This window comes from Chaetodon trifascialis, chromosome 16 (assembly GCF_039877785.1).
Source record: "Chaetodon trifascialis isolate fChaTrf1 chromosome 16, fChaTrf1.hap1, whole genome shotgun sequence".
In the NCBI taxonomy this organism is placed as follows: Eukaryota; Metazoa; Chordata; class Actinopteri; order Chaetodontiformes; family Chaetodontidae; genus Chaetodon; species Chaetodon trifascialis.
Window position 1 is genome coordinate 3,560,320 of NC_092071.1, and position 72,089 is coordinate 3,632,408.

Below are 72,089 nucleotides of genomic sequence, written 5' to 3' on the forward strand. Positions count from 1 at the left end.
TTCTCTGTGTGATTCACTGATGCCAAAACTTGAAGTTAAAATTTGAGGTTTTAGATCTCTGAATAGTTATTTTATTTGTTCTTTATTCCAAACATTTGGTCCGTCGCACATGAGATTAGACGACACGTAGCATCAAAAATTCAACGAGACAGTTTTACGTCATCATTAGCATATTTTGTCATAAATGATCAAGTGTCTGATATTAATGTGGGCGATGGAGGTCGTACAGTTTTTACTGTTTTTTTAACATGTTTTTTAAATTTTAACAAACAGCAGCAGAATCTTGATCTACTCTCTGTGTTGGGATCAGGTGCAGATGCTCACCTGCCTCTTTAAAGCTTGTGTTTTTACATGAATGATAAAATGTTTCATCCCTCTGTGGAGCTCGGCTGGGCTTTATTTTGCCCCTTCCCCACACAGAAGATAATTTGATAAGCATTTGCCTGATTTGACATCTCACCTGACGTCACTACCTCTTGCGTTACTCCCAGCAGGCTGAAACAAACACCGAGTCCTTTTCTTAGAGCGTGTTTGACCCGGGTCTGATGTCAGCACTGTCGCAGGGTCTGTCAGGGGAACCGGGGGGTCCACTGGCACCAGCACGGCTTAGCCCAGATTGACCCCGAGCCTCTCATCTCCCTTTTCCCACAGGAGGACTGACCTGGGCAGCCACAAAGCACTCACGGTCAGATTTATGTCCCGGCCTCAGAATTAGACCCTCCAGTCATCTCTGTTTTAGGTAATTTAAAGTATTAATCATTATCTTCAGAGTATATTAACGTAAAAATCAATGACGGTTTATATGGGACATTAGCAGACTAAAAGCTCTTTGTACGGGTGATTCGTTTATGAAGAGCGAGGTCTGCAGAGTCTGTTTTAGCTGAATTTTAAAGCTTGTGCCTGAAGCTGCAGCTCTTCCAAGGATGTGTAACAGCATCAACAGCACATCAGCGCATTTTTCTTTTCAAGCTGACGTCTTTCAAGCTGCGTCACAGGTTTTGCAAATTAAACTGAACACAGATTGCAGTTGCAGTTGTCCAGTATTGCACATTTCCTGCAGCTACACACACATTGTATGCACACACTTACTGTATGTAGTACTGACAGAAATGACTCCTGTCATGTTGGCATCGTGAGCTGCAGATTTGTTGAAACTTTACGTTTGAATTTCCAGTTTTATGTTGTGAAGACGCAGTAGTTATCATCTAGTTAGCTTTGGGCACAAAAAACACTTTGTTAGAGTTTGGAAAAGATAAAGTTTTGGCTTAAAATGCAATGTTCTGCTGCTGCAGTCGTCTCGCTAGCACCATCACCTCCTCCTCCTGATGAGGAACTACTCTGGACTACGTCACTTTATCCTGTTGTAGAAACGTTCACATTATGCATACAAAGCACAACAGATACGCAAAGTGCTAACATTTTATTCTGATGACTGAGCTGATTTCAGGCCCCGAACATCAGCGATTTTAATTTAGCTTCATTTTTACAAACTTCTCCTGCTGACGTCCATGAGGTGGTGCAGCTGCAGAGCCTTGTAACGCTCTAACAACGCTGTTTCTGACTCACAGGTCTGAAGGAGCCTGAAGGTGTGAAAAAGTATCAGGGAAAGTCCAGTCGCCGCCGCCTCGCCCTGCGATGGCATCCCATGCTGATAGTGTAAAGGTCATCCCATCAGCCAACAACAGGATATGGTTATGATAAGCATCCAATCAGAGCTCACGTTGCTGTGATAAGCATCCAATCTGAGTCTGAGAGCTTGTCGCTGCATTCCGCAGGCTGATCTGACACTATCATGAGGCCTGATGCTGGCTGGGACACAGAGCTGCGAGGCTATTTTAGGCTCTTTACAGATAGGAGGGAGTTTCAACACAGCGGAGACAAGCTGCTGCTGCTGCACTCGGAGCAGGGATCCGTTACTTCGACTCTCTTTGATTTTCTGGTTTAAAACCAGATTGTGGGACAGAAGAGGAGACACAAAATGCCTTTTCATTGCATGTTAAACCTTTAGTTCACATAAATTAGCAGATAAAATGAAGGTTGAAGTTCGTCAGTGGCAACATTCTTGAAAATCTGTTGACGCAACCTCCACTCCTCGTTACACTCCACTGCGTGATGTCACTTTTTCTACATGTTTCCTCTTTGCTGTAAGACAACAAGTCTAAGCATGAAATACTATACAAAAAACACAATTCTTATGTGCATTAGACGATAATGAGTCATCTCATATTTTCCTCACAGCTCATTTTCACTTGATTTTCCACCAGATTCAGACTCACGTGCATGAAAAGGACTTTGCCTTTTCTCAGTCGTGTGCACTCAAATTTGGAGCTCGTGGACACAACCAGGGTCGTTTTTCAGGTGAAATCAAATGCATGCGTGCAATTGTGTTAGACTTTCTAAAGCTGCGTTAACTACTGTACCAAAGCTAACTGAAACATCACGTCACATCACGTTATTATTCATTTGCAGTCATGCTTGTTTCCACCTGATGAGTGTAATATTCTCTTTGCTTTTAGATCTCGTTTGGCTTCCACCGACGTCTGATCTGTCTGTTTAGCTGCTGAATGCTCTGCTGTCTTCGCAGCTCGTAACCACCTCTGTCTCTCTGCTGTTTGGTGCTGACCAGGCAGCACACAGTGGATTCATCAGAGCTTTCTTTGGCTGTAAACAGCTGCCTGCTGCTGAACCACCGTTTGTCACCATGAGCGAGCCCTTTGTCTTCAGACAGACTGATTGAGTGCGAGTTTGAAGAACGTGCTGGGACTTCAAAATCTTAAAGATAGTACTTTGTGTGTGTTCTGACTGTGTGTCCACCAGTGCTTCAACATGCGAAATAGCCAATAGTATGTGGACACCTTAACACTGCAGCCAAATAGAATTGTTGCATGTCTCATTCCAAAATCATCAGCATCAATCTGCTCTCATAACATCTTCTCTCTTCTGGTTTCAGGCTGTCCACCTGAGCCATGCTACAGGGATTTCCTTCCATCCAGCCACGAGTGTATTAGTGAGGTCCAGCGCTGATGCAGGGTGAGGAGGTCCAACGTCAGTTCATCCCAGAGGCGCCGGGTGGAGCTGAGCTAAGATTTCTTCCACACCAAACTGTTTTTTGTGGACCTCTTTGTGCATCACGTAGAAACAGGACAGGGCAACAAAGTGAAGAGCACACATTGTCTAAGCTGTCATTGTGAAGCATGAAGATTTCTTTTAATTGTACTTTCGCCCAATCAGAAAAAACAGACCCAGACGAAGAAAAGCTTGTGGACGGTTAGGCCACCAACCTCTACTCATATGGTACTTTGTGGATAAATTTACTTTACCAACATCCAATCATGACCATCTTTGAGGATTTGTGGCTCTTCTTCTAAAAAGCCTTTCAAACAACGACTAACCTCTGCTGGAGATTAAGACTCGAGACGATGATATTGATCCTGTAAGCGCAACCATGCGTGAAGGATCTGTTTGATTGATGCAGGACTTTGGAAACAGAACGAGCAGATCCTCCAGATTTGTGTGATTATCTCGCCGTGTCGTAAAATACCCTTTAGCCCGTCTTTGAGGAGCTCACGGTCTCGCTGCCTGCAGCAGGTAACATCCGAACACGTCTCCTCACAGCACGGTGGGTGAAAGCATTTTTTAGCCTGGGTGGCCCCAGCAGGGAAACGAAGCCCTCGCCCCGGTGTTTAACTTCGCTTCCTATAACTTCACCTCTCCCAAAGCTCCTTCCAGGTAAAACTAATGGGCAACTGCACATCTGTGGCCCATTCACTGTTTTAATGAGCAGTGGAGAGAGAGCAGAGTATGAATGGACAAGCAGGGGCTTTAACTAGCTGCCTCTGCCATTAAGAGCCTGTGGGGCAATTATGTTACCAAGCACAATGACCTCAACACCACGACAGGGTGTTTCTACACACAACAACCTTCATATGGTGGAAGCATGAATAAGTTGTCCAACATTTAGGATGCCTGCTTTATGAAATTAACATATGCAAGGATGCTAACCTGTTGATATTCCTCCTTTTATCTGGAAGCCGTATGAGAGAAAAGTAAAAAAGATTAAGAGAAAAGTTCATCATCCTACACTGAATCTGCTTGTTCCAACACTTTATTTAAACTTCATCACGTTTACACTGCAAATATTTCAACTCAAGACGCCATGCTTTTATGTCTGCACCAATCTTACATCAAATACTCCAAATTTCCCTCAAAGTCAGTCCAGCATCATGTGTTTAAGCTTTGAGATCTCACCGGGATTTAAAATAAGTTTTTCTGCAACAGCGTTTGGTTGCACAGCAGGAGTTTGCGCAGGTGGATCCACCTTTTGACTGCATGATAACAGCTCTATAGTCTGAATTCTCTGTGCGTTAAACAATACTTTCCCTGTGGCTGTGTAGCTCTTTCTTTTGTGATAAGAACATACACACTGGACAAAACGGAGGGAAACAACATGTGCAATGCAAACGAACCAAAGAAGCGGCTCATAACATTCATTTGATACCATAATTAGGGAACACCAATCAGCATTTTTCAGCACAGCCAAACAACAACAACAAGCACTGCCATCAGAAAAACAATCAAAGTGAACATACAAGGAGTTTGACTTTGTGACTTCAAGAAAAAAAGACAAAGAGCTCAACAAGGACAAAATCGAAAGATGGAACAATAAGTTAAATAGAGCATGAAAATATCTGTAACTTAAAGGCAGCAATGCAACTTTCACCTTCACCAATAACAAACAGTCATCTGATGGAGAGTTTAAACTGGCTTTGACCTGCAACTAAGTTAAGTTGCTCTTGGGAAATTCAGGGTTCACTCAATATAGAAAATGAGAAAATTCACCAAAACAAATCCATCACTAAGATTAGAGATGATAAAAACTGCTCGTTTCCATCAGCATGGTCCACAAACGTCCTCGAGCTTATGTTTAGACGCTCAGACGTCGTTCCCTTTCAGGTCGTAGCACTTATTACGCACCATGTAAGATATTCAGCCCAGTGTTGCAGCCTCTTATGTGAAAATGCTTTTAGAGGACTCGGTCCCTGAACCGCCTCCACCTCTCGATTTCTCAGGGTCAAACCTTTATGTCGATGTTTTGACTGTCAGCCTCTCTAAACCCTCTGGGCTCCTCTGACACAGAGCAGCCACCCTCTGTTAAATCTGCTGCTGTGAAATCATTAGAGCCCGACCTGCCGGTGGTCCACCAGTCCAGAGCACAGGACCTGAGTGTGTGTGTGTGTGCGTGTGTGTGTGCATGCGTGTGTGTGTGGAGGGCAGGCTCGGTTTGATGCCTCTGACCAATGTAAGTATAAGGAGAGGATCAAAGTGGATAAGTGGAGCTTGTAATTGATACATGTGATGCTGAATCACATGTTGTTCTGGTGTAACTCCTACTTCACAATTGCAACAAAAAGCTACTTTCATCGCTGACAAATCTGTTACTTACTCTTTGAACTATGTGATTATAAAGTTGGAAAATAATAGCACATGCTCCCCATGTTCCTCTACAAAAAAACTTTTTTGGAATAATGCTTAAAAATAACCAAAAGAATTTAAAATTATGAAACAGAAAAAAAGAAATCATCACTTCTGAGAGGATAACTGAAAAAAATGTTTTGTATTTTAATGATAATAGCCCACTGATTGATGCGTTGTGTGTGTTTACTCTGTTAATGCTTCCCTAAAATGATCATGTTGACATAATGATCCTCTTTGTATTAATAAAACCGATCAGTAGACAGTGAGAAAAATGAGCTCTGGTAATAAATTCATCATTTTAAGTCATTTGCATTTTGATAATTGACCAATAATTTTAGATAATTTGTCAGGTGAAAACTTCAAACATGTTGTGGTTCCCATTTTCTCAAATGTGAGCGTGACTTCCATCCTTTTCTCTGTTTTATGGAAAAAAACTGAAAACACCAACCAAAAATCAGCCGTCAGTCAAGCTGTGTAACGTCTTTATCTTTGATTTCTGCTGATTCATCTATTTGTATTATTACTGCTGCTGTAAACAAAACTCTGTCTGTACAGTAAAGAATATTTTCTTTCTAAGAGCAGCCAAACCACCAGCAGGAGGAAAAACTGTCACAAGCTGCTTATCGGTTGAATTAGTACTGTTTTATAACAGTAGGAGCAGTACAACGGCGTCCATATGACATGTCAGACAAATAAATACAGTCGTTCTGTACAGAAAGTGTTGCAGCTGATGTGAGTTTACGTCCCGTCACTGTCACCTCTCTGCTCCACATTCCAGCCGTCCTGCTCTTATCTTTATTGGCTGAGGACGGGCAGAATTACAGAAGTTTGAGGACACTTTGTGGAGCTTTGACCAGAGATACCAGAGAGCAGACGTACGTGGAGACGACAAGCACTTATCAATGGACGCACGACAGGAGAGAATTAATATGTATGGACAGAATAAAGCAGCTTCTGACGTGGTGGAGGAGTCCAGATGATGAGACGGACTAGAAAGTGAGAGATAACGGGGAAAACAGTGCGGTGAAGTGGCTGTAGTAAAAGTAAATGGTCTGGTAAAGCTCCCAAATGACAAACGGTTAACTGTCTCGTCTTTAGTCTCCACTGGAGCTGCAGCTTGAGAGAAGTCGGTTCATTAAACTGATCAATCTGTTAAAACATTGAACATAAATCACTTAAATCAATCCCAACCAAAGAGATTTTTTCCAAAAACTGACAAAAAAATCTTATTTTTTAACAGTTTTGTTGTTGTTTTGACAAACAGGCAGATTCATAATACTGTTGACAAACCACAGACATGACTGCTAACTCACAGCCACATCACAGTGTGTGTGTGTGTGTGTGTGTGTGTGTGTGTGTGTGTGTGTGTGTGTGTGTGTGTGTGTGTGTGTGTGTGTGTGTGTGTGTGTGTGTGTGTGTGTGCTGGACACAGCACAGTCATTAAGATGATAATTAAAATGAGACGTCTGAATGATGAATCACCAGCGGTGAGATCATATTTCACCAAAACTGTGCAAAAACAGACGCAGGTCAGCTTTTTAGAAGCTGCAGTGACATGAAAAAGCACAACACTGCAGCATAGGTTACAAAATAAGAAAAATAAATGGTTAAAGATGACAAAGACCTGAATTAAAACCATCACATTCAGCTGATAAATGGTGAGGAAAGAGTTTTCTGAGGGTTATTTTATTTGTGACTTTCAAAGTGAGAAAAATCTGATTTCCACAGGATATTCTTAAAGGCTCTGTTCACCCAAAGTACACATAAAACACACTTATTTCACATGGTGTCTTTGTCCAGGTATTGAAATATTAGTAAGTGCTCACAGCATTGAAAATGTACATTTAGAAACATCTCTTTCCAGAAACAATGTGCTGTAAATCTCAGGTAAATTCAAGTGAGAATTTAGTTAAATTCTTTAAATGTCATTTTTTAATGTGAACTCCTCAAATTAAATCCTATTCGCCTCAGCTGTGTCGGAGAGGAGGCAAACATCTGCCAAAGTTATCTCAAAGCTGGGAACATAAAAGAAATACTGCATGCAGGACACTAGTGGAGGTAGATGGGTGTTTTTTAATCGGCACAAACCGAGCCTTTAATCTTCTGAATGTCTGGAAGAAGACTGCTCTGACCACACAGCATCTGACAACCAGCAAAACCGAAGCTGCTGGTCTGACGTTTGAAACATGTTGAAATGAGCATTGCATGAGAAAGAGCAGTATTTGCTTTTCCAAAGATTGATCTTATTACCCCAATTTTTGATTAGATTTTCTCTGAAACCATGTCCTGTTAGCTCCCAGAGATGAGCTCTGGCCTCAGTGTGCGCTGAATAGAAACAGAATGGAGCAGAATGTGTATAAATCAGATGGCAGAGGTCACTTTTGCATCTCGTGTACCCTCTTAGTCCACTTTAGCCAGACCCACAGAGGACACTGGGCCTGTGGGGGAGTCCTGGACCGCCACTGGCATGACCCAGTTTGCCCACACTTCCCAGAATGAGGAGGAGCCGCCATGTCTAACTGTACTCAGTGGGTTTAATTAGCTTTGCGTGTCGGCGTCCATGCACGCCAGAGGTGGATATATATACTGTAGGAGCCTCTGTATGATAAACACTCGGGCCTGAGCGTGCTGCGCAGCCTTTTCCGTGCTGAGCGTGCTCGGCTTTGAATCAGGGGGAATATTTGTTTGGAAATGTAGAGTTGAGGGTAAGCACTCTGAAGAGGAGGGAAGCAGTGTCTATTGAAAAATCTACATGATGACACAAACAATTATGAGGAGAATTCATAACACGGCCAAGATGGCTCCCTATGACCTATTTTGGATGTTTCCCCTGGCAAAGCAGCATGAGGGGAGAGAGAGAGAGAGAGATGACTCCAGTCTATTGGGGTTGAAAGCAAAATATGAAGAGACTATTACTGCTGCCCGGGTCTTTCAGCACCTCCGGCGATAGCAAGTACAGAGAAAAGGAAGATCAAAAAGAGGAAAGGTTCTGGTTAAAGGTTTGGTGCAAAGTGATGCATTGAGAGAAAGAATGGAGAGAGAAGTGGAGGAGAAAGTGACACAGGGAGAGGAGAGGGGGATGTGACCAGTATTGTATTTCATCTCTGCGTAGTGGACGTCTTAATCAACAGTGTCAGGTTTTCTTTCTGGAGGCTGCATGGTGTTTTTCAGGCTGACAGCGGAGCTAACATGTGAGTGGCAAACAGGACAGAGGGGAGGATGTGCCTTCAGAGGCGGCACCAGCCTGCACACAAATATGAAAATAATATTGCTAATATTATTGCTTTATGCAGCCACTTATGTGATGAATTCAACATGCGCACCGGTGCTGATTATATTACTGTGTGTGTGTGTCTCATTATTAACCTGGTGCTCACTTCGAATTGCAACAGCCTGTGCAAAACATGCAAATGACGTTCGCTCAGGTTTGTGCAACATTTTCTGATATTTAAGCAGCTATTGAACAACCTCCCTCACAAAACAAAACAGCTGCAATCAAAAAGCTTTTGTATTGGAATTTTGCACATTTGAGATCTGCATATTAAAAATGCCAAAATGCATTGAAATTCAGCTGTGCAGAGGTTTTAGGTACCAGGTCTAAAAAAATCACATCATTAAGTAGCATCACAGGAATATTACATATTATATTGGATACAAACACATGAAGTCTGATACGTTCAGCAAATCCAAAGGTATTAAAGCACCTCAGGGACATCGAGTCCTTTTATAGATATTATTGAAATATGGTGGTTTTCAGATCTTCTGTTCTTCTTAATGCAGATTTTAATTGTTAAGAATTTAAGGATCATTTTTTTGTAATCATCTCTGGTAGGTGTTGCCATGTGTTTTCCTGTGAAGCACTTAATTTCAAAAAGCTAAAGGCTATAACTAAAGGATACTACAATATCAATGCAAAGTACTGCAGTCCTGCTTTGTTACTGAAGTAAACGTCATGCAGTGTACTTCAAAAGTAAAAGTGCTGAGTTTTGCGCATGGCTCCCTTCAGAGTGTGAAATTAATGAAGCATTAAAGTGAAAGCAGCGTTGCGGTGTTGTTGCCGCTCCAGCTGGTGGAACCTCTTTGGCTAATTTATGAGTTTTGACTGATAAATCTGAACCCGCAAAGGAAATTCATAACTCCTAGAAAATAAGTTGAACAAAACGTAAATTCTCATGTTCTATTGTCTCAGAACTACACGCGCAATTTACAAGTGTGTATTTTGCATTTTTAAGAGAATGAAAAATCTAATTAAAAAGTGCTGCAACAGATTTTATCGGTTGAAATTTATGAGAATATTGAAAAAATATTAATAATAATAACAGATTAAGACTATCTGCAACAATACGGATATAATGTTGAGCCTATGTGAAAAATAATTGAATAACCAAAAACTCAAAGCTCTATAATTTACCTCCAAAGCACAATGTGCGTCTTTGGGAATATTATGGGAATATTTCCGTGCAGAGCTCTGCCCGTCCGTGTAAAATAAGGGACATAAAGTTGTGACTGATGATTATTTATTGTAACACGGGTGGACGGTGAAATATGCTGCAAAGTGCCGTGCTGTAAACAGAGAGCAGGCCAGGAGAGCTTTTATGGAATACATGTAGCCGTGCTGCAGGGTGACACCTCCTGATTTATGGCTGTATTTAGATAAGACGCGGCCGTAAATGGTTTCTAAATAGCGTCAAGGTCATGTAATGTAATGGGATAATGTTTTTAGGCGATGGAGATAAGATGATGTGTTTAGTGCGTGAGGAGCTGTGGGGGAATGAATGCGGAGATAAAGGCGCTACGGGCCTTTTCCTTATACCGCTGAGGTATGATGACAACAGGCCGCGGACCGTGTCTGTCCCAAAAGTACCAAATAATTCATCAAACTGTTCATTTACACTTGCCAGAGCGCTCTGACATATACCTCATGTTATTGCTGGAAACGGAGAGACTCTGATAATATGCGCGCAAAATGTCCATTACGCGTTTAAGAAAATATGAACAAATCCTAGAAAATCTTTAAACAAGCATTAGGCTGAAAGAGCTGGAAAGAAAAGCAGACAAATAATTTCATATTTCCAGAGTATTTTTATGGCATGAAGCAACACATTTAAGTCGGATGGAGATTTAATTAGATGAACTGACATATTTTAATATACATTTTGCCTTCTAGTGGTTGTTAATTCTCCGAAAATCAATTCGTGTTAAAACAAATATAACAATTAATCTATGGGGAAGTTACAGTTCTAAAGGCAGAGGTCCTAAAACTCACTATGTGAGCCTTTATACCATGTCTGTGGATTCAAATATCTTTGAGTTGTCAGATAAAGCAGAGGATAGTTTAATCTGATTTTATTTCTCTTATAATTCAAATGTGCGCAACTTCAAAATCAAACAAAGTGCCTCATTTTAATGCCTGAAGCTTTCTTATACTTCAGTTTTCCTGCATGATAGGGGACGAATTAACAAATAAAATAGCATCAGTAATTATTTTCACCAATGAATTACAAAAATCACACCTAATAAACAGTCTGAGCAAAGCAGAGGGCGCGTAAATTCTGTGCGTAAAACCTCTCCACAACAGAAAGAGGACAGTCGGACTTGCCAAAAAAACAAAAGAAGAAAGGAAAAAAGGAAAAACTTTACAAAACTTGGAAACTTGGGACAGGTCAACCACTTTTCCCTTCATATGTGTGCACGCCTGTGTTGCCACTAACTCCAGCAAGCAGATATTTGCTCCATGTGTAGTGCCGTGAGATTATGGCACTATGGCGCATGTTATTGCAAACCTCTCCAGACACTCCTCCCATCCTGGGCGCTTTCCTCTATTGGCTGCCTCCTTTCCACGCTGACATCCAAATCATATAAACCTGGGGGCCTCACACCTTCATCGGGGTCAAATTTCTTGGTCAAATCAGAGCAGCCTCCTCGGGAAACGATCGCAAGAAAGAGACACGAGTGGAGTCCAGCGCATCGCCGAGATTTGCTCTGTGGAATTATAAACCTTTTACGGCCTGTTTCACCTCGGCTGAAGTCGCTTTCAGAATGACGACCATGTAAAAGTTGGTGGCTACGTTTGGCTTGACTCGTTAATGCGTTCAGGGGAATACATATTTAAGCCTTGAATGAGTTCGGCTGGCTGTGGATCCCCGAGCAGACATCGTTTTGGGGCAGCAGCAGCAGAGAGAGACCGAGGGCCAGGGAAAACACGGCAACGACCACATTTGTTATCCCGTTCAACATGAACCTCATCGGGGGCTACCAGCATCACCACCACCACCTGATGCACGAACCCTTCCCGTTCGTCCAGCGGTGTCACCAGGACGCGCCGTACTTTCAGAGCTGGGTGGTGAATCACGGCGAGGTGCCCCCGGACTTCCAGATCCAGGCGCCCTACCCGGCCGTGGAGCTCGGGGCGCCCGGAGCTACGCACGACGCCCGGTTGGAGGGGCTCCAAGCGGGGATGGGGAAGAGGAGGACGTCGGGGCCGAAGAAGGAGCGCCGGCGGACGGAGAGCATCAACACAGCTTTTGCCGAGCTGAGGGAGTGTATCCCCAACGTCCCGGCGGACACAAAACTATCTAAAATTAAAACTTTACGCCTGGCGACCAGTTACATCGCCTACCTGATGGACGTCTTGGCCAAAGACACTGGGGAGACGGAGGGCTTTAAGGCCGAAATTAAGAAATTTGAAAACCGGGATCTGAAAAGGAAACGGGAGCAGGTAAGTAGAAGCCTCCCAAACTTCGATGTTGCTCAAAACAATCCCAACAGAAGACAGTTCAGTAGCTCAGCAGCTCAAACTTCTGAGTGTGAAAATTAGCTGGAGGCCTGAGGAACGCGTTAAAATGGAGAGAGCAGTTTCAGGTGGGATTTAATGATGTGCACTGATTCATCAGACTGAAGCCCGGAAGTTTAAAAACAAAGCCTAAATGTAAAACCTGTCTTTGCCATCTGAATTATGATTACAGTTCCCAAAGAAAAACACGAGCAAATTATATTTTTATCCATTAGATCCAAAATAGGACAGTGCAGCCAATTATAATCATACTCTTGTTTTTGTGGGATATGATCCACTATAAAGGCTGCAGTATTCATTGTGAAAGTCACAGCTTTAGTATCCTGTAATAATAATAATAATACTAATAATAATAATAATAATAATAATAATAATAATAATAATAATAATAACAACAGCATTCCACCTTATAGAAAAAAGACAGTGTTAAACGGTCATGTTCTGACCCTGATGATACATTTAGAAGTTTTTATCTTCATACACACTGAAATGACTGTAAGTAAAATCCAGCTGTTTATAATGACATCCAGCTTACATCAGTCATAAATTCATAAATGCACAATTATAATATTTCCTCACATAGTAGCTGTAGCCTATAGCTCGTAATATTTGCCTTTAATGTTATATCTAAAATAGCAAATAGTATCGTATTTACTTGAGCACTTAAAATTCATTTTTAGTCAAGAAACATCATTATTTAATTTCACATATCAAACAGGCTAATGTGTGATATATATTTTCAGTTTTTTTCGTTGACTTTAATCAAAGTTTGATGAGGGTTTCACTGACTTTCACTTAATGAAAGCCTGTGATGTCATGGCCCTGATTGCGACACCGAGGCCCCCCCAAAAATGCACGAACCTCATTTTCCAGCGTAGTGAGACCCTCAGAGGAGCTAAAGTTCTGATGTTTACATGTCGTGGAGACATACTGCAGGACATGTTGTCATGTCCACAGACAGTCCACTGAGCTGAGGTTGAGCTTGCTGTGTTTTAGCCTACCCTGCTGATGATATTTTGGTGTTTTTGGTGTCACAGACTGACGGCCTGCAGGAGTCTTTAGGAGCCGAGAAGAAGGTGAAGGGCCGGACCGGGTGGCCGCAGCAGGTCTGGGCTCTGGAGCTCAACCAGTGAGCCTCCCACCCCCCTCCTCCTCCCCCACTAAGAAAGAAAAAAAGAAAAAAAAAAAAAAACCTCCTCGGAGACTCTGGATGCAAATCAGATAAAAAACCACTGACTGGCTGAACCTAAACACACCGCTGTGCACGTGCAATGATGCGCAAAAAAGGAGCGCATTAAAGGACAACATGCGGAGATAAAGAGCGCGCGCGACGGCCCGGACTGCTCCTCTTTTCTCTGCTGTGGTTTCTGACTCTGCACACTAATCTGACTGTAGGTGTTTGATATTTGTGGTATTTCTGCTTTCTGATGTTTCCGCCCCTCCAGTACTGTAGACCAGATGTGGCCGCGGTGTCCAAAAACATCTGTCTCCCCCTCAAATGTGTTTTATCCGGCGTGGAGTTGGTGTTTTCCACATCTGACTGCGCTGGAGCAGAAAATAAATAAATTAAGACAAATGATAGGTGGAGTATGTTGTTGAAAAGGTGAAAAAATATTTCGATTTTTTTTTTTTTTTTTTTTTTTAGCTCAGATAACTGGGATTATTTTGGGGATTTATGCAAATCACAGTCACACGAGCTGCACAGAATATGAAGTGATGGATTTCAGGTGGAATTATGGAAGGTGTTGATTGGTAGATTTTTGCCCAATCAGAGGGCAGATCAATTATCTTAACTTTAAATCTAATTTGGAGAAACAGTTCTGTACTGTTCGCGTGTGTTGGCAGCGCGCTGAGTTTACTTCAAAGCCGCTGGGAAATTCAAAAATCACCAAGGCACAAATTGTGACATATTCCGGCCTGAAGGTTTTTATATAGCAAATTTACAAGACATCACACCCACGTGCTATTTCAATTTAAAACATTATGAATCAACCAACGAAGCAGCTAAAAAATAAAAATATAAAAACAGGCAAATTAATGTATTTCCTGATTGCTGGATTTGGATTTGACAGGCTTCTTTTGTGATGTCATGTAAATAACCGTAATAAACTCAAATGAAATTAAAAATACTTTTTGAGGAAACACATTTCTGAAGGCGGACTTTGATCTGTCCCTCTTTCATCCCGATGAATTCGGCGCATTAACGCATTTTTATCCCAGTGTTACTGTACTGTAAACTTAGTCCGGCTGTTGTTGACGTTTCTTGTCGAAAATGATTGAATTTACTGAATCTACCTCAAAATTAATGTCACTGTCCGCTCGGAGAAGACACGAGAACACGAGACTGAATGTTGAGAGGACGCACAGCTTTCACTCCGACATGTAAAACACTAAAACTAAAAGGGATAAAAGTTTATTACTGTGCGAAATGTGGATGGAAATGTACATTGGATGTGAAGTTATATATAGTTCCGTAAATAAATGAATTATTTTATGACACTCCAGCTGCCGTGAAGGTGTATTTTTTTTTTCCTTTTTCTTATTCAACGGTTATTTTCTCCAGCAGGGAATGTCTGCATTTTTATTTTCTCTTTTACCTGTTTTTCTTTCTTTTTGGGTGGCCAAATTATACTCAAAGGAGACGGATCAGTCTCCCGACAAAAAGAAAAAAAAAATCTATCTAATAAATCTAATAAATATCACCAAATTTTGTAATAATTTAGAGTTAATTCTAAATTCATTGTTTCTTGTTTTGGAAATTTTTATTTCACCTCGTTTTATATTTCTAGAATTCGGAGTTTACACGTTTGGATTTCTGACTTTATTCACAAACTTACTAATAACAAATGTAATTATTGAATTTTAATTTCAGGTCGGTGTCGGGGCTGTTATCTTCAGAGAATCCAAACCTGGTTCAGAGGTCAGAAATCATGTAACTGCACACAGTTTCTATCATTCATATAAACCTTCTGTTTATAATCCTGTGCCAATTAGTCATACATGGAACATTTTTATAGGAACTGTTGACTCTAATTATAAAACTCCAGTTTATTTATTGGGGGAAAAGAGAAGAAGTTTGGCTTTTAAATAAAATTTTCCTCCGCGTATAAAAGTAACATCAACTCAACAAGTTTCACTGCTGCTATTTTCATTTAATTCTGTCCTCGTTTTAAAACTAAAAGGAGGGTCTGCAGTGACACCTAGTGGCCAATGGCGGTTAGTGAAACAACAACATGAAGAAACAAAAACATCCATAAGAAACAATTCATTTTTATTTTCACGTGTTCATACATATGGTGTATTAACGTGTTGTGAATGAATAGAGACGAGAGTGTTGCTTCTGCCTGTACAATACATTTATTATTATTATCATCACTAGGAGCAATAAGCAGCCATATTTAAATATCTTTTTTTTTTTTTCTAATACAACAATTAGGTTACTGTGGCCTGGCCTATGTGTTAATAAAGGTGGGTGTTATCTACATGACACTAACAAACCTACAAGCAAAACAGAAAATAGAACAGACACTTAAAATAATAACAATAATAATAATAATAACCCTGTCAAAAGTAGATGAACTCAGTGTGGCGGACAAACATAAATACAATGTGTGACGGAGGATTTTTGGAAGAATCCCGACAGAAACTCCAAACTGTGTGAAACCTACGTAAAAAAACCAACAGAGAGTTTTGAGAAGATGAAAGAGTGAAAGTTGTCCAGAACCTGGAGGTTTGAGCAGCGCGTGAATTTAAAATCAGCCTGTAGGTTTTCAGCAGTGATGGATTCTTCACACTAAATGTTTCTTATGAACTGGGGTCACTGGTGGCTACTGGTGACGTCCCATCAGGGCTTCTTATTATTGAAACACAGACCCAATCCAACAAATAAGGCTCTTTCTACACAATTCATCAATTACTTGAACATCTGTCAGATTAAATATTAAGAAAATTGGCAAGTTTTTCTTCAATGTTTGCGTTGTCAACTCAATGTTCACACTGTGAGTCAACAGGAATATTTCAATTAGGACTAAAAATGTAAAAAACCTTTTAAGACCTCATCAACCAGCGTCCGCTAAACCTGCTTTGTGCCGGCCGACGTGGAGGGAGGGCGTGCTTTAGTTTGATTTACTGTTCAAAAGGAGAGAAAAGACCTTTTTCTGCTTTAGTCGTCTTCTTGAAATCCGTTCAGAATCAGATCAAGAGTTGAGATGTTGTCCACTCTAAACACTGCTCTTAAATATTAAAATGATGCTAGTAATTACTCTTACACCCCTATCACACACACACACACACACACACACACACACACACACACACACACACACACAAGATGGCGAAAACAAAATCACACACGCAGACAGACTGAAGGCTGAACTAAAGAGAGAAAACTGGGTTACTAAGAAAAAAAATGAATAAACGTGAGTCCACACGCATATCAGACAGCTAGCATGACGGAGAGGAACGGGCCACGGCCAAATGCTACATCATTCACCACCACCTGTCCGTAAACGCATCACCTCCAGCTGGAAAAGGGCGACTAAGAGATGAAGGATCTGGACTGAGATCAGCTTGTTTTAATTTGTTTCAGACATTATCGAGAAGGATGGTTTGGACACGAATTCTCTGCCGACGTTTGGCGTGACTGCAGCGTAAAGGCGGCGCCCTTTTCTGATGGTTCATTCATTCTCAATTTAAAAAAAAACATCACTCAGTTCCAGCGCGCTTTCCTGTTTGGCACAAGCACTCCTCACAGTCAACATGTTAACAGTCAAATCGGCAAAGAAAAGACACCCCAAATTACCGAAACGTGTTTCCTTTTTTACTCTTAAGGCAGCGATTTTGTACATTGCATTCGAGCAGGTGACTGAGGATCGGACGCTCTTCTTTTGTATATACTGATAAGTTACGTTACAGCATGACGACGTAAAACCCTGCGGAGCGGGTCCTGGTCCTCCACAGTCTTTAGGGACCCGGCTTTTGCGGAGGAGAGGAGGAGCGAATGCGCTGGAGGAGGACCGGCCGCCGCGTGACGGCGTGCGCGGAGGCTGTTTTTGTGTGAGGAGGACAAAACGAGCAAAGGCGAACTCATCCCACCCTGAGTTCTCCTCCGTTTCGGTGAAATGTCCTCGAGGGACAGCAGGAGTTTGTGTTCTGGTCTCACGGAGGACTGGGACGGTGACAGGGTTGCAGGAGGAGCTGGTTTTGGCTGTTGTTGCGGTGAGTGGCGTCCAGGTTTGGAGAATAGCCGCCGTTTGCTGTTTGTCACTGCGGGCGTCGAGTACTGACGGAGCTGCTGCTGCTGCTCTGCTCGCTGTCGGGAAGTTTAGTCCAGCGGTTTGCCGCCGTCGCCTTTCTGGTCCAGGCGGCTCTTGCTGCTCTTCACCATGTAAATAAAGTAGGTCAGCGTCTCCTTCTCGTTCACGGGAATATTCCTGAAGTGACGACTCACCGTCTGCAGCGGAGGAGGAAGAGAGGAGGTTAAAGTTCAAACATCCACAATCTCATATCATTTTATCATTCATACGACCAAAGGAAGATATCATGTGATACGCCGGCTTAATGGGCCTGATCCAGATGTTTTATGGCTTTAACTCCAACAGCAACAGCTGAATATTGTCCAATCAAGACTGAACTGAAGCCCACCTAACGGCTGTTTGGGTTTATAAGGCCAAAGAGGAGAAAACACACATCCTGCGAGCAGCGCCTCGCCACTTGGCTCTGCGGCCACTGGTCCTCCTGAACGCGGGGGCCAGCTGTAACTGGTTGTGGGCTGTTGACTGGTGCTTTATTAATGATGTGGGAGGCTCATTAATAGGAGGGCCTGAACCTGACTGGCAGCCTGGGGAAACATTCAACTTGCAGCCCGGTTTCATTCACATCCGACGCCGCCGCCACCCCCCCCAGCCCGCCACAGAGGAGGTATTTGTCAGGATGAGGGCTGAGCCAGCTGCATGAAGTCCACCTGTCGATTTGGCAAATTAGCCTAACAATCTCTCCATGACCAATTACTGTGGAATAGGACCTGCGACACTACGTATATCACGGCAAATGAGCAATATGGAGCCGAGGGTTGAGAAGAAAGACGCCGGGAACACCTAATGAGGGCGGCCCAGCGGCCTTCAGCGTCACACAATGTGAACTACCACAGAAATCTTTCAAGAGAGGAATCAAAGAAAAGGAAGTTTCTGTGAGCCTAAAGGTGAGAAAACATGTGCAGCAACACCTTTCAACGCCGTTTTGGACGTTTTGCCTGATAAATGACAAAGAAACATTTTGTTTCAACACCAAATACAAATAAAGTTTTGTCTCTGTCTTCGTCTGCTTTGCTTGGCTCTCTGTCGCCGTCTCATTCTCTTGGCTGCTCACATCTTTAACATCAGTAAATATGGCCGAATGCAGCTGTACACGAGTTACAGGACCTGAAGTTTGCATGTGACGTTCAGCAAACTCAGCCCTGATTGTTCCCGGGCCTTTACAGAGCACTACCCTCAGAGCAGGGACTGTCCCAGGACCAGAAACTGTGCCGGAGAGACCAAAACAGACACGAGGTAAAGTTCCTGAGTGGCTGAAATGGGCTAACATCCTGCATATTCACCTGGCTTCATGGTCAATGTTTGTCATTCACAGTGCAGACATTCAGCTTTACCTCTGCCAGCTGGGCCTTGTTGAGTCCGGGTCTGGTCTGCAGCTTGTAGTGTCGCTTGTAGCGCCTCAACGTGTTCACCTGCAGCTGGAAAAGGTCGACCTGAAAGCACGACAGAGACAGGGATGCGGCCGGTCAGTGAAGTGTGAGAGCCCTCGTCCATCTTGGACGCATTTCGATGAGACTCTCAGAGGACTCTGCCTCGTTCTCTGCGTTCAGAGACAAACTTTAATGGTCTCACAGAGAAACTGGGTCACTGCAGCAATGAACACTAAAAAGCTCACAAGGTCAAATCTAAACCTCCAAAAGGAGCAACAATAATGATTAGAAACTTTATTTACGCAGCAGCGTTCTGGTGGTTATGGAGGCATGTTTTTACAACAATTCCACCACAAGTTTTTAGGGCTTCCTGCGTCAACGCATTTACTTTTGTTCCTCTGCGTGACTGGAAGCTCCTCTTGCTCTGTGGTGCTTCAACTCTGATGTCGGCTGAACGCTGTAACTAACATTTTGGCTCAGGTTACCTCAGGCACCTCCACGTCATGATCCGGGGACTCTCCTCCATCGTCACTGGTCTTCCTCTTCCTCTTGTTGCGGACACTCTGGATGAAGTTCTTGTGGAAGTCGCAGATGTAGAGGTGTCGCACCTACAAAGACATCGATGAGTGTTAAAGGAGTCGTCTACCGTGTACGAAACCTTCGCCTCAGATCAAACACAAACAGCAAGAAATAAAACAAGAAGCATTGAGTCAATTTGTGGAATATTCAAGGTGGAAACATTTGATGGGAATTAACAGGAATTTAAGTGAATAACAGGAAATAACAGGAGGAAAATGGGATGTTTGATCAGGCTGTTTTTATCGTGTCACACGCAGACAGAGAAGCTGTCTGACATGTCATAAGGAGACATGTCTACAGACTGTCTGTAACGTCAATCATTTACATTAATTGTGTCCCGTGAACTCGTGCATTCACTCGCTCAGGACATGTGACTTGTCACATGAGTCCCAGCATGCCTTGAGAAACACACAACGCTTTCGAGGAGCAGATAAACCTGGACAGCGACACGTTCAGAGACAATGCCGTGTGCTTGGGGCCAGGGTTGGGCTGAAAGCCCCGGCGGACCCCCCGGTTCCTCCGGCTCTTTGTGCATTGTGCATGCATCCTGTTGCCTTTAGCGCTCAGCAGGTAGAGGGCACGCAGCATATTACACATGGCAGGAAAATGACCCTCCCCCGGGTTTGCTTTGTCTGTGTGGTGAGTTCATTAAAGACATTTACTAAAGAGGATGAAACGTGAGCACAGACAGCAAAGCTAGACTTTGTCACAGAGCCTCAAACTCAGTCATTTTTATTGCATTTGCTTGAGTTTTGCACGGTTTTCAATGTGTGTCCCATCGACGACAGGCACTGCAGACAAGCTTGAGCTAGATCAAATAAACATGAGATCCACCGAAAAATTTTAACGCAGTTGACAGACAGAAGATCAATCAACAGCCCTGATAATCGATAAATCCTTTGTTCTGGATCCGGCTTCTTCGGTGTGATGATTTGCTGTGTTTCGCTGAGTTATCCGACTGGAAATCGATCTGTGTGGGTTTTGGACCGTTGGGGAAATAAGACAGTTGGAGGTGACACTGGAAATCTTTCTGACGTCTAACAGACAAAATGCTTAATGATGACAATAATCTGCAGATTAATCATTGGCAGCAGCAACAATATATTGTACTTCTACTACTAGACTTGGTTTTATATGTCTGTGCCAATTGTCTCGCTCAACCAGTTTCCCTCAACATGATCTGACAAACAGCATATTTGTCACCGCTGGCACTGAACGCAGGCCTGTCCAACCTAAACACGCTTACAGCTGCAACGATTAATCAATCAGATGTCGACTATTAAATGAATCGCCAACTATTCTGATAATCGATTAATCAGTTTGGATAATTAAAAAAGCCCAAACTCTGATTCCAGCCTCTTAAATGTGAATATTTACTTTTTTTTTTTTTACTCCTCTGTGACAAAAAATGAACATATGTGGGTTGTGGACAAAACTAGACATTTGAGGACGTTTGGGAAACACTAATGGACATTTTCCACCATTTTCTGACATTTTTATACACCAAAAAAACAAATCGACGATGAAAATAATCCATTTCATCGTCGATTTGCGCGTCTGACGTTTAAAAACACTGCATGTAAAGGACAAAATGACGCTAAACCGCCAGGACTGATGCACTTCCAGTGTAATCTAGAGCTGACGTGTGTGCATTTCATGGTACGACTCTGCGGGTTGTTTAAGCCACTTCGAAGTGAAGCAGTTTGCCGATCTGGGGTGAAGCAGCCCGGCTAGCTTCCCTGGCAACAGCCATTTTCTGAAGAGCTGCGGAGGCGTGTTGCAGGAAACTGTTGCAACGACGGAAAGCTTGAAGTTGATGTGGGCAGGACTGTTGTCCAGGTAGCTAGCACGGCTAACGTTAGCTTGATATTTAGCCCAGCTGAGAGCAGATTTAGCTGCAAACAGCGACGACAACCGCAGCTACGGTGACACTAACAGAAGGGGAACGTTTGAATATGGCCTTTTGTTTATTCACGTGAACTGACGCAGAGCGGCTAACTTGCATTAGCTACCAGCTGAAGTTTCCCCGAGAGCTCACTTTCAGATATCACCTCACACTTACAGTGATTCGGGAGTCAAAACAGAATCACGTTGTGTTTCAAGTTCACTTACACTCTTGTCGATGTCCAGTTTGAGTTTCTTCTGCGATATGCTTTTCTGGATCCTCTTGCTGAAGGAGGCGTTTCCAGCTGACCGGCCGCAGCGCTCTCCGTCCTCGATCAGACAGCAGCTCTGCCCGTAAAACGGCGGAGCGGGCGGTCCATCGTGGCTGTCCTCCTCTGTGCTGAACCCATTCATTCTGTACGACTCTAATGCTCTTTGTGCGATGGCCCAAACAATGAAATAATCAACAAGGAGCCAGCGTTGGGTTAGCTACCAAGTCTCTTGTTCACGCGTTTCCCTTTTGTCAGACAATCCGGTAGCGTTAGCTTGATAGCTTGGCTAAGCGGCTAGTTGGCGAGCTGTTCTATCCCGATCCCGGCGACTTATTTCGAAACGCCTTTTGTTAAAGACATATTCCGACAGCTCTCCGGTAGATTCACACCACAAAACAGGTGCTGCTAACGTTAGCTAGCTGCAGTTCGAGCAGGACCGCAGGGTGGCTGAGCTGCCGCTAACGAACAAATTCCTATGGTGAGACCGCCACCGTTTGCCCCGTAACAAGCCGCTACGTTTCGCCGAGATTCACGTATGACAACAAATCCGTACGATTCTGAGCTAAAAGGCGACAACCGACCACAACAAATGACACAACTTTGACGGAATCACGTATTTAACAGCCTGCAGCTCAACAATCGCGGCACTCTTTCAGAACACCTCGTACAATGGACATGCTCTGTCTCTTTGGCGGAAGTTCCCGTCCTGGGCGACGATTGGCCAATTTTCCAAAAAGGCGATATTAGCGTGAGAATCTTGCTTTTCCATTGGCTGCAACAAACATCAATCTTCCGGCAGCTCTTCCTGTATCACTCGGCGTCATGTTTTGTACTGTGAACAGGAGTTAAAGGTGGCGTCGCCGTCACTTGAAGGGACTTTTAACACTGCAGCGGAAACTTGTAAAAGGAGATTTACAGTTAGCATCAGCTTTCATAATGAGCGCGTGCTAGTGAATTTCATCAGCTCGGCCAACTGTGAAATAAATCTAAATGCATATGGATGAACGGGAAATCCACATTCAAAGTCTTGTCACGGCAGTGAGGTCGGCTCTTTGGGCCAGAGACAACAGAGACATTATTAATATGCAGACTGTTGTCACAGTTGGCTGTTTCCAACTTCAAAGACTCCTTCACAACAACGGCAAGGACTGATTCATATTCCTCCTGAAATATTCATATTCCTCCTGATACTCACGCACCGAAGTCAATATGAATGAGCACAGATGTGTTTACTTCACCAAAAGGGTGATTCCATTTCCCACCGCACGGGGGCGACAGAGGCTAGCAAATGAATAGTAATCTATAAGGACGACACTAAAACTCCTTCACATGCTGTACATTGTGTACTTGTATTGTCTTGAAGTTTTGAGTGCTTCGTATTTCAGCCATTTTGGTTACATAGCAAGTATTATTACTTTAATTTAAAGGAGTGTTCTAGCAATTTTATATGACACACATAAAGTTGGGGACATTGACAGACACAGATTAAGAAAGTAGTCTTCAAAATAAAAGCAGCTGAGACTGATGCATCCTGATTTTTACTCCCTGGTTGAGTTTAATAAACTCTGGATGTTACAATTACTATAATGCATTTCAATAGAGTCTGTCAAGTCCCCAGCCTTTAACAAGATAACCACTGATGATATCATCAGGGTTGTTTCCCCCTGAGAGCTTATTCAGTGGTTTTCACAGGCTGAGTGGTCCTCTCCACAACAAGCAGACTGAACTTAATCTGTGAAATCGGTGAAGCGCCCCCTTAATTGTAAGAACCCTAAAAATAAAAACAGTTAATCAGTGTGTTTCTTTCAGAAATGAGCTGAATCCAATTAGCCTGTGGTTGTAGAGAAGTAACAGAAAATGTAAATACTCACGTAGGAATACCTCAAAACTGTACTTAAATGCAGTACTTAGATAAATAAATGTCCAGAATCACATTAAAGGGTGATTTGTTTATTCAAAAGTTTCAAAATGAGAGTCCATCAGAAAGTTGCTAACTTGTAGAGCAGGAAAGGGGCCTAAACCATCATATTTCTGACATTACAGTGTGCTTCCAAGTTTGTTGCAACAGTTTCGGAAAGGCTGTTTCCCATTTCGACGTGACTATACCCCTGTGCATAATGACAGATCCACAAAGAATCGGCCTGCACAGAGCCGTGACCTCAGCCCCATCCAGCACCTTTGAGCTGATACACCAGGCTTTACCCTCCAACATCACACCTCACTAGTGCTCCTCCAAATGCGAGCAAACCACTGCAGCTGGGTTCCTCCAGCTTAAAGACAACCTGAAACCAGAAGCGTGCAGGCTGTTCTAGCAGGCTGGACTGCCCACACGGTGAGTTGTGAGAGTTAATTTGGGGAAGCAGCCAGTCAGCATATCCAGAGAGAGAGCGAGAAAGAGCTTTAAAAGCCCACTTAAATGTGAAGGCGTCTGTGTTATGTGGGTTTACTAATGATGCTCTTTGTTTGTTGCCATTTGTCTAATGTGGTATTTGCTCTCGTGTGCAAACTCTCTGCCTCATCACACTCGGCTAATAGCTGAGAGAGGACGAGGCTGTAATACAGAAGGGAGGGAAAGATGGAGAGAGGACACCATAAAAAATATTAAAGGAGTAAAGACGATTGGATTACCTTTTTTGCTGGTAATGGACCTGGGCCTAATAAAGACTCTTTAATGGATATCTTTGACAGGAGGGTGTGGAAGCGTAATATCCTGGTGTCCCTCCTCACCCATGTATGGCTCATGAGTGGAGGAGAATACTGATTGTGTGCTGACTGATCGACTTTAAAAGTGGCAGATGATGGAGCAGCGAAACATTAACGGGTTTTTCACTTCGCAATTTAGAGGTTTATATCATCAGGGAAATGCCTGTAAGAGGCAATAATATGTAAAGTGGTCTCTCAGTGTATTCAAAGTTGTCCCTGCTTCTCTGTCTGTCTCAAAGCTGGTGTGACAGGTTGAGCGTTATATGACATCCCATGAGACCCAAGGAAATGGGCCACACTGAAGAGCAATATTACCTCAGCTATGAATAAATCACTGCTGGCTAAAAGCTGTCCAAGCTTGGGTGTTGTCAGATGAAATGATTATGAGATTAACTTTTAGTAAAAATGTGTTTTAGTGCCATCAGTCACTGAGATGATTAAAGTCATAAAATAAAAACACAGGAGGTGACAAGAGAGGCAAGTCGGCGAGCTCTGGGCAAGGAAAGTTCCCAAGATATGGATTTGGTGAGGAAATGATTATGGCTTGAACAAGCAGCCTCTACTTGAGTGCAGGTATAAAGAAAGGATTACCGAGAAAGACAAAAACTTATAGAAAGGCTATCAGACAAATCCAAGCAAGAAGAGCCAACACTGCCCCATCTGTGCTGTGTCTGACAAAATATATCTTCTCACCAGACAGTTCTCATTTTAGAGAATTTCACTGGTTTCAAGCTTTTTTGGTCTTCAATTATGAGATTTTTTCTGGGTAACATAATGTTTGAAACTGGAATTTCCAGACTTATAAAGCTGTTTGATCGACACCGACAAGCACAAAACTACTTTGTGGAGGTCAGAATTTAAGATAACTGTGGGTACTTTGAGATTAGATTTTTAAAAAAGTCAAAATTTCAGTTTCTGTTCGTGGGTATTTTTGCTGATTTAAAGTCATATTTTGTTTTTTTATCTCTTCTTCTATTGTTTCTTGTTTTCGAGAGAGAGCCGAGTTTTTGCAGCGATGGCCAACTGTATCTTTATCAATGACACTGAAAGAGCCTGTGAAATCATTTCATACATTTATTTATACATTTGTTAAAAATACAGCACGAGTTGTCAATCACTCACACCAAGGTCTTAAGAAAAACCTTGATAATGGTAATAAATGTACATCCATGCACTTTAACACAGAACCGGCTATCGACTCAAACACGCCATCAGTGGTGTTGTGAAATCTCAGATCAAAGATTCAATAAAATATCTTCAGATATATCTCCAGACAGTCAGACCTCCATTTCTAAGCCCCAGACGGAGACGTTATTGATCCTTCTTCAAAGAAATCAAAACAGAGTCCTTTGCAGCTCCGTTAATGCTCGGAGACGCCTCCTCCTATCGTGCCCCTCTCTTTTGTGGGATCCCCCAGGAGTCTACTCTAGGCCCCCTCTTATTTACTACATATATGTGACTCCTGAGTGAAATCTTGCATAGATGACAGCTGTGTGTCCTGTTCCAGCCTGGTACCACCGATGCATCATTTATTACGTCCCGCCTCCCTGAAATTGGATGTCCAAAGATTTCCCGCAGGTAAATGACTCCAAATCAGAAATAATTATAATTACTCCTTCTGGCCTCAGCACCAGCAGCATTAACTATACTGAGCTCCTTATCTAATAATGTTAAAAAAAAGAGGCCATAACTCAGGTCTACTTTTGATGCTCAGGTTGAAAATAAAAGTCATTATTAGAAAATCCAATAAAATCCGTCCTGTGGCATCGTCTTACACACATGATTTTTTCCCCTCTTAGCTTTGCATCCTCTTCTGCAGATGTGACACAGCACTTTATGGAAACCACGACCCTAAAAAGCACCTGCTTTTCCAGCAGAGTGAATGTGACTGAAAGCCAATTATCCTGCCTGTCACAGAGGGGAATGGGAAATTTCCACCACTGTCTCATTTTCTGACACTGGTGAAAGGGAAAACAGGTCCGCTCTGTGAGGAAACTATTTCTAGGTGGGGGTCTGATAAGCTGTCTCAACGCCATGACACGGTCTTCATAAAAAGACCGCGACACAATCTGAATCTGCTTCACTCCCGAGCGCAGGTCTGCTGCCTTTGACAGACGGTGTTCGGCCTTGAAGAGCCACATCGGCGGAAGCTGTTCGCCTCATGAAACACTAACGGATTATCACACACACGTGAACTTACATTATTACGTTATATTATTTAAGAGGATTTGCTCTTGATGCCAAGAATCTCAATTTATTTTCACTGGCATAAAAAGCAGGATTACAAATTGTCGGTATTAAAAAAATGCACCGTCCACAGCTTCCGGCCCTGTTTACTGATGTCTCCTCCATAGATCTAAACACATTTCACTTCAGTGCCTGTTCCTCCTGAAACACGAGCCAGTAGAGCAGCCTGTGTGACTGAAGCTCCTGCCATCTGTGCCCCAACAATGAACCCCCTTTCAAAGTCACCTAGATCTTTTCCTCCTGCCATCTTGAATCAAAATCAAAATCAGCTGGACGTGGTCAGCATTTTTTTTTTTCACACGCCACAGAGCATGATTTGATGCTAATTGCTTAATTATGCAGCATATCCTTTTATTTGTCATCCATCTGTGTCCCAGGTCTGCTAAGCTCACTCCTCAAATGCAGATTTTTTTCGTTGTAGTCTTTGGCCCCACACTACAAATGATGCTTTCAAGGGCGAGTCGTAGATTTCGTCGTCTCTCTCTGCTTTATACATCTTTTTTTGACGTATGTAGAAACACTCTCCAAGACTTGCAAACTGACTTTAATGCGAAGTTCATATCTGCCGAATGCTGTTTAGCAACATATTTTCTTTGTTTTCCCACCAATATTGGAGCAACAAAAACATAATGAAGTTTTTTTATGGTTATATTTAAGCACGTGGTTAAAACAAGGGAAGGATCGTGTTCCCGACTTCCTCCACAGTGCAAAGTTGAGTATCTGAGAATCTCAATGAACATAATCTTGGCAGCAATTGCACATTAGCCGCATACGTACTTTCTAGGAGGTGGGATTTCCTGCAAACAACTCAGAGTCACATGGATTGTGAGGTGCAGAAAGTCATTCACTAAATACTTTCACTGACCTTCATCTTGCATTTTGTGAAAATCTCCATTTGACTGTAAGCTTACGTGTTTATCTCTGCAGGTAGAAGCTGGTTTTGGATCTGTGCATCAGAAGAAGCTGGACTTCATCTCTTCGTTCTAGAAGACAGTGCTTCCTTTTCACAGAGGATCTAAGAGGCCAAGGACTCTGTCAGTCACCATGACAACATCATTAATGAGATGTCTCTGTCGTTCTCATATTGCAGCTGCAGCTATTTGGTCTCCAACAACAAGTCCTGAGGTCTCAAGGTTACTAAAGTGAGTAAACAGGAAAGCAAGCACTCTTTCTGTGCTTTCTATCATCGATCATATAATATCAACACTTATCATAGATAGAAGCTGCAAAATGCTTAGTGAAAAATGATCCAAACTCATTACAATCTGACATGATTCATTGGTTACATGTCATGAACAGACACCGTTTATAAGTTTGAAGTTTCACAGGAGCAACTGTTTATTTGATTTTCACATCAAAATGCTCCAATATGTTTTACAGCAACCAGGCCTTCAGCTCGAGTTAAAGTGCTTCAACAGGAAGTGATCATGCCCTGATCACCGGCTTCATCACTCATAGAAAAACGCTTTGTATTGATTCGAATATAGCAAGAAAAAAAAATACAGAGCATCAGGTCTGGAACCTGCCCGAACACCGCCGACCCCTCTGTAGCTGGAAGCGCTGTACATTAAAATGTCAAGGCGTGCAGGAGCCGCACAGGTCCGGGCTCTTAAATCAAACCAGTGACAAGAAAACACCAAATGACTTAATGATTCATTCCAGATCAATTTCTGTGTTATGTTTACTGTTTTCTGCTCGACGCACCGATGATGCATAAGAAAGTGAGCAGAATCAGCCGCTCTCACCAAGCATGGTGGCACTTTGACTTATTGCTTTGTGACCTTTCATGGCATTTGGAAAGGGCAACTCTGCAGACAGATGGTGCATACACATATGCAAATTGATAATGTTAGGTGATGGCAGCGGTGGGGCATATCAGTGATTCAAATTGTTTGCTCTGCACCTTGATAATGCCTCTCCATGCCGCTGATATTGGAGTTCCTGGGTCATTTTCATGTCACTAACACATACGGTACACCTGTACACCACACAGACAAAACTTTATCAGCGTAATCTGAATGACAAGACACAAAACTGTCAAACTGAGTGTGTCCTCTCAGGAGGAAAGAAGACCAGCTTCATTTTTTATGTGACTAAAATTGTAATGGACTCGACCTCTGACCTCAGATGTCATTTCCATTAAAAAAAAAAGAAGAAGCTAATTTCACGTCTTAAAGTACTTAACAGCACCCTGAATAAATGCTCATTTTGTCTAGCATGACCTTTGACCTCCACTGACAAGGACACATGAACACTGTCTGTATGCATTCAATAAATATAATCTACTATCAGTATACTATCAGTGTTTACACTGAAACCAGATAACTGTGAATAGATGAAAAAAGTTTAAGCCTTTACATGCGTTACAAATTTACATTACAGTTTCCCACAATTATATGAGGTCATGATCAAACTGTTATTTTAAATGTTAATGTCTAAAATAATATTTACATGAAACATCTTATCAGAGCTAGAAGAGAAGAAATATGCGTGGAAAAGTTATTTATTTCAGTCCAGCATGAATGTTTTCTTGGTGTTAGCGGTTCACATTCCCTTACTGAGGTGCACAAATCTCTGAATATTTTATTAATCAATTAATAATTAAAGAGTAAATAGTTCTAATGTTTGGCTATTCACACTCTGATTTTGGCGTCAGCGTGACAAAGAACGCCTGCTGAAGGCTGCTGTATGTTAATTTCTACACATTTGTTTCCTCCACGTTTACATTTATTCATTTAGCGGACAATTTTGTCCAAATCAGTACAAATGAGATACAATCTATGCAGCAGCATAGCAAGGAGAACCCTTTGGGAATAAGTGTCACAAGGCTTGCAGGTGCATGAAATAACATGTGAGTGCCTGGAAAATGACAATCAATTTAGTTATTTATTTGGATGAAGGGCTGGAGACGGATCAAGAGATGCAGAGAGAGAAAGAGTATATTAAGTGAGTAAGGACTGTGGGAAGCAGGTCTTCAGGTGATTATTGAAAACAGAAAAGGAGTCTGCGTGTTTGACTTGAGATGTCCTGCCTCGCAGTGACTGTAGGACTGGCCGTCACTCATTTGTAGATTGTAGATAATGAGCAAGCTCGTAAACCTGAATGAGGAAATTGCAGGTAGGTGGTAGCCGTGCTAGTGGCCACTCCGTAGGCGAGCATTAATGACTTGAACTTAATGTGAGCAGCAGCAGGGAGCCAGTGGAGAGAAATGAAACGTGGAGCGGCATGAGCTGTATTTAGCTGGCTGAGGACCACGCATGCTGCGGCGTTTGGACCATTAGCAGAGCTTTAACTGCGCACAGTGGAAGCCATGTTACACTAGCCAAGGGAAGAGATGATCACTGCCTGTACAAGACGTTGAGCAGTATAGGAGCACGTGTCATGACCATGTGACAGATGCAACATGCTCAGTGACAGTTTGAATCAGAGGGTTGGTGAGAGTGAGGCAAAGCTGAGATACTGACGAGAGATTCTCAGAGAAGGCGTCCCCTCGTACATCTTGAGATTTAGTTAAGGTAGGCTGAGACCCGTGCTGAGACAGTTGGGTCCATGTAAGTGGATAGTCAGATCAAGAGGAGTAGGGGACCAAGCACAGATCCTTGTGGTACCTCAGTGGAAAGAAAGAGTAACTTTGCTCCAGACCTCAGTGAAAACTTCATGCTCTATAACCTGGTGGTGGCTGGTGGAGTAGGCCAGGACGGGGGAGGCTTTTTGAAGTGGAAAATGATTTCCTTGTCTTTGTCTTTTAGGCCATCTTGACATGAAATTTGTAATTCTGAGACTTGTGTGAATTTGGTTATGGAATTATTTCAACCATTTCCTCAAAGAATTACACTCTCATCAAGTACTTTCTTTTAGCTGAGTAGCCAAATCAAACATGCTGCAACACTTCCTCTGAGAAATGGAAATGTTTATGCCACAAATCTGCAACAGCAAACACGTTTTTGTCAACATAATGAGGAAACGGTTACAGTTTTTTTCATGGTTATATCACAGCCTTGCCTGAGGTTAGGGAAACACGGTGGCCTTGGTTAAATATACAGTGAATCAAAGCACGAGACAGGACATGTTTACTGTATTACTGGTGCTTTTGCCTTCTGAATCACATTTGCAATATATAAACATGCACTAAAAGCATGTTCATGCAACTGAAATTACTCAGTTAACAATAAAGGGAAGAAAGGTATTCTGCTTAAATTTTGAAAAACTGACATGAACATCTGGTCACCTATTTTTGTAAATTTTTCTCAACACTTCAAGAAGATCCCTCACCTCCTGCATTAGAAAGAAATGTTGCCTGTAAATGTAAATCACTATTGCAAATTAGTCTCATTGAACAGACTCCAATTCACAAGAGACATGCTTGGAATTATTAACATGCAAGTAAACATAATTTTAAATTCAATAAACACAGTAACAAAAACTTATGATGTAAATATGCATGCAGCTGATTCTCTTTTCATTCGTCCCCCTTCCATCGGGAGGTCAGAGGTCAGGAACATAACAGCACTGCTGAGACTGCCCTGCAAGCTTAAGCAGGCTGTTGGTGTCCAAACGAGATCTGAACAAGTATTCGCATCTTTTCTTCCCTCATTTTTCTGCAAAGTCTATCCCTGCTCTGGATGTTCAGAGAGAGAGAGAGAGAGAGAGAGCAGCTCATTCCTCTTTTGTTCTGTGCCAGCCTGAGTTGTGACAATTCAATCTGTTCAGCGTCTTCTTGCATGAATTATGGATGAACCTCACAACCTGTGACTGTGGTTGGGATTTACGTTGATCGGGCAGCCCTTCGCTTTATAACTCTTCCCGTTGCCGTCTCAGTGTGGATTTGAAAGCGCCCGTAAAAAGAATTCAAGGCAATTTGTGTCAAAGCAGAGGCAATGAGCCACTGGCATGTCCTCCGTCCAGTTTCCAAAACTGAATGGGAAACATTCAGATTCGATTTTAATCATACTGCTGCGGCATGCATTGGTATTTTGATAAATATAACTCTGGAAGGCCTTCACCTGTTTCAGCATTACAGTGCTGCACACCAACCAGGACCATTAAGAAATGCTTTGTGTAGTTTATGTGGATCCAGCACCTTTTTGATGAACTGGAACGCCAACTGAGAGTCAGACCATATCACCAAACATCAGCTCTGGACCCCACTGATGCCCCTGTGGCTGAATCGGTGCAAATCCCTGCAGCCAAGTAGTAAAGTCTGGTGGGAAAACTGAAACCAGGAGAATGGAGACTGTTATTGCATCAGGTAAAAGCCGATGAATGGAATAACATGACCAACAATCACACATGCATGTAATGTAGAGGTGTCCACAACATTTCCAGCTGTAGGTGCAGTCAGAGCAGTGTGTCAGGCATACCAATCACCTCAGCTGCTGCATGAAGCCTGTGATACTGAGACATTAAGCTGTTACAACAGAAATTAGACCAAATATTCTTGGCAGAGACCTTGCAGTGCTTTGCAGGGTTGAGCGTTTTAACATCTTTGAATTATCCAGGGAACCACAAAATCAATGATCTGACTTGGGTAATCCCTATTTTAAGAAGACAGTTTTATCTTGAAACTGACATGTCTGTCAGGGTAGTGATTAGCTATAAAATATCAGTTCTGAATCCTAAACTTTGACCAAATGGACCATGAAAGTCACTCAAAAGTCTTTTTGAAGTTACAGCAAAGTTGGACTGGCAGTCATTTTCTCAGAGCTTTAAACCTTGGCTCCCTCCTCTCCCTCTGCTCTCTCTGTGTTGTTGATATTCAGATAAACAAGAAGGTTGAGAAGGAGTTCATCCTCCGGTCTGAGGAAATCTCATTTTGCCTGGCTGACATTTATGTAGAAGAGAGGGAATAACGGCTCTGGGTTTGTGATTGTCAGAAAGCTGGGGGCCAGTGAACTCAGAGACTCGACAGTGTCGCTCTTTGCTCTTATTCTGCACCTGACATTTCTTTAGGATATACTGAATATCCATTTTGACTGATAACGAACATCTAATTTTTTCATTTCAATCTGTCTCTAAACTTGAGGGTAAACATGCAGGAAATTGGAGTAAAAACAAAAAAAGAAATGTAATTTAAAGCATCAGATCAATACAACATATGTACAAACAATAATTAAACAAGACTAAAGCCAGGTTCTCTTCCAAAAGGAGCTTAAATTTTCACAGAATTTGCTAAAAACTGGCAAGAGGAAACACAAATTAACCCATGTTTCTATCACTGCTGTTGTAAGACTATGTTAAGAGTTTAATGCATTGAGCTTAACAGGTGGTGGCGCTAACTCTCCAGTCAGAACATTGCAGAAGAAGAGATGATGTAATTAAAAGTATGCTAGTCAAACCTCAAAGGAGGGAAACAAACCAAAGTCAGATGAAGTGTTGGTACACCCAAATTACAGAATAACATTCTCTACTTACCTCCATTTCTATCTAGTCATGGTACTAGTCTTGGATTTATTTACTGACTTTATTTCTGACTTAACAGGGCAGAGAAGTCAATAATTCATAGGCGGATGAGTGCAGTCATAGGGTTGGAGAATGGCTTGGAGATAGGAAGAAGTTCCCCTAACTGCATGTGGTCTAGCACCAGAGTCCTGAGCTGAATTCAGGCTCCAACATGGAGCCAGCATCGTGACCAGAGACGAGGAGTGGAGTGGGAAAACTTGGGAAGGTTCAACACCAGACGGTCCAGCATTGTGGACAAGCTGCAAAGGTCTGATGGTCTGAAGGTCTACAGTCGTGCAGCTGGGAGAGCGTGTGGTGCTAACAGCATTGGGCAACATCCAGAAACAGTGTCTACGGTCTTCAGTGTGAAAAGGTTTCTTTGGAACTCATTCAAATAATTAAGCACTTAGCTGCGCTGCCGCTTCCACAAATTTCAGTGTAAAACTCATAGGACAAAGGACCAATTGCTGAATCTAACAAGGTTGTTCAACAACAAAATGGAAGTGGTGATGTGAATGGCAAGGCTTCATATTTTCTTTTCAACTGGCAAATCAAAGCAATTTTCAACCACATGTTCTGAGCCTGTTCTCTGGCTGAAGAATGAATGTCCTAAATTATACCAATTTGGACCAAAAATACAAAACAGAAGACACTTCTGACAGGCTCATGCTTTTTGTGCTCAGTGGAGCTCCAGGATAAATAAAAAGTCAAAAGAAGCCTGTGTGTGCGCAGCTCTGCTGTCTGCAGAATGGAAAATTAGATTAAGTTTCTGGAGGTTTAGAGAGAAAACTGTGAAAGTCAGTTACAATAAGAAGCTCAGTCAGTCATTTATAAAAGCCAAATATTGGTTTTCATCACTGGAGAGAAAGCGAGGTGGGGATAAAACACCTCAGGGGAGAAAAGAAGAGAAATTCAGACTTTGTTGGAGACTGTTTCTTCGCCGGGTTGCCAATACAAGCGGCAGCCAGTCTGGGGTCAAAGCTGGGGCATGTGCTGGGCCAGCTTGTTTATCAGTGCTTTGTTTCAAAAATACCCCATATGAGCATTTTCTGATCTCTTATGGCTACGTTAACAAACACTGCTTGGTTCGGGTCGGAAAAAGACCGACTGTTAGCAGGACATGGGACCTGGTCCATAATGTGCCATATCAAAGCGACATGTTTGGAAGACACAGTAAGCCATTGTGTCCTCTCCTTTAAGAGATTTTGAGACAGTTTGAATACTAGTCTTCTGTTCAGCGATCCATGTCCTGATTATCCAAAGAGGGCTCAATTGTAGGCAACTGGACATGAATGTGAAACCTTTCACCTCTCATCCACGGTGCTTCTTCAGCTGTACCTGGTTGCTGGGGGGGTCCCAGGTGTTCGACCTCGGTCAGATTGTTGCTACCTGATGTCATAGACCCCCTCCTCTATTGCGGGATGGTAGCTCTATTTTTCCTTAAACAGCTTCCTTCAGTCCTTTTCTCTCCTGAATATGTATGCTGCTGTCCTCGAATGTGTCTCTTATCTTTCAGGAGTAGGCAGACTGCTGAGTCATGACCCGAGGAGCTGGCCCTCCTGTGCTGAACCGTGTGTTTGTTCAATGGTTGTTTGTTTACTCTGATATCCACGTCTGCACATTCATCACTGGAGTGCTTACAAAAGATTGCTCCTCTTGTGTCTGAGTGTGTGGTCTATGAGTGTGTTGCAGGGTCAACATGTTGATTAGACGTTTGATGCAAAAGAGAATTCTGCCCTGAAGGCACAGTCTTCTTCTTCTTCGTCTTCTTCGTCTCATTGTGGTTGGTATGTGGATACTGTATTCGTCATTTCTCTTCATTCTCTCAGCAGCTTCAGTACATGACAAACTCCTTCCTGCTCTCATTTTATTCACCTTCACATCCTTAGTTCCTGTTGGACACTTTGCTGACCCTGCTCGATGATTTCCTTCACATTGCAGGCACTTTGCTTGCTTTTCAGCTTCTTAATGCTCCTCCCTGTGACCCTCCCAACATGTCCACATTCCTGGTGTTTCACCCTCAGAAGTCAAACACACCAAAGCCTTGTCCTCCATCTTCCTCTCTAGGAATCTTGTCCATATTCTTGCTTCACTTTCACCTGTGATAAACATACCTATAATCTCCAAATTTATGAATATCCAGGGCTCTGTCTCTTCCACACACACTCAACAATGACACACCCGCTTCTTGTAACCTTGACCGAGCAAACATCTCCATGTTTTGCTCCGACAACCTTCCCAACGTCACGTGGATCCTTAAAAATCCGGTCCGTTCGTGTCACTGCTAACAACCCCATCAGATAAACTTCTTCCTTTAATTTTCAACTCCTCTCATCTTCATTTTCAAATTTACCCTCCAATTCCTGCTCCAGCGGCATTTTCTCCATCGGCCATGTGCTCACAGCCTCCTTTACGGTGTCCATTTTTAGACTGTCCAACAGAATCCTGAAACTGGGATAAGAGAGCACAATATCAGCCCTCACCAACAGACGTGGAGCATCAGGACAGTCAGTTTCTGTTTCTCTTAGCAGTGACAACTTTCCCACCCCGCCCGTTGCTTGTCTCAGGCTTCCTCAGCTTTGACAAATTTGGATTATTTGCCTTTACTAACTATACGAAATAAAAACTAAACCAAAATTCAAACTTTCTAAATAGCCCCTCAGAAATTTATGAGCGATGACGTCTTTGTTTGTCTTCAGTCTGGGCTGCAGCCTGCTGGCACATAGCCACTGTTTACAAAACGCCCACTTCTGTCTTTCTTGCTGTTGTCTCCATTTTTAATCCCTGCTGACATTCGTACAATGTCACCAGGAATTAAAATGGCACAAGCTGATCTGTCACGCAAAAGCTAATAGTACTTAGCTCATGTTGCCAGTGCTCTTAGAGATTTGAAAGAGTTTCTATAAAAATGCTCTGTGGAGTTCGTGGCGTAACGCAGTGTGATGAATGACATGTAGAGATTTTGAATAGCCACACCTCCACCTTGTTGAAAAAAATGTAAAATTTTATCGTATCTAACTGTGACATTATGTTAAAGAAGCGTGTGAGTTTGTTGAGAAACTGAAAGTACTTTCTGTACCTGCAGCTTTCTCTTTTCTATTGACGGTGACTCATTGCACACTAATACTGACATTAACCTCAGTTTACAGGCGATCAGCAACGCCTTCAAAAACCATCCAGATCCTCACCGTCCTGACAAAGAAATATTACAATTACTGGAAATAACTCTCACTTGGAAGGACTTTGAATCTGACAATAGAAACTACCTCCAGATCTGTGAATGTATGCAGTAAATAATGACCCTCATATGCAGATATTTACCTGGCAAACTGTATTTAGACAAGACAAAAACCAACCTCTACTATATCTCCGATATCTGGATTATATGTTTGGCAAATGAGACAGAAATGAAGAAGATGAAGAGTTTTTAAATGTTTTAAAATCACATGGTGGAAAAACTTAAATCCACTCGTGCACAAATCAAGCTGCCAATTGCATGATTTTATCTTTTGCCTTAGTTATGTTTTACCTGTTTTCCTATGTGTGATGCACTTTCTCAGAGCACTTAGTTGCATGTTTTAAGATTCATTTAAAGCTTAATCTGGTGGATATACCACACACATATCCTATCCTATATCAACCATAACTATTAGCAAATTGAATGAAATATAACAATCAAGATTTCCTTCAGTATGTGAAAACTCTCCAGTCCTCCAGCATCAATCTCTGCACGGCCACCATTCGGCTTAATTACCCGGGAGGTGAGTTGTAATAAAGACAGCCATTTATTGATGAGCTGATGTGTTTGCTTCCACCAGACCACACAGGTGTCGGCGTTATTGACTCCACCTCGTGCAGTTGTACAGTTTGAGTCCGAGCAGAACGCTCCACGACCATTAGGACTAATGTGGTAATTTGACAGAGAGCGACTGAGTGTTCCACTGCAGCGCAGGGTTAATGCAGTGTCCAGTTTCATTTCCTGGTTATTAGTGTTGAATGATTACGACAGCTTTTCTGGGAGTTCAATTCCCACTGCTGTTTGTTCACTGCTGCTGTGTGAAAAATCTTTGTCCTTTATGTCATCAGAGCTTCATCCTCATTTCTCACTTCCTGTTGTCTGATATAATTTGTCTTTGTTTCTAACCCCACAGTGCACAGCAGAAGATAGAGAGGAGAGAAGAGAAACAAACTAGGTGCTATGAGCAGTTATGGTAAGACTGACATTTACAGTAAAACACATTTTAAGCCATGCCAGCAGCACTGCTCTATGGATGGCGATGTTGGTCGCCTGGTTAACTGCTTTCCTTGGGATGCCAACATCTTATTGTCTACTAGATCCTACTGGCTTCGATGATCCCCTGACTTGGCCTCTATCACCACTGTGACATTGATACCTCTGATTTGGAGCGAAATGTTTGAGATGAAAGAATATATATCAGTGGCGGCTGGTAAATTAAAAAAATTGAGAAGGACAGGAGGAAAACCAACGTAATTTTATTCAATCCTGTTGATTCTAGATTAGAAAATTCCAAAACGATGCATTATCACAAGCACAGCGTGTTTAAAGGTGTGTGTAGAGAACAGCTGGCAATTATCCTGCAAAGCAATTTAAACGCACAACTTTATTTCTTGGCTACAAAGGAAATATCAAAATAATTATCGCAGTGTAATTGGAAAATACCCATCCTTAAACAGTAGGTGCAATTTTTGTAAATGGCCACTAGGTGTCAGGTTAAGACCATCATGGGGAGTTTTGAGCGCTGAGCCAGTGTGCACAGCTATAAAAAGCAGGTGATTCAGGTGGCTGGATAATGTAAGCACTCGCAAATATAGCAAATATCCAACAAGTATTGTATCACAAAATATCACATTACAACACAAAGGATGAAAATAAAGGTGAACAAGAGGGAGACACATGTAGTCACCGCACCCTCCCTCTGAGTTTAGAAAGGAAAACCAAAACAGGCTTTGAGGCAGGTGGAAGGCATACATATTTCATGTTGTATTTTGAGTTTAATTTAGTCTGCTGTGTTTCCAGCCTTTTCTAACTGCCCTCCAGACTAAGAAACATTTGTCAGTGAGACATTCGGAGGCCTGCCTGGATTAAATGTGTTTGTTTTGGTAGATTGCAAAATGCTCTTTGCTTTAAACACAAATGTCTTTAATTGAGATAATGTCCATTGAACTGTACTATAAGTGCAGGACCCAGCCTGAAAATACTTGATTAAGAAGCAGTGTGTAGTTTTATCTTTATCTGAAGCGATCTCAAAATCCTACAAATAACAATTAATGGAACTAGAAATAACATTTCACAAACCGTTGTAAATCTCAGCTGTGACTTTTGATCCTCCATGACGTGCAAACCATGCACCAGGCTGTCGCTCATACTGGGATCCAGTCTCGGGTGAGCGGGGTCCGGCAGGCCTCTGCACTTAGCGTGGGCTCAGACCGGACAGCTCAGGCAGCAATGCCCGAGGCAGCGCAGCAGACCGGAGCTCTCCATCTGCTCCTCGTGGCATCCTGCCGCGACCCCCGGTCCTAATCCATCCTTGTCGTTATCTTAAAGTCCTTCAGGGCTGCTTCAGCGAGCTGACTGAACCTCGCTCCATCCTCGCGTGTGAACCACTGAGCCTTTCGAGGACGCCCCTTTCAAACCCGATCACCTGTTACCAATGATGTTGTGTTCTGGTTCTCTGCTGCTTGTATTAGATATAAAAGAAAGAGAAGGCTGCTCTCCTCTTTGTGTTGTGCATGAAGGAGAGTGTCCTAAAAAGAGATGGACCACCTCAGTCTGCAGGCTAGTCTAGTAAGGATGCAGTGAAAGCGAGCATGCCACGGTGTTTTAAACCCAAACCAAAGAACTGTCGTATTATAGACTGTTCTGAGATTGATATAGAGAGAACATATAAGCTAAGAACAAGGGTATCTAAGTATCTAACTGGAGCAACACCAGCAGGAGCCATATCATCTTTGTCTGATCTGGGATCAGAGGGAAAGCAGTGCGTCTGTCAAGCTAATACTTAAGATTCTGCCTTTCTGGGAAAACTGGAGCAAGGGCATGAGATCCTTGCAGACAGAGGTTTCCTTGTCAGAGGAAAGGACCTTGCCGGTGTGGGAGCAACATTAAGAATCCAAAGTTCTTGTGCTGACATTTCACGGCGGTTTTCAAGAGTCTGCATACGTCCCTGCATCCCTGAGCTATGTCAGGAGAGGGAAATGAGTATCATATGACAGTACTCATCCTATTACAAGTGACCGGATACTTTATGTTCTTATCGGCTCAGACTTTTCTTTAAATGAGGTCTAAATGCAGTCTAATGAAGGCAGCATAATGTAATCAAAATGAAATGTACACTTCTTGGTCCATACCAGGAAATTATAGATGTCCAATTGATAGCTGTGTGATAAAAGGATGCATCAGACTCTGGTCCCTCTGGTCCCTCCTTGCACCTTTATGGACTGTTAATCTCCAGCACACCTGTTCCACAGCAGCCACAGGAGAATACCCCGTCAGCAGAAGCAGCCAGGTAAGGCTCATCTGCTTTCACCGCTTTTAGATGAAAGTTCACATGTATCTTTTGCTTGGTAACACTGGAGCTCAATATCTTCCATTTATCTTCCCCACATGGCAGCTGGAACGGTGAGATCTGTGGGTTCATACTGCATTAGCTGTTCAGCTGAGGAGTCCTTGCATTTAATAACCCTGTGAAAGCTTTTGCCTATTATATGTCACACTGTGATGTTCCATGTTGTGCACTTTGTCATTTCTTTGGTAACATCCTGCAGATGTTCCATTCTGTTATTTGTGCTCTGCCTTTCCATTTTTCCATAGGTGGTTATGCACTTCTCTTTAAGGTCGGCTGACCGTGGACCCCCGCAGATGGATCATACAGAGCTGTCGGAGAGCTCTGTTCTGTTTCTGATGCTGTGTCTGTGTCCGAGGCTGCAGCTGTGTTGATGAGAGTCTGGAGATATTCAGTTGTAATTGCAGAGTGTAGGAGGAAATGTATATACTGTGTGTAAGCAATATCACAGGAGAGGTGGTGGTTTCAAATAGCACTTTCATCAGTTACCCTTTAAAAGTGACTGAAACATTAAATAATGTTGTTTTTAATTTGGCTTCATTCATTCTCAGGTGAAACAGGATGCTTCTCAGGGAAAGCATTGCTTGGAAAGAGCAAACTTGTGCAGTTATTTTATCTGTGAAACTGAAAATCGGGGTAGAAGGGAACCGAGTATCAGTGCATCACGCATCACCTGCATCAGCTTTTCGCTCTTATCTACCTGGTCTATTTTAGGTTTTTGTTGCGTGATGGAATCAAAGCAACTCTGTGAGGCTGGAGTTGATCCTAAGTATTTGTGGCTCTTTTCCGGACATATCATTCCACTGATTTGCTCTGGCTCATTCAAAATCCTCATTTCACGTCTCTCTAAAGGCTCCTGCAGAAGTGACCACGAAATACAGCTTTCCTTTGCTCAAATTTGGAGGAAGCAGCTGCAGTTGTGTCTATTGTTGGCCTGATGATGGCAAAATTCCACCTTAAACAACCTTATGTTATTCTTTTGGAGTGTTACAGTGTACTGATCCAAGGATTATGCAAATACAGTTTACTGATTTCTACATTTCACTCAAGCATCTCTGCATCACTCGACCACGCTCACACACTGCATGTGCCACCATTTGTGTTTGATATTGTCTGGATTCAGGCAGCAGTCTGATTAATTCCTTTGCAGCAGCCAGTGGTTTCATTTGTATTTAAAGTGCTTCACTAATTGCTTCCTCCCATCAAACTAATTATTTGTCCATTGTGCTGCGATCACACAGTTCACAGCGCTGAGTCACACGTATGCAGAATGACTAAGTGCAGGAAATAAAAGCCTCCGTTTTGTGACGCTAACGCTGTCCCTGCAGAGGAGGCGTAGCATGAGCAGCACGTGAGCAGAGCTGCAGCTTCCGTCAGGTCCAACACATCGAACTCAGCACACAATGACTGCAGTGACGTGCATAAAATGGTGCTTGTGCCTGTGTTAGCAGCTGGATTGATTCAAATAGATCAGTTCGACCTACGAACCACGGTCGTCCCCAGCCCTAACCAAACTAGGTTTATTAACCAAACCATACTGTCAGAATAAAACTGATTCACTGTGATTTGTGAAGGTTTTTAATGGCACCATTGTGTTTTCCTGCCTGCACAGACGTCCGTTGCCGTGCACTGAAGCAGAACCTAAATCCCACGTGTAACTTCTCATCAGTCACATACTCACTTCTGTCGGGCTCGTGGAAGCATTCAGACCAGTTTTTCCTGTCATCATCATGACAGACTTGGCTGCTTGACAGATGTTTCGTCTCCAGTCATTTTCTGCAGTTAAGACATCAGGAGACGCTTTTGACCTGTTGAGGACTGTTTTTTCTCTCTGGCAGTAAAACTTGTTACGAGCTGTCAGAAACTCCCGCAGGTTAAACTCGGCCAACTAAACACTTTTAAGGCTGACCAACTCCAAAAGACAGAAACTCGCTGGCCTCGCAACATTAAGGCTTTTGACAACTGACAACAGCTTAATTCAGCACTCTCTGCAGAAGGGTCAGTGACAGCGGACTGTGGACTGCTGCTGGAGGGTTTCTGACCACACGAGCTCCCACAATTTATGCTTATGGACACATGCCATTTCCAGAAATGCCTGCATTCAACAATGTGACATGAGTCAGCTTTGTGCTGAAACCCAGTCCTTTCTACAGGGACTGTCCATTGTTCCAACGGCCCATTATTCCATAACCCCAATTGTCCCAAGGTGGCTTAACGCCGATTCACACAATGACCCCTGATCTTAACGACTCAAATGAGGGCCACGTGGGTCAACGGCTCACATGTGACCTCAGTGACTCCCAAGGTGTGAGCGACCCTACAGGGGGATAACCGCCTGGGACTTACCACGACACAGACGTCCACAACGTCGCTCTTCTTCTCGCAGGAAACTCGCACAGCAGCACATTTTGTCGGTGCGAGCTCTGAGCAGCAGCGTTCAGCAGGAAAATCCTCAGAGGAAAAACTTGGCTGTGATCCAGGGAACGGATTGAAATTAATCTTAAACCCATTTTATTTTGCAAAAATATGGAGCAATGAGTGGATTAACACCTGCAGGGGGTCGCTCATTTTCGGTGCATCAGTATGCTTTTGATTTATCCATGTTTAAAGATTTAAGGAGTTTGCTGATTGTTCGGTTCACAGTGTACTTAAAGCCTTGAGTGAGGGACAAGTTTGGAAAGTTGAGCAGATAATACTTATTACTCCCAAACAAAAGACACTTTATGAAAAGAATAACATGAAATTCATTCAATGCAAGAATGTGTTGGTCAACTGCACCCATAAATGCTGAAGTGATGGTGTAGAGATCCTGATATACCTCAAGTACCCATTAATGGTTTGCAAGTAAACAGTTATCTGAAAAACAGGCTGAACCAGTGCTGTCTGTAAGATACTGTGAGTGGATCTTTTCATTTGCAGCTTTGTTAACACAGTTCAGTCTGAAGCGATCGCAGTCTGCAGTTCGTCAGGCTTTAATGTCTACAAGTGCTGTTGATTCGATTAAAACCTTTCACAGTGTTTCACGGTCGTTCTTATGAAATGTCACTTTTCCAGGTTTCATTTCTACCCACCAGCATCACAACAAGCTTTTGTTTGTGGATATTTAACTTTCAAGTCAGTGTCAGTGAATCCTGAGTGGGACACATTAAGACTCATCAGTCATCAGAGTCTGCTGTCCCCCTTAAATTGATCCCGTTAAAGTGTTAATTTGCCCGGTTGTGGCAGTGAAGAATAAACAAGCAAAATATACACACAGGTGTGGTCAAGGCCGAAGATCCCACACGGTTTCCTGCATTTTACCTGTTCCTCTTGTTGCCCTCCAGCAGCAGTATAAATCAATGCTCTGGTTACAGCTCTGTGATCACAAACATAGCTAATCTGCTGCAATAAACATCTATTCATCTTCATTTTTATTCAAGGGAATCTGCTTCTGTGCAACCTTTTAAATGAGTTATCCCTGAAATGAGTCATTTAAAGTAGCAGAAAAGAGAGATAATTTCAGGCTAATGGAACAGCACCTTTAATGCTGTGTGTGGGCGTGGAAACATTAAGGTGAGACCAATACATCAGCCTGCTGCATTTGTTTTACTGACCCCTAATGTGCTGCTTCGTGGGCCTTTTCTTTAAGCGTAGTTTGTTTTAATGGAGCTGTTCAAAGATATGTTCATTCTTCAAATCCATGGACTTTAAATAAAGGCTAACCCTCTCATGTCTTAAAGTTTCGGAAAAGCAATGACTGTTTATTTTATGTCATGAAAATTTAAAAGACATTGAGTGCTGGCAAATGCATCCTCAGAATGTCTGTTTTCTGCCTCCAAAACCCCATCAGTTGTATCTGTGTGCTGTGTTGGTTGCTATCCAACATCCACTGGGTTCAGGTCACTTTGCAGCCTGAGCAGATGGCGGCAGACTCCAGCATCTTGGACGGCAGCAGTGTTGTCAGAGCACCAAGACGCATGCAGCCAAAATTTAGTTTCCTTGTCTTCTAAACCTCACTCCAATCCAGCCTGGATGGAAATCTATGGTTGCAGCAAGGATTCAATCATAGGAACTGTATGCACTTCCAATTGAACTGCAAGAACAAAACAGAACAAATCTAACAAGCAAAAATACTAAAACAAAAACCTATAAAGCTGCGGTCGCTGGAATTTTGACTCCTGAGGAAAAACTCATGTGGCGTTCTCTGGCTCGCAGCTTGTTTATCTCTTCACCGGACACTTGTTTACTTTGACTCGCCTCCACTTGGCGTCTCCATTTTGACCCAATCAGCTCTGAGCTTGTGTGCTGGAAGAAGCTGCACAGTTTATGTGTTGGGCTCCGAGAGCTGGAACGACTCAACCATAAGGTCTGAACCAAAACAGTGATTTGCTCTCTTTTGTGCATGTAAACAGTTTGTGCCCAGGCAAAGTTAGAGTGCTCTCCCAAAGTGAACGATAGAAGAGGCTAACCGGATGTTAGATCAGATCATATGTCATTCTGGGGAGCAGGAGTTCAAGCGCTCCTCAGGGTCAGACCGGCGTATTCGAGGTGATGAAACTCCAGCTCCATCCATCCATTTTCTCCTGCTTATCTGGAACCAGGCTGTGGTGGCAGCAGGCAAAGCAAGGCGGTCCAGATAAAACTCTCTCCAGCAACGCTGTCCAGCTCCTTCTGGAGGATCCCGAGGCGCTGCCAAGCCAAATGAGATATATAATCTGTCCAGTGTGTTCTACCCTGGAGTCTTCTCGCCATCAGACATGGCTGGAAAAGGAGGCATCGTGATCATGCCTGAACCACCTCACCGGGCTCCTCCTTGCCCTCGCAGCTGAGGAAACGCATCACTTGTATCTGCGATCTCCTTCTTTCAGATGCTTAGCGCCCTCTTCAGCACAATGCTCCAGTGCAACACCAACATTGCACTAACCTCATGCTTCCCAAATTAAAAAACAGAAGTATTATGATTGCACCCTTTACCCGACTGTAATATCAGACGGTCAAACTTGTAGAAACTATCTGAGGCCGCTGCAGGCGTCCAAGTTCTCCCACCGTCTCACCTTCTCACAAGCAAACAGCATTAGCAGCTGTCAATCTTCCTCTCTCTCCTGACCTAAGCCATCAATCTCCTCCCCAGTTTCCTGACATTAGTTATCCGAGTCTCGTATGCCCTCACCCTCATCGCCTTTGATTCCTCTTTCTCTTCGTCTCCTGCCATCTGCGAGCAGCCTATTTAAATTTAAAAGGGCCCAGAGGACTCTCAGCCTGGCTGTGCAGGGCTCTCTGCTGCCCTGACCTGGATAATATGTGGCTCTTTTAATAACGGGTAATGAAACTTACCACCTCGGCACTTAGCGCTGATGTGTCTCTCCCTGCCCCTCTCAGTTATTCTTCTTCACTTCCCTCATTTTTAATTCTTTTATCTATTTCAATTTATTCATGCCTCTTTCTCTTAGTCTCCGTCTGTCTCTCTGAGGAGTCTGAAGGGAATCTATAGATGGTAATTATCTCCCTCTCAGGCCTGTCTGTCTGGCTGACAGACACACACACACACACACACTCTAACTCTGCCATTTTATTACATCACTGAACGACAGGGGTGAATCAGGGCTGCCCAGCGAAGACTGATGCGACACGGTTAAGACCCGGCTGTCAGAAATCCATCACTCCCTCATCGGATGGATGTTGTGCTCACAAAACTCATTCTGCTTCTGGAAATTTACTTTAACTGGCTGAAATAGAAAAGCTCACATTTTAATGGAAACTGGGCTACTTCCTCTGCTGAAGCAGTTTGAAGGTGTGGGCACTGTTTAGGTGTCAGCATGCTTCAAACAAAGTGCTTGTCAGATTATTGAACAGCGTTGGAACTCTTCCCCCTCACCTTTCTGATGTAGGATTTTGGAAAAGCTGCGTCTGACAAGCGTGCACACTTTAGACAGCCATTGGCCGGCTGTGAGGAGGTGAGAAAGTACGCAGCGTGGGCTGAACTTCTGTCTTCGAGCTCTTTTTCGCACCCTTCACACCGCCGCTTCTGTCACTTTTCATATGTTCAGCTCAGAACAACATCGTGAACATCACTGAGGAGAGGCTCAGCAAAATCTCTATTTGTATGTTTCATCTCGTCTTGCACTTCTCTGTGACGGCAAAGCTGTGGGAGTTCGAATCAGGTATAAACACTTGTGCCTTGAGACGCGGTCACATTATACCCCGCAAGAATTACTTGATTTCAAGCATACCACAGCTTTATCTTGGCCAACTTGCTGGATGTCAGGGCTTTACCACCTCTCAGATGTAACACACCCACACTTCTGAATTAAACATGTTAACATGATGCTTACTAACGTGACAGATAGAGCTTCTTGTGATTCTGGTCAGGCAGACAAAGTATGCAAAGCAATGAAGTAACCCTGAGATCTGACCGGGCGCGTCTCAGTGATGTATGCAACACATTTTTGTTTCATCCTCCATGTGGCTGCAAACTCCACCGGGTGTGTTTCAGAGGCAAAGCGTTTTGCCTGCCTGATTCTGTTAACTTGCTCAGATTTTTCTGATTTGGTCATTTTTCTTGATATTTGTGCTTCTGTCACAGGTAAGTAGGTTTCATAGCTCACTGGTCTTCTTTTGTTCGTCTGTTTTAATTGCGTTTATTGTTGATGTGCGATTGGGAGTCTGCACAGGGTGTTTTATTTTGAAAATTCACTACACCCTTCTGGCTGACTTCCTTCAAAAATAGACTCACCACGTGGAAATGCATTAGTTGACTAGAATGGCAGCAATCAGCTCCTTCATTTGCAATGGAAATGAGGAGTTAGTCTGGTCCATCGAGCTAAAGCCAGGTATCCCAAAGCGAGGAGGAATTCATTGGAAGAAACCCTCTCCAGTGTGCCCTGAGGCTTCACATCTTTCAGACGGGACTCGTGTTAGTGAGGGGTCTGGACATACAAATATTGTATTAAGGTTCTCAAAATTAGATCTGAACCTATTCTTAGAGCTCAAAGATTTAATCTCAAAGTGTAACACAGGCTCAGGCCTCTGAGTGCTTTATCACACTCCTTACCGCAGACCACTGACTGCCTGGTACATCATACAGTCAAATATTTATACGTAGCATAGTTTTACGCATTCGTATCAGTCATTTATTGCTTTCTTCAGCCAGTCAGCGGTGTTGAAGCAACCTGTTGTAATTCCCAGCATGTCCCACACTGATGCTTTTTCAGACCCCTTCGCATCTAATTACATGTGTGCAAAGGCGGTGAGAGGGTTATACCACATGAAAAGTGCTGTCAGTGCATTCTTTCTATATATGGTTTGTGGGTTTAGCATGCTGACAGCCGGGGAGACATGTGCAGCTTCATGTTTCATCACATCAGCTCTTCCAGGGATCATATCAGTATTTCCAGGGATCAAAACGACAAAGCTCCTGATTTCCCAGCATCCACTTCAGTCTCTGCTGGGACTTAATGTGCTTGTATTTTCAAATTCACCTCTGCGCTACTGCAAAGCTCTGTTACCGCTGTTACTGATGCATCATTCAGCAAATATATTTTGAAGGAAGCATAACACGGTATGAATTATGTTTTCCAGTAAAATAGCGAGGAAATGTTCATTAATGTATCAGACAAGTCAGAAAAATGTTATGGGCAGCAGTTCCGTCTGTGGTTTTCTCGATTTCTCTTTATTATTCTTGTTTTTTTGCCACCTTTCAATGCAGAAACTTCATTCAAACTCTAAAAATTCAGATCATTGCAAGCAGGATTTTCAAAATAAAACCAACAGATGGAAGCAAGAGCTTACTAGGGAGGGACTTCAGTATGCTGAATTTTCAAAATAAAAGTCCCTACAGGTAACAGTAGCTTAATGCAGACTACATGAGGTGTGAGGACTTTCAAAATAAAACTCTCAAGCAACATGCAAATCAATATTCCCTCTGGTTGAGCTGATACTAGCTGAACTTTTGTTATCCCTTTCTTACATTCTATTTCTATTTCTATTTCTATTTCTATTCCAGCTCTTCTCAAACTGCTCCTTTTTGCATAGTTAAGCCGGCGATGCAGTTTAGCTCACGCTGTCAGCGTTACTTTCTAGCAGGCTTAATCTCATATATTAAGAGAATGTAATGGGGGGGGGGGTATTTAGGTGCAAGAAAGGACAGGAAAAGAGAGAAGTTGTCTCTGGTAAATTTAGATCATCATTAATTCGACTCATTAACAGCCTTTCCCCCTTTTTTTTATTTCCAAGGTTAAAGACAGAATCCGGGTGTAGCTGCTGCCTGTGTTTCTCCACCACACAATGTCTTTGTGTTTGTTTTCTTTGTCTGCCTCTCCCTTCTTTTGGAGGGATCATGCATATTTCATGGATATAAGCCTCTTTTAGCAGGAAATTATATTTGGAAAGTGAATAAACAAAAGGGATTTGATTAACCAAACTGAACTCCAAAGTAGAGCTCTAAAACTTTTATTTACAGACCACATGCCTGCTGGGATGTGTGTGGGGGTTCAATGACTGTCTCTGGCTCTGTGTCCCTGTCATTTAATCGAATAATAGAGAATAAACTTTATTGTCCAGCTGAGGCAGGAAATCAGATAAAATAGATACAAACACGTGCACGATAAAAGACGCTTGATGTTGAGTTTGGGGCTTAACTTTTCAGGATAATGCCTCTGATTCATTTCGTTGTGAATTCAATTTGTGTAACTTTTTTATTTGCTGGTAATAAAGTGTTTGGATGGTCAAGATGCACTAAATGCTTTGTTTTGATACAATACTGGTTTTCTTTGTGGTTCTGAGTAACTAATAATAGTAACTAATGAAGCAGTTGGTCAAGACTGATCAGTGCAAAACAGAATTTCTTTATTTCCAGAAAAATGTACTTGTTTTCAGTCTAGGTGCAACACTTTTAAGATAACGGTGGGTTCTTTGAGATGAAATACTTTGTGAAAGTGGAATTTTCTTGCTCCATTGGCAGATAATGTTGCTTATGCTAAATAAAATCGCCCCAATTTAACTGTTTTTGTTCATGTTTTTTTGCAGTGTAAATGATTTCCTTCAGTGTGAATGAAGGCTACAGGTATGTTTTCCATTAATTCCACCAGTGGGTCTCTAAAGATTTTCCTCTGAGTCCTGTGAGAAATGTCCTTTAAGTCCTCTCCTCAGTGGCAGAATTGCTTTGTGAGCCGCTGCTCTCGCGGCGGACCTGCGAGCGTTGGTCCCGCCTCAGATGTTACGCCTTGCTGCTGCGCTTAAAGTCAAATGAATTTCAACATTTGCCTTGTTGGTCAGTGACCTTTTTAATGCACAAGTAAAGAAGTAATTATGCTTCTGTGGAGATACATGTAAACATCTTTGCAAACCTTTGCAGATGGAGGAAAACTGGCTGCCGCCTGGCATTTGCTGGTGATATAACCCTCTGCTACACTTTGCGCTTTGCATTGTGTAACCTGAGGGGCTCAGTGTGCTCGAGGAGAACTGGGCTGTATGACCAGAAGTGTTTATAGCTGTTCCAAGCGGTCACACTCGAAGGTGTGGTGAAAAGCCTGCCATGGCAGAGAGGGACAAGACGCACCAGCTTTCAGACAGCCTCTCCTCGAAGGCATTCACGGTGTTACATTTAGTTGTACCCATGGAAAGTGCTGAAAGGAGTTGTGTGAGGTTCAAACACTGCCTTACTTTTGTTGTCCTCTGCACTCAGAAAATGACAGAAATTGGTGGATGCAGCTCAAAGGTGTGGACAGACTGGTTGTTGGATTGTCTGAAAAAAACATCTGAAACCCACTTTCTTTGAAGTAGACTGAGGCTCTTAGTGTCTGTGGTCCTCACCGGCCTGTCAGACAGACCTGAGGGCATTAATCTGCCCTGTTTGCTCGGAACAAATTCATAACATAATGACGCAAATCAGACCAACTTTAAGCACACAGCTTTGTCTTGAACCATAAAAAGTTCAAATTCAGAATAGCCACAGTTAAGCTGTACAGTCTTGATTTATCTTCCTCCTCATCGCTTCTTTATTGAACTATATTCGTAATGTTTTCGTATAAGGAGTTATATAAATAAAGGCTTGCTTGACATAAGCTCTCTATATATACATGCTGAGGTTTGTGCTGGTGCCAGCTGATAAGGCTGAGCAATAAGAAAAAACCCTGCTCTTTATTCGTGAGGCTAGAAGGGAGGTTTGGAGTGGAGTACACAGGCCAGGAGATCTCACAGGAACGATACGCTCCCTTTTCCCTTTAATATAATACTTAACTGTCTGCATGCACAGGAATTTGTTTTGCATTTCACGCTCCGGCAATCGCACTAAATAAACCAACTCCGCTTGGTCTTTCTCCCCTCCTCCCGTCCCCTCCACTATATTTTCCCACACCCTCCTCCTTTTTTATCGCACCTTGTCATCTTCTGCCTCCTGCCATTCTCCTTTATCTGTTTCCAAGCTCCTCTTCTTTACCCCATTCCAGTTTTAAAAGCCACGCATCTAATGCTGCTTTGCAGCATAATTGCACAGCGTGGCAAAGCCCTGAGCAGATCAGTAATATTTCTTATTGCTGCCTCAGTTACTATTTACCCTGAGAGCTGTGTTCTGCTTTGTGTGTTCAGTGCCAGCGCTGGTTTGAGTGAGCTAAATCCCTGAGGGTGAAAGAGAGACAGAAATGGAGAGGGAATGGGAAGAAGGGGGTGTGAGGCCTTTAAAAATCCCTCCCAGGCCAGTCTGTATCATCCTCTTAGATGCTCCCGCAACTGCACTTTCTTAATGACATTTGGAAAAAAAAAGAAAAAAAAAAATGCAGCTTCAAATCATGGCAGGGTGGCCCGGGGTGGTGGGGTGGGGGTGGGGGGGGGGCGAGAGAGTTTCTAATGGAGTTCACGAGAGCAGTGGAATATTTTGTTTGGAGAAAAAATTAGCAGCTTTGCTTGTCGCCGCTGAGCAAAGGTGTCCCAGTCTGAATAAAAAAGGCTTTTCCTAAAATGAATGTGCCACATTGGAGTAATTTGACACTAATTTAATTAAAGAATAACATGTTTAGTCACACTAATGGGGGAATCAACTTGAAATGTGTTTGGTGTTTTAATAAATTCGACCTAGTTCAAGTCAAATTTGTGTTTACATTACAGCAGAATCACAAATCCGACGCAGACGGCTTTGACACCCTCCCTCCTCAGTCCCTCTGTGGATTTACAAGAATCTCAAGTGGGTGTTTCTTTTTTGGAAACGTAAGCCATTAAATGACTCACTGATTCCTCTCCCCGCAGCGAATATCTTTTCAAGAGAGCACATACTGTCAGTGCCATTAATAAGCCCGATGAATGCCAGTAAATATTCCTCTAGCTGTCCCGTGACATTTCCCATTTAGTCAGTCTCCATTTACAAATATGACCCACAGCTCAAGGCAGCTACTTCAGACATGGATGTAGAAATCCATCAGGAAATAGACAAAAATATGAGCAAAGTGGACGGCTTCAGACATTAGTGATGAAAAATAAGTGTCTAAGAGTGAGATACATCTTCCTCTGCATTGATTGGTTTTATGTCATAATGCTTTGTTTGATGCCAGAGATTGGCTGTGATGTTAAAACCCTTTTTATCTTCCTCCAGTTTGAAGGCCGAAGACTGTTTTCGTGTTACAAGTTTGAAGCCAGACACTCAATTTGTGATCCTGGAGGGGACACGCTGACATCATATATATATATATATCATCGTCTGGTGGTTGTGGCAGAAGCAGAAGAAATGAGCTGCAGAACAATCAGAGTCAGTCCTTATGCTTTGAATTTGTCTGCTTCTCGTTCCCTCCGAAATGACCTTCATCAGCGCAAACGCAATTTCACAAGATTTGCAAAGATTTTCAATTTCAGTCTGACTGACTGACACTGCAGCAGCTGAGAGAGAGAGAGAGAGGGAGACATGGAGCAGAATGAGACGCAGTGTAGTGACAATTTCATTTCATTTGTGTCCTGACATATTGCTGTGGCTGCCTTATTGCTGAACAACCTCATACAGCAGCACGGCATCCATCTGCTTGTATCTAAATATTCCCGAGGTTATAAATGCAATGCAGATTCGTGGAGCAGAGAATCACAATGAATCATGGAACAACCCACTTAACATTTATCAGCTTGATGTGTCATGACTTTCTCTAATTTGCTGATAAACATGGTTTTGAGCATGTTTCAGAAGTCCACTGCAGAAAATTACCCATTATTTCTGTTTGTGGTCTCAGAGAGCTGAGCTGTAAAAGATGGTTAAATACTGGACATATGCTCAATCTACTGGTGATGGCAGCACCTCCCAAAACCCAAATAAGTGTATCTGGATTCCTGTTTTTAAAGAATTACTTCCACGAGTTGTCACATTACTCAACTCACCAATCCAAGGAGTACATGCATCGTTTTGGTTTCATCTGACAGTGACAGCAATCAGTGTAAGTGCTGTTGGATTTGAGTCACAGAGGTTTGAACACACTGAAATAGAAGTTTTTTTCATCTGAATTTTTTTTTGGGGGGGGGGATGTTTGCAGATGACTGCATCTGGGACTTATTACCTGGAAAATGCAATGGGAGCACAGCATGAAGCCTCACCCTACTACAACTTCAGTAAAAAGTGATAGCAGTATCACAGAAATGTCATAAAAAAAGTCAGTTTACTATATTGATACTCATGAAATCTTAAGTTTGGCCACCTGTATTCATATTTAAGGTATCTATACCTATACTGTGGCTATATGTCTTTGTATTGAGGTCATTGACACATCTGCTTTTTCAGAACTTCGCTGGCTAATCAACGCATCAGTCATCTGCTGATTGGATCGATCTACACATGGAGGACGAGGCCCTCCTGTTCGCCTTCATATGGCAGGTCGTGATTGGTCAAATGAGGTTCCGATTTCCCGGAAGTTCTAAGGGGGAATTACAGAAGACAAGCCGAAGAAGCTAATTTGAAAGGAGAAAACATCTTTCTGTGGATTATTGTCATGATTAGGACTAAATATCTTGGCTGCAGCAGATCATCTGGACCTTTGTGGATGTTTCCAGACCGTTTTTGTTGGAGTGTTTCTGATCTGTGGATCACCGGGAGGCGTAATCGGTGAGTTGTCTCAATGTTGCCTCAATTTTAAAAATGGTTGTTTGTCTGCTGTTGGCCTTTATTGTGCCTCCTGTGGTGACTGTATCTTGAAGTGGTTTGCATCAGTCGATTGAGGAGAATCTCAGCTTTCTAACATGCTGCAAACTATTTAAAACAAAGCTGTACACATGACCTACTGACTGTCTGAAATCATTCTTAAAATCAAAAAGCTGACGGTAGTTTGTCCCTTTATTAGTAGTTCTTTCAAAGTTCTGCGTGGGAATCTTGATGCAGTCAAGTGTCCTGTGTGGTCCTGCTCTGCTTTTGGCAGCAAAGGAAAGCAACCTGTGACTAAATCAATCATGGCAGACAAGAGCAGTTGTCTTTGTGCTTAATATAGTGAGAGCAGAGACGGAAAGAGAGCCCTAACTCTCTAAAACCACAATTCAATTATTCTGAGAGCTTTCCCAACTCCTCAGAGATAGGAGACGAGGTTGACTCGTGGATGGGACTTGTCCTCTATGTGCAGGTCCAGTCAGGATAATGAATAGCTCATTGAATAATTCATACTGAGGCACAAGTCAAAAACATAAGCTTATATATTTTTCTGAGTATGATGGATGAGGAGAGTCGTCAGTGCAGCAGGGATGATTTAGTCTAAATGTCTGATACATGAGGAGAAATGTTAATGGTGGCTTACTTCTGAGGACAAGACTTCGGTTGCATTCACTGAAAATCCCAAACTGTAAAGGACGTCTACGTTCGTAAGAGAAACTTGGAGGCCTGCAGCGTGTGGTGCTTCAGGAAATACATGAAACTACGCCATTGCTGAACATCTCTGGTGGGCTTTGGTCTGTGATTTTGGTGGTGTGTCCATCACTGTTGGCTCTAGTCTGCCCTGATCAGTGGCGGTTTAGTCATTTCTGCAGGCTAAAGCATGTTGGTGGGTTAAATCTGTGGAGACAAGCTCTCTGATTGGCCACTCACCCAATCAGGGCAGGCGTGCAGCTGTAGTTTGTCCTTCAGTAATATTCTTTATATATCATATATTAAACTTGACACCTGACCCGTAAAGTAAAGCTCCCACATGGAATGACTTACAGCGGCATAAAACAGAGCGCTCATCTGAAAATATTGATCCAGTGTGAGTCTGCTTTTTAAGTCTTAAACCTTATTTATTTTATGTTTGAACAAGTTCCTCTGGCTTTTCCACACAATTTTCCTCATCCTGTGGAGAAATTATCGAGGCCGTATGTGGCAGAAATGATGAATGAAAAATTCAGAAGGCTCATTCAGTGGCACAGCATGGAGACTGTTTGGCAGAAGAAGTGAGTGTAAATCAATCAAAAGAGCAAAATGATGACAGATAATGAGGTGACATTTGGTTTTTGTCACAACAGGTGCAACTCAAACTCTGTTTTTGCAGGCTCGATTTGACTGTTGCTGAATTCTGGTGTACTCCGCATGATGTTACGACGTGTGTGGTTGTTCGACATGAGAGATTTCTGTATTTGTGTTTGCTTGCGCTCTGCTCTTTGGTTTGAAGTGGGCCGGCTCTCGTTGGAAAAAGTGATTTTTCCACCTACCGTTTTGTAACATGGGAATCACACCCCCGCACGCTTCAGAGGAAGCAGAACAGATTAACTTTGACTGCTGCTTTGTCACAATTACTATAATTAATTTTAGAGGAATAGTCATGATTTAAAACCAGTTTTCATGTGATTTAAGGTGAAATGTGTCCCTACAGAGGAGCTGAAGAAAGAAGTAATAATATTTGAGAAAGTGGTGTTTTTAGCCACGTTCACAGATTGAGGGGACGGCAGTGCAGGCCTGTTGGTCAGTTATTTATGGTCAATGTACTTTGGTCATCACTTGACATTTCCTCTAGATTCCTCAATATCAGATGAACTGCATTGGCATCTGGTGCAGATGTTCATGTTCCTCTAATGTTTAATTGCAAGTTTAGCAATCTTCTGACTTTTCTTCTTTCACCATCATCAAAATATCCATCTGTTTGCAGAGCTAAAGCCAACTCCCTTCACCTCAGCTGTACTCAGTAATTTTAATGTCAGGGAACGCTAGCATGCTAACCCACTGAATCATCATGCTAACATTACAATCAGTGTGTTCATGTTAATCATGACAACCACCATTTTTTTGTCGTTGTCACCACAAATGTTGAAGATGAAAAATGAAGTGTGGACTGAAGTGTGAGAGTGGCTGCAGAGCTCAGGGGCTGTTTTCTCAAACAGCTAAGAGTCCTCCTAAATGGCACTAAAAGTTTTTAACAAAGGTTTTCCTTTTCAGGGCTTTTCACAAAGCTGCTAAGAGAAACTTGAATGGAACAAAGAGAACTCCTGAGCTAAGAGAAACTGCAGGATTTATACCGTTGCAATAGATGTCATCATGTTTCATGAGTGAAAAGCGAGTGAAAGTGCTGATCTGTGTGTGTGAATGTGACAGAAAATAACTGCTTTAGGAACAAATTAAGTTTAGATGGGTGAGTAGAGGTAAATAACTGACTTTCTAAATACATTTCATCTGACATCAGCATGGGATATTTTTCCAATCATCACTCTGTAATGTGGCAGTTTTACACAAAGCACCAGTTTTATACTGCATGGCCATGAAATCACATTGATTTATGTGTTTGCTGGTGATTATTTGATTTGCACTTCATGAACTCGAAGATTCCAGTTGAATTAATTCATTATTATGAGGTGTAGTACCTGCAGCATTGTGAGCAGGTCTTCGTCCATCTATCCTCTTACAAACTAGGAGTTACTTTCAGTGCTGAAATGCGTTGTGAGTTACTCTTCTACCAAAAGCTTAGGACTTAAAGTTGGAGCTAGCATGACCTCTATTTTTAGTTTCTCTTAACTTGGCCAGTTAGGAGCTACTTTTAGCCCCAGGATGTTTTGTGAAAACAGCCCCTGGTCTGGTTTTGAAAACTGTTAGAGACTGCAAGTGCTCTGAATAGTACAGAACCAATTAACCCATCTGCACCACAGTGGCTCTGCCTGGTGTGACAAGCTCTGTGGTGCTGAACCACATAATGGTCCTCAGCTCAGGGTGCAGTGGGAGCTCCTGCCTGAACAGCTTCTCATCAGGACGGCGAGGACACAGCGCGCTGCTGCTGAGCGACAGGGTGTGTGTGTGTGTGTGTGTGTGTGTGTGTGTGTGTGTGTGTGTGTGTGTGTGTGTGTGTGTGTGTGTGTGTGTGTGTGTGTGTGTGCGAGAACATGGTGTGTACACTTGCAGTAAAGTAAAGCAAGTTGCAGCTGAATGACGGCTGAGAGATTACATGGCAGCGCAGACTGGAAGCTGCTGTGGGAGGCAGAAAACTTGGCACAGCAAGACGCCTCGTTTGTGACCCTCACAAACATGATGGTCTGGAGGAGAATGCAATCATTGTGGCAGCAAAATCTCAGCGGGAAAAGTCAAATAAAAGCATTTTTCCTTTGCGGCTAATTAATCAAAAGGCTGCTTTGAATTGGACCAAAAGGAACTTCATCAGTCGTTTCTTTTTGCGCACTGAGCTGAAAATACTTTCTGTAATTAGAATAATAAACCTTTTTATGAGACACTTGCTAACACCTGCTTTTCTACTTAAAAGCAAATTGCTGCAAGTTGTTATGATTGTTTCTCACTTTTAGCCTTTTGCTTTCTGGTGGAATTGGCAAACTGTCAAAAAAGTGGTGTTACCTCAGTTTCATTGTGCAATGGTTTGAATTGAAGAAGAAAAATGACTCTCCTTTTATTTTACCTATGAGCAATGGCAGGTGCACAGGGCAGGAAGTACAGGCAGACGCTGCAGCTGAAACACTGCCGACCGTAAAGCATCAACGATCATTTACTGTCGTTTCAAATAAAAAAGGCTGCTTGGTCTGCAGCTTTGTGAAGGTCAGTCGCTGTGGCTCACATTTCTGCTTTTAGTTGGTTTCTTTCTCTGTGCTGCAGCAATGCGATGGTCCACTATGAAACGAGCTGGTATCTTTTTTCTTTAATTCAAAGGAAATTGTGTGTTGGTTTAAAGCTATGATCCACAATTTGGAACAATCTGTGAATACCCATAAAAATCAACCTGCGTGGCTGCATTTTTAAAAGCAACAAACGTAAGAAGCGACTTGTTACTAATCAGAAAATAAATGGCAATTTTCAATAATCTGTACTTTGAAATACACAATTTGATAAGTTTACGTCATTTATCAAGCAGCAAGGCTAAGAGTCTGCGGTCATGTTAGCAGCTCTGAGGCTGAGGTGCAGCGCTGCTTTGAGCTAAATGTCAGTGTACACATATGCTAACATGCTCACGACAATGCTAACATGCTGATGCTAAGCAGTTGTAATGCTTGCTATGTTCACCATCTAGTTTAGCATTTTAGCTTGCCAGCATTTGCTAAGAAGCACTAAAGAGGCACTGGAAATTTCCCCACTGTGGGACTAATAAAGGAGTATCTTATCTTATCTTATCTTATCTTATCTTATCTTATCTTATCTTATCTTATCTTATCTTATCTTAAATTCAAAGCACAGTTGAGACAGTCATTCATTTTGTGGTACTGTACAAATTGTATTTTTGACCTGTTGATGGAGGAAAAGTTAACTATTTTTCTTGAGGGCGACATGAGTATGTGTACCACATTTCATGGCAGTCCATCCAATAGTTGTTGACATACTTCAGTCTGGACTGAAGTGGTGGACCAACTGACTGACCGCAATAACCGTCTGCTGAGCCAAACCATGCAAACATCCTTTTTTTAAAGTGACGGCTAAATCATGAGCTGAAACTTAAGATAAAAGCTCAGTAAAGTCGAGAGGAGCTGCAGATCCAGACGATAATTTTCTGTAGGATCATTACCACGAGTGACCCCTTTCGCATTGCTTTCACATTGCCGTCATTTGATAAATTGTTATTATAAAAATAGGCAGTATAGCTGCTTTAAAATACAGTCTGTCTGACCTGTTTTCATTTGCAATGCATGGGTCCACGCCATGTCTGTGTGGACTGTTCGCCAGTGCAAAGTTCAACAGTGTTTTCTTTTACTTTGTGCATTATTCATGCAACAGAAGTGAACTCTCATCGGCTCTGTCTACACTATCATCAGACGGCCGTAAACTGTGTGATCTGAGCTGAGGCGGCCTCTCATCCGCACAATCTCCAACTTCTATGGAGAAGCTGTGGTTGGACTGCGCTGGTGATAACCTCAATGCAGGGTCACGCTTGTTAGATAGCAAGTCAGTGAGTACGCAGAGAAACACACACACCCCACACTCATTAACTTACAGTACCCACCCACAGACACACACTTCACGCACACGCAAAAAAAAGAAGTTATGATGTATATTTCATGCTCTGTTGGCCCTCTCTTTGTACACCCTACCTCAGCCAAGCCTGAATGAAACATTCATACAGTAGGTCCCATTTACATATCAAGCAATGCTCCGCAGCTAAATTTGGTTGGTGAAAATGCCTCGCTCTCCCCCACCATCCATGCTCCTGTTGTCTTCCACAGCTCCGGCTGTTTGACACAGCGTCGCAGCAAAACAGTGACTCTTCTCGGCTCACTCTGCACGTTGAAGTGCAAAAGAAACAGATTTGGTTGAATATACAGAGGAGGCGAAAAGCTCATACCGAGGTGACTGTCGGTTCTTAGAAAACCTTCCCCAGCAGCAGTCACAGCAGGTGAAACACTGGGCCCTGTGCTGCAAGTCTAGGCTAAATCAGGTCGACTCTCCGTGATTATCCAACACAGAGAGGGTTACCAGCTCATTATAACGAGGTCACGAGTCCTGGGCATGTCTGTGCAAAAGGTTTATCTCATTCATTCAGTCTGACAGAAGCATTAGGTTTGCGTGGCTTTTGATTAAGGTGGTGTTTTACTCTACTTTAACAGCGTGATGAGCCGTGAGTGGAAGGGAATCAGTTTATAATAATGTTAATCAGTGCAGCCACAGCTCACCTGAATTTTGTGTTGGGCTTAAAAAGCTGCTCTCCTGTCTGCACAATACATTTTGTACTTTTTCTCTCTATTTCTAATTTATGCTGCAGTTTGCATGCAAAAGAAACAGTTTTTGGTGGATGTCTATTTCAAGACTCAGCATTTCTGCAGGATTTATGGGATTGCGTGGCTTTAATTATAATGTGATTATTGTCCGGCGTGCTGTCTTTGGTATTCACCCTGTACTTACTGTACTGTCTGACTAACTGACTGTGTGCCTCAGTTTCCCGCAAGGGAAACGATTTGAATGCACTGAATAAATCATTTTATAAAACTGGACCCTTTTAGCTTTGAATTGCTCTAAGTGGTGCTTTTGTCCTCATATAACCAGTTTGATTTGTTACTTTTTTTCTGTCACATATGGAGCCATTGTACTCCACTTACCTACCAGCTGCCAAAGCCCTGCGGTATGTGCAATCTCATGCATTGCAGTAACGACTAAATGCAGCGCTGTTTTTCCAGGAGCCCGTCAGGCTTTTCATGCTGAGGCCCAAATTGACAAACAAACAGCCAATTTGTTATTTTTCATAAAGTATTTCTCGAGTGTGGTTGCTGTGAAGTTTGCCGTTGCTCTATGATTGAGCAATTTTGAAAGTCACTGGACACGAGTCACGCAGATATGAGCTGCTGATGGTGAGAGATTTTATAAGCTTTACTGTAGTCACCATGATTGTGAAAACCATAGCAAGTGATGGATTTCCTCAGGAAGCTTATGTTTCCCCCATCAATCATGGTGTGACAATTTTTCAATTTAAAGGGCAGAAAGATGCAAAATGGAGATTTAAAAGTTTTGAAAATTTCATTAAAGTCGTGGAACCTTCTTTTTTCTTTGATCGTGATTGAGTCTCTTAAATTATGCACAAAAGTCTGTAGATAGCATTCCTTTAAATTAAAGGAAAATTAAAGGTTGAGGAAGACCCTTCTCTGTTCCAACATGACGATGCTGCTGTGCAGTCGCTCAGGTTCTTCCTGACCTCAGCTCCATCTACCTCCTCTGGGATGAAGTGACACGCGTATTGTGAGTCAGACCGTCTCGCCCATCTCGTAGAAGGCCTTCCCAGAGGAGAGGAAGCTGTTGTAGCAGCAGATTAGTGCCCGTGGTTTTGGATGAGATGAGCAACCATCACCTATGGTTGCAATGCAAGGGTGTCCGCATACTTTTGGCCATATTGTAATATGGTGGATCACGTAATGAAACTTTTACTTTACAAAATTTTACATTCTTGTAAAATGATATTAATTGGTCCCATTTGGTGTTTAGGTGTGCTGATGTACCAGACCCCCCCCCCCCCCAAGTCTGCCACTCTATCCCTCTATTGTGTGAACACACACTTTGCACTACAGCCACAATATAACAGATGGTATTGCTGAACTCTGCTTCACCTGGAGAGCTCAGAGCTTTGAGTTTGGCTGCAAGCAGTGAGCTTCACAAAGGAGAGTGTGTGTTTGCCTGTGTGTGTGTTTGTGCATGAGCTACGTGTGTGCGTATGCGCAGTGCATACCTGTTTCATATGACAGACATGAAGAGGATCAGCAGACCTGAAAGCCAGTGGGAATAAGAGGAATTTTTTTTTATGAATGCATGTGTGTCCACAAAATCTAACATCAGCGGCCTCTGAATGCCAAATACCATCAAAAGCTGTTTCACTCAGGAATTATTAGGCCATGTGCAGTTTTTGCTCTTTGCAGTACCTGTTTTTAACTTAGTCCTTGAGGAGAATGTGACTGACATGGATCACAGTAAATCTGCATCCTTTTTCCCAGCGTCAATGCACACAAGTGCTGCAGAAAAGCAGCGGTTTTAAAGGATTGTTTTTAAGGTCACTGCTATGTTCAGTACGGGTTATACTTTATTTGTATTTCTTGCTTCTCTGCAAGAAGTCAGTTGTCGGGAAGATGATGACGGGAGCAAAGGAGGAAGTCAGGTGACGTAGTATAAAGAGCAAGAAAGTCTGCATATGGAGGAGGTGGAGTGGATGGATGGGATGCAGGAGACTGCTGTCAACACTGACTCATTTTAATGTATTTAACTTACTTCACATACGTAACAGTGACGCACTTATTTCAACCCAGATACTCATATTTTCCAAAAAATAGCCATGTATGTGTGTCCTTCTGTACTGAGCAGAAAAATGTGTTTTTCAGTCGTTCTTTGTAGCTTGCTAGCTCTTAGCAACAGTGCCAAAGATTTCAGCACTGGTGCATGTGTGTGTGGACGTGGACATAAATCTGTTTACAGATGCACACTGTGGGGACTCACCGTCCTTATGGGGACAAAAAATGAGTCCCTGTAATGTAAATCATGACATTTTTATGGTGAAGATTCGGATTATGGTTAGGGTGTGTGTCCAGGTAATGAATGTAAGTCAATATAATTTCCTCTGAAGGGATGGAAATGTGTGTGTGTGTGTGTGTGTGTGTGTGTGTGTGTGTGTGTGTGTGTGTGTGTGTGTGTGTGTGGCTAGAGGCCTTTTTTCCTCTACATCTGTATCTCCAAAGGCTGTAGGATTTGTATTTATTCTTTCCTGGGAGGCTCGCTGAACCTGTATTCTCATTCATTCCACCATCCAAGCCTCCAAGGCTGCTACCATCTGTATTCCCAGACATGCGTCCGTACCTCAGAGGCTGACAGGCTCTGTGTTTTTCACTCCTTTACACCTCAAAAGGCTTCAGATGGATGGATTTCCCGTTGCTCGAGTGTAAATCTTTCATGTGTGAAATTGTCTGTGCTTAAAGAAGCCATTGGTTGTGCTGAAGAAGCTGTCTGCATTGCAGTTGTTGTCGGCGACAGCGTGTGGTGTCACAGTGCTGGAGATCAGTCACATCGTCTGTATTCAGTCAACAAACCAGCAATAAATGATGTTACCACTGTGTACTCACACATCCTCATGGCTGTGTACATAAACTCCACACGACGTAAAGTCCACTGGCTGATTTTCATCGACGCTGTGCATTTAAATGATTGTGACAAATCAAGTTTATCTTTGCTTCTCTGAAGAGACAGTGAAGTCAACTTTAAACCACTTGAGGAAGCATCTTTTCCTATGAAGCAATATACAGGAAAGCAGGTGGAATCTGGTGAATGATGGAGTCGCTGATCGGCCAGCTGTGATGGATAAGTGACCGGCAGTGCTTGTCACTATAAATCCTCTGCCAGTAACTCCCCTGCTTTGCCGAGCAGCGTTGGCCATCGTTCAGAGACTTAAAAGTGACCCATGTTTATGCCTTCCTGACAGGTGGCCTCTCACAGTCCGGTGAGTCACGGCTGTTCTCTCTCAAAAGCGGCGTCACGTTAAACCACCTCAGAAAGTCACAAAGGTTGTTATACAGCCAACATTCAGCAGCAATTTAAGTGTGAAGACAGTCTTTCACTAAGCTTAGCAAAGATGTTTTAATTACCTAAACATGATCAGACATTAATCACAGAGAATGCAAATCAGCAAAGTCTTTAATGAGTCATTTCTGGAACAGTCATATGGCACTGACAATCCATTTTGCAGCCACGTGATCGGTAACTCACTCGTCACTGTCGTCTGCAGGCTGGTTACTGACACGAAGAAGAGCCACAGTGAGACGATGATGGTGTTAGAATGATAATCGTCTTCCTGCTTGATCTGCACTCAGTTCATTTAAAGAAGCTCAGTTTGTCCTGCAACAAGTCCTCCAAGCTACACTGTTTGTTCAGGCCCTCTGAAAAGACACATTAAAGGGTTTCTGATGTGATGCCACGATGGAAAGGACGGCGGGGAAAGATCAGTGTGACGGCTGGAGTAATAACAGCTTTGGTTCTGTTGTTCCAGCCGTCTACTCTGTCCTCCTCCTCCTCCTCCTCCTCCTCCTCCTCCTCCTCCTTCCTTTATTGCTTTATAATGTCATCACACTACACTTCTTCCTCCTTTGCTCCCGGCCAGCAGGAGTCACAAGCCGTGCTTCCACCAGCCGATTTTTATGTGCAGTTTGACGCATCGCGTTAGAAAAGGTTGATGGAAATGGGAAACTGAGGAGACTTTGCTTTACGGGAGAGTTCTTCAAATAAGTTCTGACACAGTGAACGTTTAACTCAGATGGCTGATCAGCTGTTTCTGCTCCGAGAGAAGAAGTTTCTGCAGATTGAATCGTCTTCTCATCACTCAGATCACACATCAGATCTGATGTGACTTTCCTCGCATTGATGCATGACACAAACAGAAATCTTACATTCACAGTGTCTTTCCTGTTGTTTTCGCCGTCTGAGGCTCGATTGGCGCCTTCAGTTACGCTGTCTTCTTCAGTGGTATGATGCTTTTCTGACTGAAGCGCTTGCTGGTACAAATGATGCAGATGATTCTTCTTGGGAGGACAGTTTGTGTTGTCTACTCCTCAGAAAATGCTGATTTTCATTATCTCTTGTAGGACTCACAGTCCTGTGATGTCCTCCTTTAATCCTTCGGGTGCTGCAGCAAAAACACACACACGCACTGCAAAGTTACTGTTTATGTGCACTCACATGTAGTGCACATCAGTCCTGCACAAATCTTAAAAACAGTTTTTGTCAGTACTCTGTCAGGTGTTTAATTTTGTCCTCCTCCATTTGCATATGAAAGGCTCCGATCTGTGAAGATGAATTACTGAACCGTTGGGATCAGTGTCGGCGCAGCCCAGGAACACTGCTGCGTTTGGAAGGAGACGAAGAACGGGAGAAAATCACTTAGTGTGAATCATGCTGCCCTCCTCTCCAGACACAGATGTATGCATACACTATTAGTTGTGAGGACAGTGTGCCCTCAGAAGCAGACACACACTCACACACTGGAGGATGATTATTTACTCATACACACATAAAGTATCTAATGATTCTCAACAGATGCACCTTCATGCTGATGGAGAATAACATCTGTTGTCTCTTGTTTTTCCTTTTCTCTTTCGGGCATTTACCTGGATTCCTCCAAACACACACCGTCACACACACTTTTCCCACCAGTATCAACATGGTGGATGCTGCTCGTCAGTGTCTGACCCACCACCAGCTGCAACCACAGCTGGCTGACTGACATTTTGCTTAATAATTTATAAGTGGTCCATAAGCACATGTGTGCCAGCTGCTGCCTGAGGGCTGCTCTTTGCTCTCCTCTGGTGTGCTGCTGAGGCAGCCAGGCCTTTATTTGGATATTCTGATATTCATACTCCATTTGACATTTGGCTGATGTTCTTCGTCAGAGAGACGTACAAGGACTGAAAGCATGCCAGTTCACTTCAGGATGACATTGAGGGTAGATCATCGACGTAACCGCCTTCACTGGAGTCAAATCTGTGACTTCTGACACACTCAGGGTGCAGTTTCACTATATTTGTGTTGTTTTAATGGGGCCTGTTTTGTTCCAGATGTCACCTTAAAGATGTTGTGAACTCTGAAAGATGTGAACTCATAATGCAGTATTGATGAATTGCGCATTTCTGTTGTTGATATATTACAGCTGTGAGCTCTGACAGTTTAATTATTGTAATCTAACGACGAATTGTAGCTTAATCTCTGTCACGGTTTTGCGATCTGCATTCACTGCCAGGGGGAAAATGGCATCGCTGCAAATCACATGAGGCCCTCTGGCAGCTGTCCTTGTCAAGGCCTTTTGATTTGGTACAAGTGGACCAGAGGCACTCATTCAAAAACCCACTAATGGAGAAAAGTGAGAAGCGCCTTGGTGTTTCTCATCATGATTTACAGCGACGTGTTTGTCTGCAAAGTCACAGAAAGCTCCTCCGCAGGAAAAAATGATTGCCCCAGAATCGCTGTGTGAAAGTAAAAGCATGTTAATTTGTCTTAGTTACACTGGTGCAGAGACACATTTGCAGCATAACGTACAGTCAGGGCTTTCTGATTTGACAGAGCAGCACAAAAGATTTCAAACCCCAGAGGGAGAAGCAGGGCTGAGCAAGACAGAAGACATCACACGCTTTATGTCGTGGCAGCAGCAAAATCAGCCCTTGAACTGAGGAATACAGGAGTTAGAGCCACAGAACCTGCAATTAAACGATCACAGGAAGGAGAGAGAAGTGTAAAGAAACAACAGTACAATGAAAATAATACAAGCTCATGAAAAAGGCAAAGACGAGGGCTGAATGCGCTCCAGCCCACCCAACCAAGACATTCATGGTCATCAGAGGATGAAACCGCTTGACTTTTTTGATCCCCAGACTTTCAATCAAACCTCACCAGTGAGGCAATGTTTTCACTTTTTTAGTTAAATTAAGTTAAGAAGTCGAAACATCTACTACTTCGATCAGCACAGAACCTAATTCACACATCCACGTCTCCTCAGATGACAGCCAGGGAATCACCAGTGTTATCACAGTTCATACAAACACAATCAAAACTTCTCCAATCGTTTGTTCAGCTGCGCCTCGTGTTTGGAGAAGTACAGTTTGTCCCAAAGGCCTGCACAGTGAATATTGATAAATCAGGTGTCAACACGGTTAATAGTGCTCCTCTCCACTGTCAAAGGTAATCTCTGACCAGTCTGGAATGTCACTGTGGCTGATTCAGTTGGTTCCAATGAATATTACAGTCTTATTTTGTATATTATATAATATTATGCTCAAGGAGCCTGATATGATGATGAGAAGTAAATTAATTCATCACAGAGAGGGCGACTGAACATTAGTGCGTTACAAATAACAGAAGGGAGCAAAGACTGAGAAGGCAAATTGGAAATAATGAAAATTTTTCATGCAGCTATCCGACTTTAACTCACAGCTAATGAGTTGACTTTGCTGGCTGCAGTATGTATGAGTTTCACAATCTGCTGCGCCGACACAGAAGCTGCTTTATGATAGAAATATGAGCCATAGAAAATGATCCATCCGACCGTGGAGGAGTAGTCACATCACTCGCATTGACCAGGATCTGTTGCAGGGCTTCAGCATTAGAAGAGCGTAAGAAACAACCCAAACATGCTCTGGTTTGTTCTCCTCCTCCATGTCCACAGCTGATGGAGGAGGTCATGAGTTGTACCAGTTTATTAGTTTTGTGTCCTCCCAGCTGACACTGGGAGAGAGGCAGGACGCAGGACATGTCAGTTCATCACAGGGCTGACATAAAAAAAAATCATTCACGCTTCACAACTACGGGCAATTCAGAGTCCACTTTATGCTTTTTAAGTACTAATAATAATGTGTGCAGGTGTATTTATAAAATAAAAGCACCTTTTCTGCATAATTAGTTCACGTCCCGCATAATACATCATGAACAATGATGGTAATTCTGCTGGTTACATCAGGAAATGGACTGAAAGTGCTCTGGTTTGATGGACAAGCAAATGGATTTCCAATGTGATGGAGGGGCCACAGAGGAGCAGCGAAGCCTTTGTGTAAAATATAACATGTCTGCTTTTTCAAGCGGTGCTCTTGGACTTTTGAATAACTCCTGTTTGCTCCGTGTGAAACCCTCAGACTTACAATGCTTCTTTAAGTGGTTGCGACATTTCATTTTGCAATATTTTCATATATTTCCAGTGTCCCTGCTAGAATACAATCAAGAAACAAAATGCAGTATTGGTACAAGGTTGATACAAGGTGAATGTATTCAGATGGAAGCAGTATTTAGCTTTTGAATAATGGAAGAGCAGAACCGGCGCAGTTAGAAAAATGTCAATGTTTTTCAATGTAATAAGGAAAATATCTTGTAAAGCCACCGTCTTGTATATTAGAACCATTGTTATAATGAAATATTTTCTTATTTGTAATAGAAGAACTGCTAAAGCCGCTGCTGCACCACAGTAAGACAGAAGTATCTTGCGGAGGGCTGATGCATTTTGACACACCGAGTTAAACGAATACTCTGCTTGTCCTGATGTTGGGAAAACTGTGGAGGACTGATGCATCAGTGTGCTGACTGGGAGATGACACGCTCTGCTCGTAATGATTGCTTTTCTTTACTGTTAAAAACGCTGCGGGATTCATGCCGAGCAGCTGTTATCGCAGCATTTCTGCCCCTGTGGGATTGTGCTTGTGTTTATTTTACCTGCGTTACGTTAAAAGTCACTTCTCTGCTGCTCGGCACCTTAATTGACAACCCGTTTCATTTTTAACTCACCGAGCTGTTAGCCTCTGCGATGTTATCAGCCAGTGGAGGCGCAGCCATTTCCCATGATAATGTGAGATATGACAATCAGAATGATAAAAAGTAAACTGCAGCCTGTCGGGAATCAAACAACAACCACGAAAAAACGGTTTTACATTCTCAGAATTAATTCTTTATCAGCTGATAGCAGAGAAGATCATGCTAAACAGGCTGGGAGCAGCTTATTAGCATGTGAGTGCGCTAGTTTAATAGAGATATTAGTGAAAAAATGCGGTGAGAGATAAGGTGTGGCTGGCTATCGCACACACACAGAGGCCTTTGAGTCTGGGGCTGAATTAAATTCCCATAGAGAGTATGTAATCCCTGAGCACTAATACTGCCCTTTCTCTCCTTCTCCAGGGAGACTCTTGCTGCCTGTGTGACTAATATCCTAACGCTCCTCCTGGCTTCTGATTCCCTCGGTCCGGGGAGCCAGGAGAGGTGTGACAGGCCTGCTCTGCTCATAACCTATCAGCTGAATAATTACAGCTAACCTGCTTCTCCACAGGGCTTTGGTGCTATAAACGGCCTCGCTGTCACACGCTAATGGAAAATCGCGGCCGTGGCAGTGTCGCAGCGGCAGGCTCGGGTCACCGGGGACCTGGGTGGACGTATTCGGGTCAAATCCTTTAGTTCGTGTGCAGGCTTCCTTTTAAGAAAAGCTCCAATCTGCACGCTTACACAGCCAGGCAACTTAAAGCGGAGCCGAGACGATGCTTTGGTACAGATGAGGTGGATGGCTTTAATGGTGAGAAGCTCCAGATTGCCTGACCTGTCAGCAGTGTGTTTTACGGCGGGATCAGGCTACACAATATTTTTGTCTTCGACGATGGCCACAGTGACATAAACTCTTGCTTGGTCGGAGGACTGGGGGCCTTTCTTCCTGGCTGATCTCAGGTTATCTGCAAACTGATCCTTTATACGCCAAGAAAAGCTAACTCTAACTGAATAATTACTGTCAAAATGAAGAAATGGGGCTAAAGGGGATCAACCAATTCTATATTGATTCCTCCGTTCACTGTATGCCAACGGATTCTTGCTTTCAACCTCTTACCTGAAGAAATACTTAAAATTACTTGATATCAAGGTTCTTTTTTGTCCAATATTGACAAATCATTCATTTATAGGCTCAAATTATGCTTTTTCATGTTGGCGGTCCCATCAGAGATGCTAGATTTATGGTTCATCGTTTTTCACCCGTGCACAGCCCCGCCTCAACACCAGAAACGCGATAAGCATCGTGTTATGCTCCAGTTGCATACCTCAAAATAATGGTGTTTGCAGTTTTTTCCATTGTCTTTGTGATTGTGAGTAATGGTCTTGGCAAACAGAGGGTTGGCGGTGGGAATGGCTTTGCTTGATTAAAAACGTCTGGCATTCATGAAGATTGCTGAACTTTCTCTTCAGTTCACTTGACGTTGTCTTCACCGCCAACGATTTCCACCTGCACATGTTGGATAAAACCACCCCAGTATCCCTCAGACTTGCATCCATACTAGAATCACTGAATATCAAAGTTCTCGTCCTTGATGCTTTCTGAGGAGGCGCATGTCGACAGTGCATCACCTGTGCATTTAATATGTTCTCATCACTGTAATGACAGCGAACAGAAGTGGACCACACTCAAGCCAGAGGAGGACTCATGGAAAGAGGATGGAGATGAGAACCAGGATACAGTTCCTGGATCTGAGTGACCTCTTGATTGTCAGGCAGCTTCTTTTCCCCCCTTGCGTCATGTCATCGTTGGTGCCATTTCATTTGGTCCATTGCTTCTTCTTATAGACCATAGTTCTAAGATATTTGCACTTCTGTAGAGATTTTCAGTAGCATGACGTTGACTGTTCCACTGATGCAGAAGTCTGAGAGTGTGAGTGCAGCTGGAAGTGATGACAGTGGAATCAGTCCCCAAGTAGGAAGGAGGTGAGTGCAGCGCTCCACTCTTTCACATAGTCTCAATTTACAGGTGGAAAATAGCTTCAGCTGCATCATCCATTTCAAACAGGTGAGGCCTGTGCGAAATGTGTGCATCGTGTCACATACAGAAAGAAAGGACGTTCGCTTTCATGAAATTATACCAGAAATTTCAATGATGATGATTATTGAAACCTAATTTACATCACTGCACGTCTTAAAACAGCCAGAACAGGTGAAGCATTGAGGGAATTCTGTTTGCACAATTATTTCCTTTGGAATTAAATTTTCAATAATGTGATTAAAAGTGGCTTTTTCCCATTAAGAATGCAGATAATTCTGTGAACATGGCCTTCACTTTTACAGATAGTTATTAGTTGGTGGCTGAACATTTTTGTTTTGTCCGCTTTTGCACACAATGAGCTGTGTTGGTCTGGGAAGTTATTGCAGGTTTATTTTCTCTGTCTGCACTGAAAATATGAGCTGAAACAATAATTTGGCTCACCGTGTTTGGCCTTCACGAGAGCTCAGTCTTTCACAAGCAAGAATGGAGCGATGTTCACTACTTTGTGAATACATGAACACGTGTAAAGGATATTACTACATGTGCTGGGAAACACTTTGTGAAGCAGTTGTCAGTAAATACAGCTCATTTGCAAATATGTTTTTATTTGCAATTTTACACAATATCCCAACTTTTTTGGAATCTGGAATCTGTACAAGAGTCATTTCTTAAAGCAGAGATATGCTGGCATGTTGTGTGTATGTGTGTGTGTGTGTGTCTGAGACAGCAACAGCACAATCAAGTAATCTGCATGGAGAAACATGTCACTTGTATTAGTGTAACATTGGCATACGAGGATGTGTGCAGCTTGGCGTTTTAATATGCTTGCCCTGTTTCCATTTAATGTCCCAAAACCATCCAACTTGTCAAAGAAATTTTCTCCACTTGAAATTAGCTTCTCCTAATGAAATTTTAATTTGTTATTATGAGCACAGTTGGTGCCTGAAGCGCTGCCTGTGAGCCTGAGATTTAAAAGCCTTGAATGCACTCAACTTGCAAACAAATGGATTCCGGGCTGGAAGGAATTGGACGTATCCATTAAAGTGACGTTAGTCGTGCTGAAAATGGAATCTGACCATTTGTCTCCAGCCGCTGACTTCACTTCAGTCCAGCACGGAGGACCTAATGGCTGGTGGTGCATTCGGTATCAGGACAGAGTAATTCCACTTGACAATAATCATGGGATCCTATCAAGTCAATGACTGCATTTACTGCAAATGCCTTTGCAAAGATTGGGCAATTTTCCGTCTAGCAGATCCTCCTGTAATGGGCCTGGAATTGATTTTCTAGAGAAGAGGTGAGAACTGGCGACAGTTCAAACTTTCTAGGGAAAAAACGTTTACATGGTGAGAGAAACTTGTAGAACAATGTGACTTAGACATGTCTGCTCTACTGCAACATGTATCATGAAGTGAGTCGCTCACTGTGACGAACCCACAAAGAATCATCACCATCAGCAGCTTTATAGAGCTTTGTGGCCCCCAGTGCCCTCTAGTGGCCATAAACTCAAACGATGCAGCTTTAACTGGAGCTTCTCCTCATGAATCAAGCACGACGCCCGTCACATCTCGCATCAGAAGGATGCCACCATTCCCCATTGATGACGGAGTCACATCTGTGTTATTGTTTGGCTCTGCTTGTATGTCAGCCTCTTCTGATGTGTGCACATACCTTATCCCTCTTTGGGATCTGTGCCAGACGTCCAGAATCTTCGGTAATGGGAGGGTGATCAACAGAATGTTTTCCATCTCCAGAATAGGAGACATTTAGATATTCTTTTGATGTTACAAATTGCATTTTTGACACCCAGGCCCATCCAAATGATAAGCATTTGCTCCTGTGAAATTCACTTTGATACCTCACTGGCAGACATGCTGCTGCAGCGAGGCAGCTGGTCTCCAGCCAAGATAGAGAATTGGACTGATACCATTTTGTTTAAGCAGTAAAACATATTGTATGTGATCCTGACCTAGACAGAATTGATGGCGACATGATGCCACTGAATCTATATTGCCCTGAAACAACCTGTCAGAGGAAATGACTGGTGTAGTCTCTACTGTCACAGTATATAGTACAATACTGAAAACTGGATCGTGTCGACATTATTTTGTAGATGTTTTTGCTTGAAGGTCTATGAATTTTGCCAACTCAGAGAAAAATTGCAGTTATTTTCAAAAGGACATGCCTTATCAAGCAGTGTGGTTGCAGACTGCAACCAGTGAAATCCAGTGGCAACAGCACCACAATCACAACACAACTTACTTGAGTGTCTTGAGTGTTAAATGAAGCTGTAATTGCCACATTAGAGATCACGCATCCTGTAACTTCCAGTGAAAATCTGATTTACTCTTACTTGTTCATCCCTGATGTACATTTTTAATTGCAAGTATAAAGCCACCTGTTCCCATCGTGCTTGCTCTGTGTATTTCTGCATGCGGTGTCACTGCTTGTGGTGTTAATTTGTGCATTTTTGACAACATCTTGCATCACTTTTCATGGCAGAACTCACTCATGCAGATTTCTGTTATTTATGCATCTGCCATTTTTTTGTTTCCCCAACCTCGCCCACAGATCCAGCTGTCCTCCCATAACAGCGTATTCTGTGAAAGGAGGTCTGTCTAGCATGTCCCCTTTACAAGATGCCTCCATCTCTGTGGAGCATCAGGAATAAGAAAGTTTTTAACTTGTCAGATTAAGCTTAGTTTTCCATGCTGACAACTCCTCTCGCTCCCTCTCAGCTCTCTACAGCTTGAAACATTTTCATGTAAAATCTAGTTCAGGCATTTCCAAAGTAAAAGCAGCAGTATCACAGATCTGTGTAGCATTTCCCTCTGAAATGTAGATGAGTGTAAAGTCGCATCAAGTGCAACCTCGTAATTTGACTTAAGAACTTGGGTAAATCTGCTTAGTTCCTCACCCACACTGGGTTCACGTCCTTTCAGCACACTTATGGCTTCTTTCCACAAAAAGGTCTGATTTGAATTTTCATTATGTGATAAATTGCTTTGCTGATCTGATCAACCTACAGCTGTTGCAGTGTGAAGTAATGTGAAGGCTACACAAGCTGAACAACACTTCAGAACAAGTAGGTAGTTAATGCTGATGTGTCCTCTCAGTGTGTGAATGTCTAGCGTGTACAGGTGAGGCTCTGTGATTGGTCCATTAGAAAGGATTGCTGCCTCTGTATTGGACCAGTGGATGACAGCAGCTGTTTTAAACCACAGCTGGCAGAAAATTCCTCTTGTTCGCCTCTTCCACTGCCAACAATGAGCCAGCATCCAGTTCTAAACTGTGGATGAACTTATCTTGAGGTTAACTGGTTAGTTATGCATCGAT

The 72,089-nt window shown here is 42.8% G+C and overlaps 2 protein-coding genes across 2 annotated transcripts; one reads left to right on the top strand and one right to left on the bottom strand.

Annotated features, from left to right (window-relative positions):
• Window positions 1-11,710: 11,710 nt before the first annotated feature.
• On the top strand, window positions 11,711-13,401 carry LOC139344938 (heart- and neural crest derivatives-expressed protein 1-like). The gene is made up of 2 exons (XM_070983382.1): window positions 11,711-12,193; window positions 13,306-13,401. Exons 1-2 carry the CDS (start codon window positions 11,711-11,713, stop codon window positions 13,399-13,401), a joined length of 579 nt encoding a protein of 192 aa, XP_070839483.1.
• A 2,121-nt stretch (window positions 13,402-15,522) lies between these two features.
• sap30l (sap30-like) lies at window positions 15,523-22,386 on the bottom strand. The gene is made up of 4 exons (XM_070982238.1): window positions 21,642-22,386; window positions 19,436-19,558; window positions 18,915-19,013; window positions 15,523-17,720 (listed from the first exon to the last, which is right to left on the bottom strand). Exons 1-4 carry the CDS (start codon window positions 21,825-21,827, stop codon window positions 17,592-17,594), a joined length of 537 nt encoding a protein of 178 aa, XP_070838339.1. The 5' UTR covers window positions 21,828-22,386; the 3' UTR covers window positions 15,523-17,591.
• Between the last annotated feature and the right edge of the window lie 49,703 nt (window positions 22,387-72,089).

Coding starts and splice junctions, on each gene's coding strand:
- LOC139344938 (XM_070983382.1), top strand. CDS start 11,711: ATGAACCTCATCGGGGGCTACCAGCATCACCACCACCACCTGATGCAC. Junction 12,194..13,305: donor TGAAAAGGAAACGGGAGCAG/GTAAGTAGAAGC, acceptor TTGGTGTCACAG/ACTGACGGCCTGCAGGAGTC.
- sap30l (XM_070982238.1), bottom strand. CDS start 21,827: ATGAATGGGTTCAGCACAGAGGAGGACAGCCACGATGGACCGCCCGCT. Junction 19,559..21,641: donor AACTGGACATCGACAAGAGT/GTAAGTGAACTT, acceptor ATGTCTTTGTAG/GTGCGACACCTCTACATCTG. Junction 17,721..18,914: donor ACAAGGCCCAGCTGGCAGAG/GTAAAGCTGAAT, acceptor CCTCCGCTGCAG/ACGGTGAGTCGTCACTTCAG.